The sequence below is a fragment of the Myotis myotis genome, unplaced genomic scaffold, assembly GCF_014108235.1.
Source record: "Myotis myotis isolate mMyoMyo1 unplaced genomic scaffold, mMyoMyo1.p scaffold_m19_p_2, whole genome shotgun sequence".
NCBI classification, from domain to species: Eukaryota; Metazoa; Chordata; class Mammalia; order Chiroptera; family Vespertilionidae; genus Myotis; species Myotis myotis.
In genome coordinates, this window is record NW_023416324.1 from 154830183 (window position 1) to 154902271 (window position 72089).

The window sequence follows — 72089 nt, forward strand, 5'->3', positions numbered from 1 at the left end:
ACAAATTCTAGGCGATGGAGATGCAGATATGAATAAGATGCAATTGCACTGCCAAAGGTATACACGAGATATGTTTACAAATAATGTGTCTGTGATAAATTAAGTTAGAATGACACAGTTTCAGTGTTATAAGGATTTAATGAAGGAGGCAAAATGTTGACAAAATATACTCTCATATACACACAAATACACACCCTGTGTCCATGCCATTTTCTGTTGTTGTAAGTATAATTTTGGCTTTAAATACTGAGAGCAAGAAGCCTATATTATTTTCAATACTACAATGGAAAAATAACCACCACTGAAAATGCAATTTCACTTTAGATCTGCATTTGATTTTTTTTTTTACTCTTTGATCTTTTTAAACTCTGAAATCCAACCATCTCCTATAAGAAGCACCTAAGCAACTTACCTCCTCCCTGTGTCCTGCAGTAGAGCTGTTGATGAATGGCCAATAAAGGGCAAGCAAGGGGAAACATTGCTACCAGGGAGAATCAGAAATTATGAGGCTAATTGGCTCCTGAAAATATGAAAGTTGATTGCATGTATAAATTACTAGTTAACGAAAACACATAGGTCTACAATAAAACTAAAACATTTAAAATAGGTAATTTGATAATATGGAAATATGCCCTAGAATGTCAAATGTTAAAAACAAAGGTTATCATTTATCCAATGTCAACTAAGTAATTATAACCTCGCTGTTAGCCTGGAATAGCTCACTAACAGGAAAGCAGTGGCTCTGTCAGCTTTCCTTCTCATTGTCAAAAAAATAACTAAATAACCGTAAGTGTGTGGAGCTTCCATGCAGCCTTCCTGGCCCATCATCAGGCTTCCCAACAAAATCTATCTCCTTGTCCTGCCACATATAACCTCAACCAATTCTTATTTATCATGGTCGGGAAGGGTAGAGATGGTATAAATAAATCTAAGAAAAAGCCCAAGCCTCACATTAGCTAATGGCTGTAACCTTCTTAGAGTTTCCACTTTGATCTTCTAAGATGTCAGTTTTCTATATATCAGAAAAAGTTAATCAAAGAAAAATAGACTGTTTCATTTCTCTCTTCTCTTTCATAAGTAGCCTTCAAAGGAAAAAAAAACACACGAATACTCATTGAAATTGACAAGAGACATAACAGGAAGGTAGAATATGGTTTAGAGAAATATGCTGGGTAAGTATATTTCAGACTATTAAATTAGAATTCTTTTTGGAGACATCTATCTGCTACTTTCTATGAATTAAAGATCGGGGCAGTTACCAGACCAAGAGATAAAAGATAATTAACATATGGTGTATTCAGCCCCTGTAATATGTGCCAGGAGCTGTGGGTAGCTTACCCACTGTTTACTTCCTGATATCTTCTTAAAAGGTAGGTATCATAATCTATTAAACAGACAAGGAATCCAAGACTTAGAAAGCTTTAAATAATTTAATCAAATCATTACAGGGAGCAAATGATGAGGCTGGAATGAAACCTCAGTCATACTGACTCCACTGTAGGAAGCTTCTTTTTAAACTGCTTTCCTCTATTGGAAGTGGAAGGAATAGTGAAAAGCCCTTTACAGCACTGAAGAAGAGTTTATACATTGGGAATTCTTAAGTGAGCAGGTTTGATATATACAATCTCTCAGGATACAAACTGCATATTCAAAAAACACAAAGAAGTGATTTATTATCAATGCAGATGTGTCAAACTTGCTTTAGAAAAATCCTTTCTAAGGGGAATTTTTCATTACATTTTGGACTGCTTTTATTTTGATTGGCAAGCTTATCTCAGCATTTTGGTGCTATTTCTCAATTTAAAACACTTCACATCACTCTGCAGCCACTAATGAAGACCCATCTTTTAAATGAGAGGCAGTATCTCATATTATCCTGAGTTCAGTTCTCAGCGCTATCACTTCCTGGCTCCATGACCTTGGACAAATTACTGAAACTATCTGTGTCTCAGTTTCGCCATCTATAAAATGAGAATATAATATAAGCATGCATACCTCAAATGATTTTGTTACAATATACGTAAACTTTATATGTAAAGTACCTGGTCCCCAGTCCATGCTGTATAGCATCTTGCTATTAGTACTGTAATAATATAAAGTATGTAGTCCAGGGCCTGGCACTCAGCAGGGGTTCAATAATTCCTAGGGTTTTTTTCCTTATATGAAAGCATATAGCTGCTATCCCTCAAAAAATGCAGCTGAATTAAACTCATTCAATATTCAATGTCCCTTTATTTCTCTTATTCCTATAATTTTCCTATATGCCTAATGTAGACTTTTACTACCTGTGGAAGGAATATATAAATTTCACGTATGCCCCTAGATATCCCAATATACTAATTACTAATATTCATAGGTTCCTCATGAAATTCTGAATTCATTTTGTCATGAAATTAAGAAAATATCTTCCCGAAACCGGTTTGGCTCAGTGGATAGAGCATCGGCCTGTGGACTGAAAGGTCTCAGGTTCGATTCCGGTCAAGGTCATGTGCCTGGGTTGTGGGTACATCCCCAGTAGGGGATGTGCAGGAGGCAGCTGATCAATGTTTCTCTCTCATCGATGTTTCTAACTCTCTATCTCCCTTCCTCTCAGTAAAAAATCAATAAAAAATATTTTTAAAAAATTAAAAAAAAAGAAAATATCTTAATATGAGCTCTTGTTTAAACTTCACTGAGTTTGAATTATAGTGAAATATATACATACTAGGAGCCCAGCACATGATTCAAGGTGCCGCCGACCCTCAAGTCACTGGTTCGGCCCTGCCTCACTCCCCGGGCCCCCCAGCAGCCACGGCTGCTGCTGGTCTGACCTTGTCTCCTTCTCTGGCCTTTTTAAAAAAATATATTTTATTTCTTTTTTACAGAGAAGAAGGGAGAGGGATAGAGATTTAGAAACATCAATGAGAAACATCGATCAGCTGCCTCTTGCACACCCCCTACTGGGGATGTGCCCACAACCAAGGTACATGCCCTTGACTGGAATCAAACCTGGGACCCTTTAGTCCACAGGCCGACGCTCTATCCACTGACCCAAACCGGTTAGGCCCGCTCTGGCCTTTGAAGCAGCGACAGCTGCAGCTGATCAGGCCCTCTCCCAGCACAGGCGCATGGAGGCCCCTGCCGCCCTGCCCCCGACACTGTGCACAACCTCCTCCTGTCTGGTTGACCTGTTATGGCATCTCGGTTAAGTAGCATACTTCTGTATTATATAGATGTAGATAGATAGATATAGATATAGATAAAGATATAGAGATAGAGATAGAGATAGAGATAGAGATAGAGATAGAGATAGATAGAGATAGAGATAGATAGATATAGATATAGATATAGATAGATAGATATAGATATAGATATAGATATAGATATAGATATAGATATAGATATAGATATAGATATAGATATAGATATAGATATAGATATAGATATAGATATAGATATAGATAGATATAGATATAGATATATAGATATAGATATATAGATATAGATATGAAAATATAAGTCAGATTCTCTGAGTTGAGAATTATCTTAAGTTCTGCTCATCCCTTTGCTATCTGATGTTTAATACTTATGTAATAGAAGAAAAAGTACTATTGGAGCTCTGTTAGGAAATTTCTATTCTTAGGATTTCTAAAATGATATTTTTTAAATATATTTCTTTATCTTGTGCTAAAATCTTTACCTCTTCCATTTATTTGTCCTAGATTTGCCTTCTACAAAAATGATAAACACCATTTGTTTATGTTTTTGTAGCGGATGCTTGACGTACTTCCAGATCCTCCATCAGTACCAAAACATCCATTCCCTTGTTACTGAGACATCAACTGAGTCTCTCTCCAAATGCATGGTCTTCTTTGGGGACAGTCTTTGTTCAATGACTTGTCTGTGCATGGGCATAAATTCATGTCTCCTGGTCATAAATTGAGTCAGCTGAGGCAAGTATTATGAATAACTTGGTGTTCCACTCCTCCCTCTGCCTGAGCATGCTTCCTTCACCCCCACAGGTGTCGATCTCAAAAGCACTTCTAATAAACTTTGATCTTTGCCTTAGAGACTGATTTCTAGGAAACCTGACCTGCAGGTTTCTTTTTTCCCCTTATTTTATTTTTTTACCATCAACATTTATGCCCCCATACCCTTTTTCTCCTTCACCTCCCCCCCACAATCACCACACTGTTTTCCATATCCACGAGTTCTTTCTCTTTTTTTCTTTTTTGTTCAAACCATCCACCTCACACAGTACCCCCTACACACACACACACACACACACACACACACACATTAGGGGCCTAGTGTACTAATTCATGCACCTTGAAAGAAACTGTGGGCCACAAGGCTGCTGTAGGCACAGAGGTGGGTCTCGGCCCATCCTCTCCACCACTGCCTGGCCCCTCCCGCCATGGCCCCAGGTCCTCTATCTGCGGGCAGTCCTGCTCCCGCCCCCACCGCTCCCACATGCTGCCAGCACCGGCCCCACTCACACCTACTGACAGCGCAGAGCAATTGGGTCCAGTGCCAGCAGCAGGTGCAAGTGGCAACTGCTCCCCCAATCACCCCTCAGGAGCAGGGGAAGGTGGAGAAGCCCTCGGGGAAGATCAGGGCCAGCAACTGCCGTTTGCCCCCGCTGATGGTGCCAAGTGATCGAGACTGGCGCCAGGCACTGGCAGCAAGTGTGAGCAGGACTGGCGCTATTAGTGGGTGCGAGCGACGGCTCTGGACTTGATCTGGTGCCCCTCCTTACCTGTTCCACCATCCCGCCGCAGCCAATGCCTGTCACGTTCTGCACACACCCCCTGTGTGCAGCACACATCATAGCAATCAGTTGTTTGGTTGTTCAGTTGTCCTGGTTGCTCTGCCATTTGGTCAATTTGCATATTAGCCTTTTATTATAAAAGGCTAATTTTGCAAATTGACCAAACAGCAGAACGATCGGTCGCTATGATGTGCTCTGATCATCAGAGGGCAGATGCTCAACACAGGAGCTGCCCCCTAGTGGTCATTGCGCTCCCACAGGGGGAGTGCTGCTTAGCCAGAAGCCAGGCTCATGGCTGGTGAGGGCAGTGATGGTGTCAGGAGCCTCTCCTGCCTCCATGGCAGTTGAACATCCCCCGAGGGCATCCTGGACTGTGAGAGGGCACTGGCCAGGCTGAGGGGGCCCTACCTCCCTCCCCAGTGCACAAAGTTTATGCACTGGGTCTCTAGCATATATATATATTCAATTTACCATTGAACACCCACCATTGTAGAGGTATGTGTGTATGACTGTGTGATAACTTCTTAAAGAGGCAATCCCCTATTACTTTTCTACTACATCATATTCTTTGGAGTAGTTTATTTTTCCTCCACCCTTGCCATTATATTTATAACTCCTTATGGATTATATCTTGAATGTATGCAACTTTGTAGACTTACCTAGCTTGGTGTCCTCTTAGATGTTTCAAGTGTTTCAAATCCAGTTTTATGCCTAAAGGATCATGACACCTTGATTTCTCTTAAGTTCCCTACTAATCCACTTTCTCCCTTTTTTTGTTTGTTTGTTTGTTTTCTCTATTGTGAAGTTAGAAGAAAAATAGCATATCTAATGAAAATGTCACAAGGGAGTGGATGGTGGAAAGTCAGGTCTTAAATTTCTGCTCAGTTCTCCTAGAAAATAGCAGTAAAATATTACAGTCTTTCATTGGGAAAAGAGTGTAAGATTAAGATCCAATATTCATTTAAATTTGCCAATTTTAGTAAAATAAACTAACATGGGAAACACATAAACTAAGTTATCTCTGTAGATAATGAAACTTTAATTAATGCAAGGTATTAGAAATATAAACTTAAAAATAAATGAATAAATGAATGAATAAAACAAAATAGCCCAAACCAAGCAGAATTTTAAAATTTAATTCATTTAAGCTTTAGAGATATAAAATATTAACTGTAAACCATAATTGTTAATCAGTCAGATATCATCTGTTTCTACCTAGTTCAAGATCTCAGATTTGCCCTCATTATGTCAAGAAAATCTACGACACAAAGGTATTGACAAGAATGTCTACTAACTATAATTTCCCAGGTCCAAAAGGATCTCATAACTGCTACTAAATTAGTCAACGATGAATAACAAGTGCCTAGAATGGTGCCAGGTACTATGTGGGCATTTAACAAATATTTGTGGAATTCCTCTTGACATTTACAGATATGTCACTTCAAATACACAACTCCAAAAACTCAAAGACCAAACCCATTAAACATGTCTTGCTGCTTCTACTTTTTTCTTTTCTTTTCTGTTTTTTTCCCATGGTGACACTTCAGTGGGCTATTCCCCATGTATTCCAATTAGATGTCCACTTGGGTGCCTGGAAACTATTTGGATTAGATGACATGATATTTAAATTACATTTATTTGAAATGAGACAATATTTTAACATTCCATTACTACATTATCATCTTGATTACTGAAGTGGCTACTGTGATAGAGTTGTTGCATACTGTATTTGAACAAATGAAAATTAAAGAATCATTAAGACATAACATAATGAGATATGCTTAAGGGCTAAAATAGAGGAGAATGGAAGAAGAGAAATAAATATAATAAAGAATATATTTTCAAACTACTTGAATAACTTGATACCTATGCTTTGGGTTGTCACATGAAATGATGGAATTAACAGGATAATTATAAAAATCCCATTGCAAAAAAAAAAAATCCTATTTCCATTTTTTGGCTTATAAAACTAGTGACAGTTTTTATTTTTCTGGTAATAATCTTTCTTCTAAAATATCACCAATATACAATTTGTAAACCACTATGAAAATTTTAATTTCATGAAAAGACTTTTTAAATCTGGCTCCTGATTTTATATCTACACTATCTACACTTTCTTGCTACTTCTCTATTTCAAATTGTGTTAAGAAATAAAAATTCTATTTAATTAGAAATAGTCCCCCTTGAGTGAAATCTGAATTTAACATCCAGGCATCATATTATATTAGGGTACACCTCAATAAATATCTCTGAAATGTTGAATAAATTACCAAGGATTATATACTTATAACATTAAGTATGGCTTGGTTACTATAAAGGAAAAAAAAACTTTTTGGTTAATACCATAACAATTATAGCATTCAAATAAAGACAACACATTAGGAAAAGTCTGTGTATCTCTCATAAACTCCAGCAGTGCTGAGCCACTTCCCACAAATATGCAAGCTCTTTTTCTACATATTTGCACATGCATTTTCCTCTGCATGGAATGTTTTTCCATCCCACCCCCCAGAATTTGGCTGTAATTCCTACTAGTTTTCAGACCTCAAGTTGGAAATCCCAGCTTGAAAAGCCATAGTAGATACTCCTACCCTTTTTGTAGGTCTTCTTATAGGTCCCATACCAAGTTATGCATATCCCTATAAGAAAACTTACTAGTAGATGACAAAATAAAAGAAACATTACTTTTTTCTCTCTCCTTTAAATTGAGCTCCTAGGAAGAAGGAACTGTGTCTCATTCACCACTGTTTTTCTTCCACATAACACAGCCTAGCATAGCATTGGGTGGGCAAGTCCTTGACAAATATTTCTTGACCAATTGCCTGACCACATTACAATATTCATGAAATGGATGCCAATTTCCTTTCATTTTGCTATAATCCCAGCATTGCAGTTTCCACTGTGAAGCTAACCTATGAAAGCAAAAAATTAACATTTTGTGGCCAATAATTTTTATCTTAATAGCTAGTGTTTAGGTGTGGAGTTCTTGTTAAAAGGTCACTGCCCAGTTCCTGTTAAGCTTACACTTGACATCATGGAAAATTTCTCCAAATAGTAAAGAGGCTCCACAAAGATATTCATCGTGGCATTATTTGTAATAGGAAATTGTTTGGATAGCCAAAAAATATATATCCTATCCAAATTAGGAGATACTTTGCAACAATTAGGAAGAACAAGGTAGGTCTAAGTCTAATAAAATAAATTGATATCCACTATTAAAGAGAAAAAGTAAGTATCAGAAAGATACCTTTAGTACAATACCTTCAGTACAATACTCTATATCTTAAGAAAATTATAAATTGGAAATAATGAATCACTAGCTTAAAAAATAAAACCCTCCTAATTATTTGTCAGGAAAAAATATATAATTCTGCAAACATTTCCACTTAGAGCTCACTTCAGGTTTCAGTTATTTTGAAGTGGGTGGGGTTTTCAGCATAATATTTGCAGAAATGTCAACCAATTTGTCTTCTTATCCAAGCAAAGCACCATAACAAAAGTAAGTTGATTTAGTAAATATCTCTTGAGTATTGCAATCTAATATAAAAACATCCTCTTAGTCCATGTCTTAGTCCACAGTATATTCATTATATGTACATAAATAATTTAAACCCTTTGTTAAATGATAGTATTCCTAGACCTTGTCCATAAGGCAACAATCAGTTTCACATAATTTTGGTATTATGTAGCTTGTGTTCATGTACATACCTATAAAATGCTAAGTACTTAATATACTGTTTGACAGATTTTTCATATTTGTAGGCTGTTAATAAGGCAAGTTATGTGTGTATGTGATTCCTGCCTTAGGGTACTGTATGTATGTTTGCTGAGATATAGCTAAACCTTGACAATAAATAGTGGTTCTCAACCTAGACTATATCTTAGAATCACTTGAGATATTGAAAATTCTGAAACCTGGATCTCATACATAGTGTTTCTAATTTAATTCTTTTTATTTATTTTATTATTATTATTATTATTATTATTATTATTTTATTGCTTAAAGTATTACAAAGGGTATTACATATGTGTCCTTTTTAATTCTTTTCAGAAGTGACTTGAAAATGGGAATCTTTGAAAGCTTCCCAAATGATCCTAGGGTGGGGAAGCACACATTGATGGTGCGGTTCCTGCCATACAGGAATTATCAGACATCTCATACCCAGGCAAATGTGAGAACTGGAACTGATGTAGAGAAGGGACAGTGAGCCTGCTGTGAAGGACTTCTTTCAGAGTTGAGAAGATGATACTCAGTCTTAAGAGAGAAATGTGAAATCTTTCCCATACTCCTCACTCTTTCCCTTCTGCACACTCTTAACAATCATTCTCTCTTCATTAGATCAAGGTTGTTTATAAACAATAAGCAAAAGTAACAGACAGAAAATAAGAGACCAGAGAGGAGAAGAGCAAGAGAGAATTTGTTCATTAAGCTACTAAAACAAAAACAAAAACAAAAAACACTACTTATTGCTCTTTTAGCCTTAAGCCCTAGTGGCTAACTTCTTGAAATATCAGAGTCCTCAGAGTATGGACTTCTTTTCTCAAGGGTCAGACCCTTTCACACCTAGAAACAGCAAGAAGTCCTGATGGGAGGGAGGGAGAGGAGTAGGGGAGAAGGATGGAAAATGCATTACTTTGGGACAAGAGGGGCTGTTGTCTCTCCTTTTGTCTTCCCCCCAGCCTGGAGGGCTCAAGGGAAGACTTTGCACCTAGCCAGTGACTTTCTCCTATACACCCACAGATCAAACTCTGCCATTTTTCTTTCTTGTGCACAGGTTCTGTGCTGTCATTTTATTAAAAAAAAAAATGGTTTCCAACTCAAGTCTTTGTTCCTGGTACCAGGGTTAGGTCTGAAATGTTTCACAGTCTTAAAAAACACACACAAACTTATGAAACCCAATTAATAGGTAGAAAAACATCTGTTTTGATTAAGAATATCTTATATCATAATCAAATACAGTTATAGCTGAAGGGCAATTTGTTCTCTGGGGGATTACTTCTTTGAGATCAAGGAAATACTTGTTTGTTCTAAACAACCTTCAAATCTACTTTGATTTGAAAATTCAGTGTACTTTGTGTAAGCAAACTGACAATGAGTAAATACCCTTTTCTCTCTGTGTTAATACCGATTTTCATGCTCTGAGCTTATGTGTCCCTTTCACACATTTTACTTCGGGTAGTAATGGGTAATTTTGAGCCTTACTGACTTTTACTTTATGTCAAACTTCTTTATTTTCCTTTGATATTTTCTTCAACTATATAGAATCTCCTTTTAAAATGAGAAAAATAGAGGGTGCCCAGTGTAGTAGTGTTCTGTCCAAATAGCGCCACATTTGCATCTTGTCCACTTTCTACGGGCAACAATTCCCTAGGAGACTACTAGGCTAAAAGTAAGGCATGATAATTGGCTGCCAGTATTACTCAACCTTGTCGTTTAGATAAATTATGTTACCTTTGGAACTTACTCTAAGGGATATTATTGTTCTATTTCAATCGACTTCCTCATTCCTCACTATTACCAAACAATATTCCTCATAAGCAGATTTTTATTTAGTATTCACTCAACATACCTTAAATGGGAACTACCACATGCCAAGCATCATCCTACATTCCAGGGAATTGTCTAAGGGCCTCAAACCTCAAAGAACTCAAAGCCCATTTGGAGGGAAGAAGTTAAACACACACACACACACACACACACACACACACACACACACACACACACACACAAACAATGATTACAAACAATGAGACAGACAGGCAAACATATTTGACCTACAGCCATAGGTTTTCCTGCATAAGACTATAGAGGCAGGCAAGGCAGCTAATACATTTTGGATGGTGGAAGAAGGTGAAGAAATAGTTTAGGAAGGCTTTCCAAAGAGAGTGACATTTGAATGAAAGTTATTTAGGCAGAGAAGTGAATGATCTATGAGTGGTATGAACTTCCCAGCAGAGGAAATACAATAGAGTCAAATCTTAAATTCTTTTATTGTCAAAGTCTAGCAGAAACATTTGCTGGCAGTAAAAATTATCCATGAAAATCACAGAATTTTCCTCTGAAATGTAGCATACATTTTATTTATTTACTAAGTGCCCAGTGCATGAATTCATGCACCTTGAAAGGCACTGTGGGCTGTGAGGCTGCGGTAGGTACAGGGGCCGATCTTGGCCCATTTTCTGTGCCCCGGTCCAGCCCTCCCTGCTGTGGCCCAGGTCCCCTGTCTGCTGGCAGCCCTATTCCTGCTGCCACCACTCTCATGCACTGACGGCACTGGCCCTGCTTGCACCCACTGAAAGTGCAGAGCAATTGGTGCTGGCGCCAGCAGTGGGTATGAGTCGGGCTGGTGCTGTCAGTGGGTGCAATTGGCAGCTGATGCCCCAATTGCCCCTCAGGAGCAGGAGGAGGTAGAGAAACCCTCAGGAGTAATCAGGGCCAGCAGCTGCCACTTGCACCCGCTGATGGTGCCTAGTGATCAGGGCGGGCACTGGGCACCGGCAGATAGTGTAAGTGGGGCTGGCACCAGCAGCAGGTGCAAGCACCAGGTGTGGTGCACGGGAGCAAAGAATTTTCAGTAACCACCAGAGGCTCACCCCAATGACAGCTACCGGCACCCTGCCTTGGTCTGGCATCCCGCTCACCTGCTCCACCATTCCATTGTGACCAACACCCGCCATGTTCCGCGCACGCCCCATGGTGGTTATCACACATCATAGTGACTGGTTTTCAGTAGTTTAGTTGCTCCACTGTTGAGTCTATTTGCATATTAGCCTCTTATTATATAGGATACCACCCTGCATAATAATTTTAACACATTTAAGTTTGAGAACCACTATATCAGAGTAAAGAAAGTAGCAATAGGGAAACCCAGAAGATACCTTGAGATTAAAACCACTCTGTGTTTTAAGTAACTATCTTGTCAAGCCCTAGTTATATATGGAAGACACAAGATCAAAATCTGAATTGTTTCTGGTTAACTGAAGGATTTTCCATTATATTTGATATCGATATTCTCTTACCTTGCTCCATGTTAAAATGTTTGTTTTTATGTGAACTACATATTACACATAAAATCACTTCGCACTGGTGTAGCTAATAGTAATAGTTTAATAAACTTTCCTATATTTGAATCTAAGATTTGATTGGCCAGACTCACACACTTAGCCACCAACTTCTTATTCTAAGTCGATATCTCTTAGAGTGTCCTCATTAAGTAGCTATTCCCATCATGATTGGGAGAACTGATTTCATAGTATGAGTAAAGTTCAAAAGGCAGTGTGTAAGAAAGTTGTTAGCACAATGCCCCTCTAATGGGGGACTTATAAAAGAACAGACACAGATATCATGTAGAGAAACTCAAGCATTCCTATGAAGATAGGTGCACAGTACATCTGGGGGGATGGCAGGAAGTAGAACAGTGGAGGAACTGTGGATCATATAAAGGAATGAGAACTTATCCTGAGCTTCTGAAGGCAAAGGAGTGACATGAACATATTTTGTTTAACAAGGTTACTTCAGAGGCAATGTGTAGGACAGACTCGGGGTGAACACTGCCCACACCAGGGAGAAAAGCAAGGGGGTGATTAGGATAATTCTAGTGAAAAATTATAAGGAAGTGAACCAAGTCAGATTCAGGTGGAATTGAGCAAGGAGATTGAAACAACAGATGTTTAGGAGACAGAGAGATGGAAGTATTGATCATTGACTGAAAGTGCAAGTTTTGGGTAGGAAGTGGGAATTCAGTTTTGGTCATTCTGAACTTGAGATTCTTGTGAGGTATTCACATGACATGTTCTGATGATAATTAGATATAAAGATCTAAAGTTTAGCAAAGATTTCCCATAAAATCTAAGGTGATTTTGAAATAATTCAGTAAAGATTAGCTATCTCATATATTTCCCCCTTCACTCATTTTTCATTCTGCCTCTCTGCCCCTGGCTGACAAAATGTGCATGTAACTTTCTATTCTCATTCTCAATTGCAATCTGAGACTGGAAGGCCTCTATACCCACATGCCTCTCATCAAAATCCTAACATTGATTTAAAATGCATGAGTCATTGTATTCAGACTTGGGTTCTTTCTGGGGAAATGCTGTTACTAGAAAACAGGAAAGTCTCCTTCCCGCCCTCTCCTTCATTTGGCGCAATCCCTCACAACCTATGCAGCAATTCAGGCCCACCCTTTACACAGCTGACAGCTCACAATGCTTCTCCGTCACAGAGGCCCAACACTTGGCAGGGGTTTGCGTGATTACCACTTGATCTGGTGTACATGGGCAATGACTCTTTTTCAAGTTCCTAAGGTCAGCCTCCTTTGTGAAGGAAAAAATTAATCCTTTGGTGTATGTTTGTGAACAGGAGTGGGAAGAGAAGAGGAATTAGGGTTGAATTGGGAGGAGGACTATGGCATGTCTCTGTGGGTATATAATGACCTACTGCCTCTCATGGATGACACAATCCAATTCATTTTGTCCTAGCTCCTGTAAAGCATTATGAACCACTCTAGACTATCCATTTTGCAATAAAGTGCTGTTAAATTTCAGTATCACTGTCTGTAGCTCAATTTAAACGCGACCCCACATCAAAAGAGCGAAGAAAGTCAGCTACTACATCCCAGTGGATGTTCTTACATTGTCTTCATGGCTTGAAAAATGTCTGTGGAAACCACATTTTAAAATAAATTGTATATATATCCGCAGACATGCTTCACTGGGTGGGGGTGTCACCCCAGGCCTCTTTAGGAGCTCTGTAGGTTGGTGCACAGAAGAATCTAGTCTACTAACTTCCTTAAAATAATGAATCATTACATTCATGTACACACAAAATATGGAGAGGTCAGAAGATGTTAGAAACAAGGATTCAGGATGATGTGCCTCCGTAGGCTTAAGGGCATAATCAGAAATCAGGAGTGTGAGTGGAGTTCCTCACCCTCTCAGACAGGCCACGATAGTGATGGTGATACAGGGGGATAAACTGCTATGGGGTACAATCCCCACTGTGTATCTCATTGTCTACTCAGCTTATAAGCCAAGTGAATTTCTTTTTTTAAAACATTTCTGAGTAATCCCATTAGTCCGTTTGTATGAGTGTGTTATAGACATAAACATGCACCTAGAGACACAGATGCCAAGGTGGATCTTCAGTGTCTTCTGTGTGTGCCCGTTTAGCTAAATCTCCCTGATGTGAATAATAAACTTCTTTGTATATTGGTCCTGCCTTTCACACAGAGATGCTAACTCCTCTAGGGCAAGGATCATGACTACACAATACATTGGTTCTAGATAACCATCTGAGAAAGGAAGATTATCCTCATGGACAAACAGTGAACCTTAGGGTCAGGAATTCTTGAATCTACTCTGACATGAAGCTTGCCACATAATCTCTATGAGCTTTAAATTCTCCTACTATGTCACAATCAGCAGCAATTTCTTTCAGGGGTGGACTAAGAAGTCTGATGGAGGGAGAAATTTGTAATGAAAGGTAGTGTGGAAATGAGCAATTATAATTTTGACCCCTTTCTTCTAGTTTGTGCAGAAATTCATTCCTAATCCATTGGGTATTGCACTGAAGGTATTTTATTTTCACCTTAGAATCTAACTCTGATCTTTGTGCTGGGTAAAATAATTATTTATTTCTGTTAAATATTTAAATTTTTATATATATTTGAAAAAAATCTTGCCCACCTATCCTTTTCAATATACATATATTTTATTTATAGGTTCTCTGGAGTCACTTTTTTTCATTTTTCCATGATTTTTTCTGATCAGTTCATTTGCAATATTTAATGTTTAGGATGTAATTCTTTACATGCCCCTATATGGATATTCATATGAAGCTTTCTGTATCAAGCACTGTTACAATTAGTGTTATTGGCCAATTTTTACTATTTTATAGGGAATAGCTAAGATTTAAAGGCCAAAGAGCAACATGTGGCAGCAAGATCTGAGGGCAGTTTTAAAACTTTGAAGAGAGTGACAAAGCACACTTAGGAAATTTACTTCCATTGCCTCCTGTTCCCTGATTGAAGATATATTGTCATTATTCTGATCAATAACTGATACAGGTGCTCTCTAACAATTGCAACATAACTGAACAAATTAAAAACATTATATTAGATACCATGGGAATTAACTGGACCTCCAGAATGAAAAGTATAACTGCATATATAAATAACAATAACAAATATATAGATAATCCAAGATGGCAGCAAAGTAGGTGGGAGCTACACTTACCTCCCAGGACCAAATTAGAATTACAACTAAATTATATAACAATCATCCTGAGTAACCAACTGAAGACTAGTCTAAGAGAAGTCTTATAACAAAGGATTTACAGAAGAAACCACATCACAATAAAATACTACTAAGCCATAAAAAACAAGGACATTTTACCCTTTGTAACAGCATGAATGGACCTAGAGAGCATTATGCTAAGTGAAATAAGCCAGTCAGAAAAAGGTAAATGCCATATGATTTCATTCTTATGTAGAATCTAATGAACAAAATGGATCCACAAGTGAAATAGAATCTGAATAACAGACAGAAAGAGAACAGACAGACAGGAGTGGGGGATGTGTGAAAAAGAGAAAGGGATTAAGAAAAAAAATAAAACAAAACGTAAGTATGGTGATTACCAGAGGGAAATGGAAAGGGAGGTGGTGAGGGGAAGTGGAAGAGGGTATAGGGGGAATAAATAGTGATGGAAGGAGATTTAACTTGGGTTGGTGAACACACAATACAATGAAGAGATAATGTATTATCTATAATAGTAAAATCATAATATGATAATTAGACCAGACAGCTGAATGACCTTCCAGATGTCCTTCCCGACGACCTTCCAGACAAAGCCAGGGCTGCGAGGGCCAAGCCAAGCCACTGCGGCTGTGAGGGCCTAGCCCTTGCATGAATTTCATGCATCGGGCCTCTAGTATAATTATAAACTTGAAACCTATATAATTTTATTAACCAATGTCACCTCAATAATTTCAGTTAAAAAACAGGATAAGCCCTAACTTGTTTGGCTCGGTGGATAGAGCGTCAGCCTGCAGACCGAAGGGTCCCAGGTTTGAATCTGGTCAAGGGCATCTACCTTGGTTGTGGGCACATCCCCAGTAGGGGGTGTGCAAAAGGCAGCTGATCGATGATTCTCTCTCATCCATGTTTCTAACTCTCTATCCCTCTCCTTTCCTCTCTGTGAAAAATCAATAAAATATATATTTTTTAAAATGCCATCAATTAAAAAAAAACAGGATAAAATTAAGTATTAGCATATGACTATCAAGAGAGAAAGAGAGATATTATACAAATTGTGAGTGTGTAAATGTTCAAGTGATCTAAAAAAAAATAGGTGATGAAACTTGAAGAAAATCATAAAGAACAAGATATGGTGTCAATTAAAAGTAAATGCAGTAGCTCACACATTGAATAATAGCACTGAAAAGCTAGGTTTGAAGTTGCCTGGAAAAAAATGACCCAAAATTGAATCTTGGATCTCATGTAGAAAGAAGCCTTACCTGAAGAGAAAGAGAACTTGAACCACTTGCTTCTCGGAATTGTCTGATCCAAAAGCACAGTCATTGACCACTGGACATTTGGTTGTCAAAATGCAATTCCTATGCGTATGCCCCAGTTATAGAAGGAAAGCCAGTTTACACTGTATTCCTCTCCAGTAGTGGGAGGAGCCTACTTGTTATTGAGACACAGAGGGAGAGGGAGAGGGAGAGGGGAGAGGGGAGAGGGGAGAGGGGAGAGGGGAGAGGGGAGAGGGGAGAGGGAAGAGGGGAGAGGGGAGAAGGGAGAGGGGAGAGGGAGGGGGAGGGGGAGGGGGAGGGGAGGGGGAGGGGAGGGGAGGGGGGAGGGGAGGGGAGAGGGGAGGGGAGAGGGGAGAGGGGAGAGGGGAGAGGGGAGAGGGGAGAGGGGAGAGGGGAGAGGGAGGAATACACATTTCTGTGCCCTACGCTGGATCTGCTGAACCAGCAACGCTGGAGGTGGGTGGAGCCAGGGAATCTATAGTTTAATTTAATAGGCAATTCAATTCATTAGGAAGGGGGTGGGAATCTGCATGCATGCACATGGGCAGATACTAGGCAGCCACAGAGAATGGCAAAACACTCACTATCATCATCTACTTTGCAGTCAGAAAAGACTTGAAAAATTTATCAAGGAGAATATGGGGTATCCCAAGAAATGTATACACATACTTTGAATAATTATAAAGGCATTTTTTCATTAAAATACATTCGTTTTCAAAATTGAGCTGTCAGTTGTTAAAGTGTGTATACATTTTGGGGGGATACACTATATATTCTTGCTCTTGAACTCTTCACATTTTAGAGCTCATAGGGACCATAAAACTCCTTCAGTCCAATCTCTTTGATGAAGAAACCAAGTCTCAAAGAGATGAAAAGATATGTCCCAGGTCACACAGCTTATGACTAAAACAGACAGGACTAATAACCTGGTCTTCGATTCCCTACCCAGGGTAACTTTTGTGCCCCTGTGCCACGGGCAATTATAAGAGAAATCCAAACTTTCTCAAAGAGTGAAAGCAGCATCACATCTTCTGTTGAGGGAGTTGTGACAGGACCCTTCTAAAGCCTTGTCACAAACCCTTCCATGATTATTCTCTTTAGCCAGCCCCAGGCTATGCTCCTACTGCCCTGTGGCTCCCTACTGGTTCATACTGTGTTTGACTACAACATAGTCTATTCTCTTTGAAAAAAATCTGACAACTCTATTGGAACATGACTCAGTGGAAAGGAGTTATGACAGAAAATCTCTGTCCTACACTGACATATGAAGTTGTGCCCTTCACTTCTTTCTGGGACTTACTCTCCTAATTTGCAATATCAGCATATATCTCTCAGGTTTTGTTTTGTTTTGCTTAATTTTGTTTGTTTCTTTCTTTTAGGATTAAATAAAAGAGCAATTTACAGACTAAGAACATAATAAATGCTCATTAAATAGATAAATAAACAGAATGTTTTCTTTTTTTTATGTATATGTAAGAAAATCAAGCTTCTCTCTCAGTAGCTCATCCTCAATCATATTTCTCTCTCCCTCCCTCTCTCTCTCTCTTTCACCCTCTCTCTTTCTCTCTAAAGCAACCATGTATAAAATACAGACACTACCATACAGATGTATTGTTTACAAGGTGTAGTAAAAGTAGGTTTAAGTTGTATGGGAAATAGAGTTTATTAATTATTGTATTATTTTCATACAAATAACTAATAAACTTACTTCTGCCCAACCCTGTATACAGAAGCAAGTACTACTTCTATACTTCTATCGATCAAGAGCATAAATCTTTCATTGGGAAAATGTGAAATTTGTGTCTTGACTACAAGACACAACTATTTGGCACCTAAACCTTCAGCCTCTGGCCCCAACTTTCAGTTTTGATGTCAGAATCTATTGATTCAAGCTTTTGTGTGTTTAAAACACCATCTGGCTCACTGTGCTCCAAATAAATGTGCCGTCAATATAGTTATTGTTTCTCCAGATTTCTAATAAAGATTTTAATTTTTCCCCATCACTTGTCACTGAACTTATTCTCTAAGTAAATATGTGGATGAACCAGTTCTTAATAGAGTAATTCCAGACTCCTGTTTAAGTCATCATATATTTTACTCTGCATTAAGTGTTTTGTTATTAGGTTGTAATTTCCAATGTTCTAAACTTTTTCATCTATGAAAATTATAGTTGTATATGGTTAAATCCAATAAATGTACTGAGGAACGGACACAAGGCTTGATGTTAGAAGCCAGTAGTTAATTTCTGTCACTGAGCAATTGTAGGCATTTTCTTTTCTTTACTTCTCTAGGCCTCAATTTCCACAAATTCAAAATAAAGTTTTTTTTAAAAAAAATATATATGTTTTTATTGACTCTTAGAGAGAGAGAGGAAGGAAGAGGGATAGAGAGGTAGAAACATTGATGAAAGAGAAATATTGATCAGATGCCTCCTATACACCACCTAGTAGGGATGGAGCCTGCAACCTACCCCGGCATGTGTCCTGACTGGGAATCAGTCCTGTGGCCCCTTGGTTCATGAGTCAATGCTCAACCACTGATCCACAATGGCTGGGCTCAAAATAAAGCTTTAAATTAGGTGATTTCTTACTTTTTCTCCAGACTTTTAAAATTTTATATTTAGCCCTTGCTGGGTAGTTCAGTTGATTAGAGTGTTGCCCCAGTACATCAAGACTGTGTATTCCACCCCCCACCAGGGCACAAATAAATGCAAGAATGGGTGGAGTAGCAAATTAATGTCTATCTCTCTCTTTCTCTCTCTCTCCTCTCTCTCTCTCTCTCTCTCTCTCTCTCTCTCTCTCTCTCTCTCTCTTTCTCTCTCTCTCTCAAACAACAACAAAAAGTCTCTACTTGTCGTGAAGCTTATTTAAACTTGAAAAATCTTTGAAAAAACTTGAAAATATTTTTTTTAAATTGTTCAAAAAGGAAACATATAAGAGACTTTGGAAAATGGTTCTAGAAAATGTTACATAAGAGTCTATTTGTGAAAGTGTGTTGATGGTCACTATCTGCATAGGTATTAGAAATGTTAAATAAAAGTGCCATAGCTGGTTTGGCTCAGTGGATAGAATGTAGGCCTGCGGACTGAAGGGTCCCAGTTTGATTCTGGTGAAGGGCACATAACCTCGGTTGCAGGCTCAATCCCCGGCCCCGGGTTGGGGCTCATGTGGGAGGCAACCAATTGATGTCTCGCTCTCACATTGATGTTTTTTTTCTCTTTGTCTCTCCCCATCCCTTCCACGCTCTCTAAAATTCAATGGAAAAATACCCTCAGGTGAGGATTAACAACAACAAAAAAGTGCTATGTGTTAACTTAAAGTAACAACTATCAACCAGCTTTCTGGGAATATTTGCATGTATATGATATGATGTCTACATGTGCAGTATAGGCCAAATGAATGAATCGCCTCTCATAGCTTTGCTCATATATTTGCTATGAGAAGTTTGCTACTACCAACCACCCACCCCACTCAAGATTGTGGCCACAGAGTCATCCTTGACTTCTTCTCTTTGCTCCCTCCATTTCATCAGTTTCAATGTTTCCATCGTCCTGAAGTCCCTCACTAATATAGCACTCTCAAGTCGATTACCAAGATTCATGAAATATCACCTAGGTTATTTTAATCATTCAATAACTATTCTCCCTGTTTTTTCATTAGACTTGTACAAAATTTTCAGATGCATTTCCTTAATTATATCTCTGATCATATAAGTCTCAAGCATATTGACTGGCATATATTTTATGTTTTTAAATTTAATTCTAGAGAGTGAAGAAGGGTGAGAGAAAAACATCAATGTGAGGGAAACATCCACCTATGGCCTCCTGTATGTGCCCTAACTTGGGATTGAAGCTGCAACCTAGGAATGTGACCTGACTAGTAATCAAACCTCTCACCTTTTGGTGCACAGGACGATGCTCCAACCAACTGGCTAGGGCTATCCATTGGCTTCTGAATGTCTATGAAAACAGTTTCTGTTAAAAGAGTATTTTGAGATCCAATTCTAGCCATTTCTCCTGATTATATTTCTATCTTACGGTTCAAATTATATTCTCCCAAGGCCTCGTTTGAAGTCAACATTTTCTTAAAAACCCCTTAGGTGTTAGAAGAATCTTCTGAACCTTCAAAGTGCTCCCTACTGCATTCAGGATTTTCTAGCATAAACTACCATTTCTTGTGTAGCCACTATACTATTTTTTTAATAGATGCACGGATTGTTTCTTCCTTTAACATTCTCACTTATAGAGTGATTATTATGTGACCTTAGAATGAATAGATGGTTTGCCCCTTCCTTAAAGTAAAGTAGAAATTTATTTCCTCTGAGGTAAAAATAATGATGGAATTATTTTTATTTATATCTAATTGGAAATAATTTAATTATCATTTATATTTAATTTATATTTTAATTAAGTTTTTAAAATTTATATTACATTTATCAATCTCTTTTAAAACTCCATCTAGCCCTAACCAGTTTGGCTCAGTGGATAGAGCATCGGCCTGTGGACTGGAGGGTCCCAGGTTCGATTCCAGTCAAGCGCATGTACCTTGGTTGCGGGCACATCCCCAGTGGGGGGTGTGCAGGAGGTGGCTGATCAGTGGTTCTCTCTAATCGATGTTTGTAACTCTCTATCCCTCTCCCTTCCTCTCTGTAAAAAATCAATAAAATATCTTTAAAAAAAACAAAACTCCATCTAAGTTATGTTTCATCAGCCATTTCTTTAGAGAGAAAAATGTTCTACTTATTTAATAAAGGCTTTTCATTTTCCGGAAACGTGTTTCCCTTATTTGTTTAGGTGTTTCAGTACTGACATGTGTTTCAGTATTTTGCTAAGTCATGGTAATGCACAAGTTCAATTTTAATCATAACTCATTGGCTTACCTATCAAGTTTACCTTTCCTTTTGAAGCATGTACAAGATAACACTCATCCTATCCATTCCAGAAAAAGTCACTGTATCTTTTTATTTTTCAAATAAATATACCTTCACTTTAATTCCATTAGTCATAAGAATAAACTCATCAATCAGCTTTTGAGCTCAACATTTGACAGGTGCCAATGAACTCTTTCCAATATCACCTATCAGAAATAAAGAGATCATAGATATTAACCAAGGTATAATCAAGGGGACCACCAAACTAACTGGGGCATAGACACCAAGTGATTCCACTCAGTGTTACAGGATGAAGTCAGAATCAGAATGCGCTTTGTGATACTGTGAGTTGACCAAAATAGGTAAAACTGGGAGTTGAAGATAAATATTGAACATTTGCACAAAATGTGATACTTAAAGATCATTCAAAAACATTAGAGCACAGGAAATTATATATACATAGCCCAGTGCACAGAATTCATGCATGGGGTGGGGGGTCCCTCATTCAGCCTGCACCCTCTCCAATTCTCCAGTCTGGAACTCCTCGGGGGATGTCCGACTGTCGGGCATTAACTGGCAGTCGGATATTCCTCTTGCAATCTGGGACCACTGGTTCCTAATTGCTCACCTGCCTGCCTGACTGATCATCCCTAACCACTCTGCCTGCCTGCCTGATTGGCCCTTACTGCCTCTGCCTGTGTGCCTGATCACCTCTAACCACTTCTGCCTGCTTGCCTGATCACCCCTAACCACCTCTGCCTGCCTGCCTGATGACCTAACTGCTCTCTACTGCTGGCCTGATCACCCCTAACCATTCTCCCCTGCTGGCCTGATTGCCTCTAACCACTCTGCCTTGGTCCCTGCCACCACGGCTTTGTCTGGAAGGATGACTGGAAAACGACTGGTCTATCCAGTCTAATTAGCATATTACCCTTTTATTAGTATAGACTGGAGGCCCAGTGCACAAAAATTTGTCCACTCGGGGGGTCCCTCAGCCCGGCCTGTGCCCTCTTGCAGTCTGGGATCACTTGGGGGATGTCCATCTGCTGGCTTAGGCCCACTCCCCTGGGGCCTAAGCTGGCAGTCAGACATCCCTCTGGCAGCCCGGGAGCCCTCGGGGGATGTCCACTTGCCAGAGGGGTGCAGGCCTAAGCTGCAGTCAGACATTCTTAGCACTGCTGAGGAGGTGGGAAAGGCTCCCACCTCTACCACTGTACAGGCAGCCGTCAGCCTGGCTTGTAGCTGAGCAGAGCTCCCCCTGTGGGAGCGCACGGACCACCAGGGGGCAGCTCCTGCATTGTATGTTTGCCCCCTGGTGGTCAGTGTGTGTCATAGTGACCAGTCATTTCCAGTCATTCTGCTATTAGGGTCAATTTGCATATTACCCTTTTATTAGATAGGATAGAGGCCTGGTGCATGGGTGGAGGCCAGCTGGTTTGCCCTAAAGGGTGTCCCGGATCAGGGTGGGGGTCCGCTGGGGTGCCTGGCCAGCCTGGGTGAGGGGCTGAGGGCTGTTTTCAGACTGGCCACACCCCCTTCAGGGTGGGGTTCCTGTTGGAGTGCCTGGCCAGCCTGGGTGAGGTGTTGAGGGCCATTTTCAGGATGGCCACACCCCCTCCAGGGAGGGTGGTACTGCTGGGGTACCTGGCCAGCCTGGGTGAGTGGCTGATGGCTGTTTGAAGGCTGGCCACAGCCCCTTCAGGGTGGGCATTCCCACTGGGGTGCCTGGCCAGCCTGGGTGAGGGGCTGATGGCTGTTTGAAGGCTGGCCAAGCCCCCCAGCAGGAACCCTCACCCATGAGGCTGTGGCCAGCCTGGGTGAGTGGCTGATGGCTGTTTGCAGGCTAGCCAAGCCCCCCAGTGGGGACCCTCACCCCATGAAGGTGTGGTCATCCTGGGTGAAGGGCTGATGACTGTTTGCAGGCTGGCCACAGTCCCCAGCCACCCAAGCTCCCAGTGGAGGCTGGCTGGAAGCAGGTATCTGGGATTTATTTATCTTTTATAATTGAAACTTTGTTGCCTTGAGGGGAGGCCACAGCCGGCCAGGGCAGGCAGGAAGCTTGGCTTCTTCCATTGCTGGGACAAAGAGCCTCCTGCTTGCTCCAGCTCCGTGGCTGCCAGCCGCCATCTTGGTTAGATTGATTTGCATATAGTTGCTCTGATTGGCTGGTGGGCGTGGTTTGGGGGCATAGCGGAGGTGCTGTCAATTTGCATGTTTCTCTTTTATTAGATTAGATACTAGAGGCTTGATGCATGAAAATTCATGCAAGAATAGGCCTTCCTTCTCCCAGCCACTGGCATCAGCTTCTGGCTGGCACCCGGGACCCAGGATTCCCTTCTCCAGCCACCAGCAGGCACCTGGGGCCCAGGCTGGCTTCCCTAGGGCCGCCTGCAGGCACATGGGACCTGGGCTGGCTTCCCTCCAGCCCTGGATTCATCTGGAAGGATATCCGGAAGATGTCTGGTCTAATTAGCATATTACCCTTTTATTGTTATAGATATATATATTTACTATTACTATTAATTGAGTCAAGATCTCTCTTGCTTTTTTAAGAGAGAACTAAAACATAGCAGCATAATGTTGGGCCACATACTTTTTTTTTGGGGGGGAGGGGGGCATATTTGAGGAGTTTTTAAAGTCTCCTTCCTAGAAACACTCACTTTTTGAAACAATATGAATTTTAGTTGACTGTCCCCTGAAAACATCCCTTTCCATACAACCCATAGTCTAGTGAACAAAAGGAAATAGGACATTTCATTTGCTCTATTTGAATTCATACATTTACTGATCACATGGAAAAAATGAGCTATAATATCTCTGACAAACCAGATGTCTCTTCCTCTGTCCTTTGCCTCAGGAAGACCTCACTATTCACTGCTCTTGCCAACAAACTTAATTCATTTGACTATGAGAGGTGCCATGCAGGAAGCAATGACAGGAGTTTGTGTTTCCTTCTGCTGTTTGACGATAGTCTACATCCTGGCACCTGGATGGCAAATGCTTACAAAGAAACTGCTTTGAACAAATGGAAAAACCATTAAAATTCTCACCCAAGGAAGTGTTTCAAAAAAACTTCAATGGTGAAAATATTATAGTTTCTTTTCATTCCTTATGGTTATTATCTCCTTGAGGATATATCTGTCCCCATTAGACAGACTAAGTAGAGTTAGCACTCAACTCATTCATAAGTATAGAAACAACATACAATGGATTCCATATTTATTTCTCACAGGCTCTTCTTGCCTTCCATGGACAAAGGCTCACCCTCAACACTAATAATAATAAATTACATTGCCTAATAATAAAGAAGTTATCTCCCCACCAGGATCCTCTCCCCAGTCTGCAACCCTAAAGGCCTTGTAACTTTTTCAAGTGGGAATCTTATTTTCTACCTCAAGGGAGCATTCCACTTGCCAGACTTTCAGACTTGGGTGCTAAATTCAGGTAACTGAGCACTTACAGTGCTGCTGTATTACTTTTAGAGGGCTGGTCCATATTCCCAATAAGCAATGCATTGCTGTCTGCCTAAGAGAGATAGAGTATAGGGAATAAAGAGCAAGTGAATGAACTTGGCAGCCACAAACAAATTACCAGAGACATGTACCTTCCTGAGAGGCTGAGAATTATTGAGGCAATATTGCATGATGGTATATGTAAGTACAGCCTCAGAGGTTCATGTGTGGATGAAAACCAATTAAGTAAAGCACTTAGGAAAATTGCTTTCTTTTGTCTGGATGTGAATTTATCATGAGACATGGTTTTTAAGTGAAAAACCTTACATGCATACCTGGCCTAAGTGTTTCCTCCAAGGTGACACAACAAGGGAAGCAATAGAGGTAAAAATGGCCTGCTTAAAACCAGCCTCCTGATCTGATCACCAGACATTTTGCAAGTTTATCTGAAGAGGTCCTAATGCAAAGTAGAACCTTAAGAGTGAGAGGTCAGCCTAGCCTAAGAATTGCAGCAGCGAACTGGGCAGCAAGAGAAATGGAATTGATTGCTTCCCTGAGGAGTGATAAAATGTTATCAATAATGACACAGCAAAAGAAAAAAAAATCACATGAAGGAAAAAGCCTTCTCTCTGCTGGACTGCCTTGTGCTGATCATTGTTAGTCACTAAAGGTCCCATGACACTGACCCTCTTTAATCCTGGCATTCTGACTTAAGTATAAGCAGACAATTTCATTATGTCGTTGTCTCTTTTTAAAAATCCATTTTGGTACAATTTCGTTCACTCATTCAAGGTTTTACAGAGCATCTGCAATGTATCAAGTGCTGTGAAGGGGGCATAAAAATGGAATAGGCTTATTTCTACCTCTCAAGATGTTCAAGTTCTGCTGCTCATGGATGTCTAAATAATCTTTCTGGATACAGGTGGTAAACTTACCACAAGAATAGAATACTATAAGAACACAGTAGGGGGAGGGAGAGTGAGAAGAGAAACCACTGGAAGAGCTGGTAACTGCAAGTGGGTACAGAAGAATGACATGAGAGAGAAGAGAATTCTAGGAAAAAGGGATAACTTGATCAAAAGCTCTTCTGCTTCAATTACTTTCATTTCATTGTCAGACTTTTACTTCCTTTTTCAGACATTTATTTTTCACATCAATCCGGGCTTTATTCATCATCAGCTATTTACAAGTTCTTAATCTTGAATATGCTCAGTTCCCTGCATGATGATGATACTAAGTATCTTCCTAATACAGTTTTTGTGAGGATTAAATGAGAAATTCCATGTAGGGGCTTCACTGAAACTTAAAAAACTGCAAGGTCTGCATTTAATTACAATATTTACTCAACAGAAACAGAGTCTGAGCCCTCCTTTTCTTCATACTGGATATGGATTAGATGAGGCCATCAACAGTTGTACTCATGGAGAACCCAAAGTCATGCCTGATCAACAGTATTATCCACAGTGGTCTCCCATGTATTTCCATAAACATTAGGTGGATTAGGTCACTGTTCTCTGAGAAGGAAGCATGTAATTAGCCAGCCATTTCAAAAGGAGTTGTTAGTAAGTCAGATTCAATTATCAAGAGCTGCAGACTGTAAGACCCTGAGGAGATAGGAAGCAAAAAGGTATATTTTGATATGGAGAAAAATCTAAAGTGTGAATAGTTTAGGCAATAGGACATATGAGGAGCATTATGTTCAGAACACATTTTGCCTACATCTTGCCTGATGCCATTCCCCTGTGAGGAGATATATGTATATATATAAAAGCCTAAGTGACCGGATGACCAGACAACTGAATGACTGGTCGACTGGTCGCTATGATGTGCACTGATCACCAGGGCCACCCCGCTCAATGAAGGAGCTGCACTCTGGTGGTCAGTGCACTCCCACAGTCAACTTCCCAGCCCGCCAACCCTGATCGGCCCTGATTGCCAGCCAGGCCGAGGGACCCCACCCGTGCATGAATTCATGCACTGGGCCTCTAGTTAAGAAATAATCTATTAGATTACAAAAATGCTTCTGAAGTCCATCCTATCAATAATATGGACAGAAGAGTGGGGGCTCCAGGTGGGTGAACTGGATTGTGGTTAAACTTGCACCACTTGTTCATATTTCTCTCCAGCTACCCAAAGATATTAAAAACATTTTATAAATAAAATGGTTGTGGGGGGTGCAAACAAAAAACAACTACACACTTGGGTAGGATAAAATGTGTTTCACTAAAACAACAACAAAAAAGGATTTTACTGCATTGATGTGAGTGGGTATTTTTCTCTTAAGAGAGGGTGTGTGTGTGTGTGTGTGTGTGTGTGTGTGTGTGTTGGAAGGGAGTGTCACAGAATGTATATTAAAGTAGATAAATATAACCTGAATTTGTCATTTGAGGATCCATGACATAGAGTTAATAATTAAGTAACTAGCCCAATGAAAAATTACACAGATGTCATGCTCTCTTGGGCAGAAGAAGAAGTGAAAAAAAAATGATTTTCTATTGCCTCACTGCTTTATAAAGAGGAACCTAAAATATGGGAAATTTTCCCCCAAAACCTAACCTTTTTGTTTATTTTATCCAAGTAATAGATATTAATTTTAAACACAGAGATGATGCTATTTCTGGATGGTTTATTATATATAAATTATCTGGAAGTTTCAGAGGTCTGTGGGTACAGGGGAGTTTTGTATTTTGCTGTGGTCAGTAGGATGAAATAAGATTTCACATCTTTCACAAAGTGACATTGATCAAATACATATATGCTTTTCCTTTTTTTTTTTTAACACAAACACATACATACACACAAAACTACTATGCAAGATTGAATATATTCTATTTGTTCTAGGTTCAAACCTAGGTATACAAAACAAATACAAATAGGCAAAATCCCCTGTCACCTTTGACCTTATAATCTACTGGGTGGAAACAGACAGTAACTTAAATAAATTTAGAGTACTTTAGAAAGCACTTTACATGAAGAAGAAAGGAAAATTGTGAATGTGTTTCTCCTCAGAGAGATGGTTTGTGACTTAAATAGGCATGATTGGAAGAGGACTTTCTGAGGAATGGTCTGAAGGAGGCAAGAAGCAAATCAAGTAGGTACCTGGGAGCAGAGTGCTCCAAGCAGAGCAAACAAACAAACAAGCAAACAAACAAAAACAGCACAGAGTCTAAGACAGAAGCATGGCCAATGAGTTTAAGGGCAGGACAGCAGTCTGACTGGAGCACAGTCAGGAAAGAAAAGTAGTAGATGAGGTTGGTCAGTAACAGGGACAGATCAGAGAGGGTCTTATAGACTATACGTGGTCTTTTTTAAATGGGACAGGAAGCCATGGGGTGCTTTGAGTAGAGGTATTACATTCTGCAAGATTACTCTGGCCTGCTGCCTGTTTTCTGTGTGACCCAAAATCTAAAGATCTTTTCTACATTCAGAAGTGGTTGACAAAAAAAAGCAAATGAGCCGAAACCGGTTTGGCTCAGTGGATAGAGCGTCTGCCTGTGGACTCAAGGGTCCCAGGTTCGATTCCGGTCAAGGGCATGTACCTGGGTTGCAGGCACATCCCCAGTGGGGGATGTGCAGGAGGCAGCTGATCGATGTTTCTCTCTCATCGATGTTTCTAGCTCTCTATCTCTCTCCCTTCCTCTCTATAAAAAAATCAATAAAATATATTTTAAAAAAAGCAAATGAAGAATAACATTCCATGACATGTGAAAATTATATAAAATTCAAATTTCAGGATCTCAATTTTTTTTTTAGAAAACAGCCATGCTCATTTTTTTTGCCTATTATCTATCTGCTGCTTTCATACTGTAGTAATAGAATGAAGTCATTGTTGCAAAGACCACTTGGCTCCCTAAGCCCTCCACAGACAAGTTTGCCAACCCCTGGACTAGACTATATGCAGAACATTTGAAAGCAAAGATCAATGAGGGGATAATGGTGCAATCAAATCAATAGATGATGGTGGCTTAGACCAGGTGGTCAGTGGCAAAGGTAGTGAGAAATAGGCAGATCCAGAATATATTTGGAAGGTAAATCCAAGTCCCTTTGCTAATTAAGTTTGCTAGCAGGGCAGAGGAGGTATATGGGGGTCAGAATGACTCTGAGTTTTAGTTCTCCACTTCTCATACCAGCTATTCAAAACTCTGAAGCACCTTCACAGGTGCTCCATGGTTGTTTTATGCTCTAAAATCTGCTTTCAAATTGGTCATTGTCCCTGAGTTACTTTTGAGAACTATCTTCCACCTTACTCTCCTCGAGAAGCTGCTCTTACACTTGCTGGCCACTCTTCCTCCCAGATCAAGTTTATATCTTTATATGTTCATTTTTTCTGCATTAGAAAGTGGGGAGAAGAAAGATTAAAGCCAGATAGAAGATATTTAAAGGGAGTTGTCAAATTGCACTTTTTCTTCCTAAACAAAACGTTTATTTTGCTTCTGTAAGAGATCCCAGAAACAGATGTCTAAAATGATAAGACACTCCAGAACAAAACATCTCAAATATTTATAAACAGGTGACAGTGTTTTTAAACAACAGGCTTATTATAATACTAAAAATTGATTTCTCATCTATTTTTGTCAAAGTGCTATTCACATGAAATTTTAGTGAAATTGCTATGAAAATTTACTGCTAAATTTATATGACTTCATTTATAATAATTCACTTGTGAATAAAATAGCAGAAATATATATGCTTATTATTAAGGTTCTATTTTTTTTCTTTTTCTTGTCATCAGTTTTGCCAGGCATTAATTTCTTCATAAAAATGACATACATTGCTCTAACCGGTTTGGCTCAGTGTATAGAGCGTCAGACTGCGGACTGAAAGGTCCCTGGTTCAATTCCGGTCAATGGCATGTACCTTGGTTGTGGGCACATCCCAAGTAGGGGGTATGCAGGAGGCAGCTGATCGATGTTTCTCTCTCATTGATGTTTCTAACTCTCTATCCCTCTCCCTTCCTCTCTGTAAAAAAAAAAAAAAAAAAAAAAAAAAAAAAAAAAAAAATATATATATATATATATATATATATATATATATATATATATATTTTTTATTTTTTTAAATGACATAGATGGATTAAACTCCCTAAGGTCCTTTTTATTTTTAGCATCTTGTGTGTGTGAATATCTTTGGGGTTCTGCTAATATACAAGAAGTTTAAGGAAGAGGATTTGCCTTGCAACACTAAATCCTTTGAGGCAAAATTCAATCCCTTGCATTTTAGTCTCTGTATATTTCTTCAAACCATGTCCCCTGTCTTTGTCCCTACAACATACACTTTTGCATAGAACCTGTCTCTTTGCCAGGTCTTTTGTTCTTTTCTGGAATCAGAGGTCAGGCTCATCAGCTTATAAACTCCCTGCTCTCCCAACTGGCTAAAGGCTGTAGTGAATGCCAATTACTACACCTGCAGTTAGAAGCCAATTATTTTTTCCTTAAAATAATGTGTATGCTACAGTCAAAATGAAAGTGCGACTGAGTAATGGGAGTCAGTTGAAGACTGAGCAGGAGTGAAAGACAAGGGCAGTGAGGTGAGAGGAAGGTCAAGATAAAGTATTCACTGAGAGGAATGGCCATAGAAGTACAGAATGTTAGAGCTAAACAAGATCTTAGAAATCATGGTGTCAGAAATAATATATACTTGGCCTAGTTCCAGGCTTTGGAAACAGGGTGAACACCCGAAATGATAACTCAGAAGTTCAGATATTTAAAATAATATTATCTCAGTTTAACATAAATTCTTCAAAAAAAGGGCATGTAATGAAAAATATAATAATAAAGCACAGGGAAGCACATTTCTAGAGCTAAGCACATTCAGAGCTAAGCACATTTCTTAGCTCTGAATCCTATGGTAATTTAACCAGTTTCTCAGGATCCCAAATTTGCCTTAAAAATTGGGGATGACCATGCCTACCTGGAGGGAATTGTGAGGTTTACTGATGATGTAACTAAGTCATCTGGTGCTGAGTAGTGATTTAACAAAAAATAGGGCTCTTTACCTTGGAATGTGTGTAGTTATGTGTAAGGCGCTCCTCCACTTTCCTGGCTTCTAACATTTTCTACAGCTCCATTCTCCAACCACCTCCATCTTCCTTGAATGATTAATGTATAATCCTCAACCTGAGATCATACTCCCCACCAAATTTTTGGATATCATTTGTTCTCCAATAGGTCAGACTAGGAATTTAAAAGTTCTCAGGCACCTGTTCACCACTGCCACCACTGCTGTCTGTTACCATCCCTTGGAACATATTTGATGTGTTATGGACTCTATCCTGGAAGGTGGAGCTTATACGCCATTACAGAGTGAGGTAACATTTTCAGGATTGTGGCTGCTGTGTTCAAGTACATGCATGCACCCTGCACATACAACGCATGCTGATGTATCTGACGGGACAGGAACACTTGAGCTGGAATCCCAGGTGCCCTGGGGAGGATTTCTAACAGAGCTAAGTACTTATGCAGTGGGGTAGAACGTGTTAAGAATCCATACCTCAAACCTCAGTAGAAAGAAGCTGGGCATTTTGCTCTTAGTTATATGTGGAATTAATGAATTTTTCTCCTAATTCCTTTTTTCTATTTGGGTAAGTAAGGGTGAGGATAGACTATGAACAAGAGAACACCTGGTTAAGTCTGACTTCACTTTCCTCAGCACAAGCACTCAGATTCCTAGGATATGAATTTTCTGGGAGAACACCCAAGGTTGGGAATTCTATAAATAAATCTGTGTCCTAGAAGCACCTACTGGCGTGGAAGACAAGCCTCTCTGACACCGCAAGATCAACTTAAGATCCCCCCAAAAAGCCTGAGAGGTGGAGTCCACTGTCCTCAGATTCTGCCTTTACAAAGCAGTGATTAATCTAAGCGGAAAGGTCATATTCTATTTTTTCCTGCATCTACGCAAATACATTGAAAATCCATGTGTCATATTTGCATTTGACATAGGCCCTGGCATTAATAGCATAGTTTAAAGTCATGATGTCACCACCATCAGGCCTGTGGTGCCAGGCTTCAATGTCACCTATTAATCACCAGTATCTGCGGACACTTGTATCTGGAAAGGCGAAGTTTACATCCATAAAACATGATTTACTTTTTTAAAGTAGCATGACTGAAAATGTATTGCCATCTTGGTCTGCTTTGAAAGCTCTCACAATTGTGTCCTTAGGAAAGATCTGGCATTTCCAAGACAATATTTAAACAGCCATTCTGAAAATGAGTGCAGTTTTACTGATCCTATAAAAGCCATGGATAAATATAATGCTTCTACTTTAAAATCATTTAACTTGGATGTGCAGGGAGCTCAGTCTTATTCTTTCTTAGCCACACTTTAGGAAAAGAGGACATTTCAGGGGAGGTGAAGAAGCCAGGCTAGCAGAGGATAGCAATCTGGAAGAAGGACACTGGATCAAGCACCAACAGATTTCTTTCAATTGGGTCCTGCTTTTTGTATAATTTCTAAAAAAAGGAGTTTCTGGGAATTTACTTACTGGTGGATTTGTGCTGCAATCCCAGCACTTAGCCACATTACAGAAGAATCACAGAGGAGTCTTAGTTCAGTGGATGAGAAAGGGAAACAAATGTAATCAAATGGAAGGGTCATGGTAGAGAAATGTAAAGAAGCAGAGGACCAAAATTGAGGTGGTGGAGAGAAACACTCCTATACAATAAAAGGCTAATATGTAAATCGACTGAACAGTGGAATGACAGGTGGCTATGACACGCACTAACCACCAGGGGACAGATACTCAATGCAGGAACTACCCCATGGTGGTCAGTGAGCTCCAACAGGGGGAGTGCTGCTCAGCCAGAAGCTGGGCTCACGGTTGGTGAGCGCAGCGGCGGTGGTGGAAGCCTCTCCTACATCTGCAGCAGCACTAAGGACCCCTTGGGGGATGTCCTCCTGGGGAGTGGGCCTAAGCTGGCAGGTGGACATCCCCCATGGGGTCCTGGACTGCAAGAGGGCACAGGCCAGGCTGAGGGACCCCTTCCCACCCCCCAGTGCACGAATGTCATGCACCGGGTCTCTAGTGAAAAAAAAATAATTGCAAAACTGATAGAATGCTGTCGACTGCAGAAAGGAAAAGAAATAGTGGTAGAGGAGGCACTAGGGGAATGTCTGAATGAAAACTAGACAGACCCATGGGAAGCATAGGCAGCAACTGTCCTATGAAGCATGGAGTACTCTGCTTGCTTCTTCTCCTAGGAGCCCTTATCTTAGATTGATGGAATCTGTTCAGATTTCGCCTGCATTTCACACTGGATTGTATCCTTTGTTCAGACTTCTCTATATGTTAGCATAAATAAATAATATCACTTTCTATTTAATCAGCCTCCTTAGACTGGAAATGTGCCATGTGGATTATTTCTGTGATGCATTTTCTCCATTAATTCTACATGATTAGAAAGGCCTCAGCATTTTAATTACACCTGTCATGCATATAACATTTTGTAGAGAAATGGAAAACTTACTCCCACAACAATCCTCTAGCTTTCAAGCTTGGGATTATAACCCTTGAAAGAGTCATGAAGGCTCAACAGGGATTTGAGCTTTATGCTTAAATCAAAGGAAGTAAATAAAGTTGTCATCTAAATCAATGACAGACATTATGTAAGACACATTTATCATCTTAAGATAACATCATCTCTTCTCACTACATGCTCTCTCCCTAAACACTGATACATGTTCTTCCACATATACGCACACCCATTTTTCATACATCCCAGGAATGCCATGCATGGTTTTTCAATGGATTACTAAATTAGAAGCCACTAGAACTAGAAGATCAGAGTGGTGTTTCCCATTGTATATAGAATTCCTTCAAATTTAATAGAAGGGTACATGAGAAGGCATTGCTTCTTTTATTTAAATGAAGCGAAACTAAAGGGGAGTTTGGGGGGAAGGGAAAATTCTGCATAGGGGACTTGTATTTGACACTACAATTCTAGAGAGAAAAAATTAAGAGGCTTTTGTTTTACATACGGTAATAGAAAATGCTATTAAAAGCACAAATGTCTTTCAGAAATAGTCTGCCTTGAATGAAAATAGATAATTATCAGACACTTTGTACTTGAAATTTTAGCCAATATCAGAGAGCTAGATATTAAAAAGCAAATAGCACAACTCATATTTTTCACTAGATTTTAAAAGTCTAGGATAAATTCTATGGGCAAATATTAGAGTCTACTTTAGAAACATATTGAATGAAAGTGAGAAGAAGGTAAGTTTGTGACACTTTCTGCTAACCTAGCAGTGAAGCACACCCATAATCTAAATAAATGGAAGCACAAATTACACCATGTTAGAATTTTTTCCTTCTAATTAAAAATTATAATTACTTTGATTTCCTAAAAAAACAAAGTTTTGTGCACCTCTACTAATGTGAATGGCTCTAAGCACATGTAGTTTTTTAGACTCTACATTGTTTGCACGTATAGAAATTTAGGTCACCCGTTAATTATAATTAAAGTAGAAAATAGCATGAATAGGCAGTTTCCTTCCACTTTTCTCTCACATTGTCATAGAATTCTGTAAAAGAGGGTTGTGTTTTTCTATACTAAAAGAATATCTTGAGATTCAAACTCAACCTTTCTGTTTCACCATCCCAGTGGGTAGTGGAATAGACACAGAAAAGGGAGAGCTAATGATAAGAACAATAAAATCTCTGTGGACAACAACAAATTAGACACAATTTTTACCATGATCTCCTCTGCACATACATAGAACCCCCTAAAACAAACAAACACACAACCCTTTTAATGAGATTGTGACTTAGTGGAATGAATATTCTACAGGAGAGGTGATCCCACTCTGTAGGCCAGTCCATTTTACCTCCAGACACCTCAAAAGGCTCCTTTAACAACACCCTCCTTGAGCCAGTTGCTTCTTTGCCTTATTTGATCTTTTCCGTTTTGTGAGGATGTACTTTGTTGTTGCTCACTGGCTTAGTCATTTCAGACTATCACAACAAATACCATAGAATGGATGACTTAACCAGCATTTACTCCTCACAGTTATGGAAGCCGGGAAGTGCAGGATCAAGGAGCTAGTAGACAAGGTGGGAGCCCACTTCCTAGTGTTCAGATGCCCATATTCTTGCTGTTTCCTCACATGACCAAGAGAGAGATACTCTGTATCATGTTTTTTCTTATAAGGGTACTGATCCTATTATTGAGGGTTCCACCCTCTTGACTTCATTACCTCCCAAAGTTCTCATCTCAAGTTCTATCACATTGGAGATCAGGGTTTCAACATGTGGATTTTGTGGGAACTCTAACACTTAGTATATAACACTTATTTTCCCACAGGGATCCAATACTCCAAGAGGACAAAAGTCAGAGGGAAGAGGAGCAGAAACAGGTTCATTTTCTCCATGAATTAGAAGAAAAGCCAGCCTTTAAAATGGCATTAGCACATTTGCATTTGTCAAAATCACCTCCTATCCTTGAATTGGTACTTTTCTTCTTAATCTGTTTCTTTTATAAGAAGACAATCAATGTAACAAGTATATACAGTATATATTTATGCAGCTATGAAAATTATGTATGTATGTAAGTAATATACATGTAAATAGTTATGAAATTTACACAAAAGTTACAATAAATAAAATTAAATAATTTAAATTAATTAATAGATATTTGATAAAATAAAAAAAAGACAATCAATGTAGAAACATGCCGTGCTTTCTTTTTGTAGCCTTGTCCAGTTATCCAGACAGTTTGCATGTATAGAAATTTAGGTCACCTGTTAATTATAATTAAAATAGCATGAATAGGCAGTTTCCTTCCACTTTTCTCTCACATTGTCATAGAATTCTGTAAAAGAGGGTGTGTGTTTTTCTATACTAAAAGAATATTTTGAGATTCCTTACTCCAAGAGAAACCAACACTTTTGTTATTGTGCTCATTCCACAAGACCAGAAACTATTAACACAGAGGGATTGATTAACTTATAATACTAAATGGATAAATAAAAACCTAAAATAATTTTATATAGAACCTGGAGAAAACCCTATCAACTCAGTAGTTTTAATGATGGAAGGAGACTTGACTTGGAGTGGTGAACACAGAATACAATTTATAGATGATGCATTATAAAATTGTAGACCTGAAAACTATATAATTTTATTAATTAATGTCACCCCAATAAATTCAATAAGGAAAATATTTTCATTAGATTCACACAAAGTCATTAACTGATTTAAAATTACCAAAGCACTAATAAAATAAGTCAGACGCGAATTATTTCATGGGAAATTACAAACCAAAGAAACAGGAGAAGCTATTTCCAGTGCCTTTCATAACAACACACAAGATCACATTATATCTGTAGAATTAGGTGCTATAACCAGGCCTCAAAGAGAAGGCAACAGCATTAAACCTTTATGACTGACCAGAAAAGCATTCTATCACCTCCTTTAAAAGAGAAAAAAAAGACAGTATTAGGAAGTGAAGAGATGAAACAGTTTTATAATAGCATCTGGGAATGACTTTAGGAACAGTTCAATGCTGTATTTCAGCTATGGATAGAGATGGGGTAAAACTAAAATAAAATGAACCTTCCATTTATGACTGCTGACAGAGAATTAGACCAGGGGCATAAAAGAAAAGAAAAAAGCAACTAATAAATGGTGAAATTGGAAAGGTCTTAGTGAGCAGCCAATCCCAAATTATTAGAAAAAAGATATCAGATATAAACACACTATCTCTTTGTGTTCCATTCCAAGTAATTCAAGAAAGCTTCAGCCTCCAGGGTTGGTTATGAAAATAGAGCCATAACTCTGACCAGACAAAAAACAATTCCATTTCATAATGCAGTTTAAAGGTGTGTATAAAGCAAACATTTTAACATTAATTCCACTTCCTCATTGATTTCTATTAAAATGAAGTATATGAATAATCTCATAAAAATAGTTGAGGGTCATCTTAAGAGAAAAAATAACTTTACCAATTATAATAGTTACTTCAAAATTCAACCATTGTTATACATCTATCTATCCAGCCCTGAGCTTTTCCGAGTGTCCTCTGCAGAAGTTAAACCTCCAACTAATCTACATCATTGGATTGAGACTTCTGCTTCCAGCTATGATAAAATAGCTCATAACAGACTAACTCTCCCATTGTGAACAACTATAAAGGCCGGATAAGATACAAAAAGTGTATGAATGAATCAGAGAGCAACCAAGGCAGCCATAATTTAATAATCCAAGAATTTGAGAGAGAGAAATAAAAACTTTCTCCACTGCTTTCCCCTCAAGACTTTGCCAATTTGTAAGCTGTGCAGGATGAAGAGTGAAAACATTAAAGTAGGAGATCAGAACTTTTGACAGACTAGTGAGATGAGGGAGATGGAATATGAAGTTCAGGATTAGCAAGGTAGTCAGGACATTAGGGGGATGAGAATGAAGAAAAAGAAAAACTGCAGAGAAGTGAAGACTTCTTTATATGCCATTTCTTTTCTTGAGATGTTTGAAGATTCCTAAATTATACTAAGTAACCGACATAGGGAAGAAGAAAAGAAGAGGAAGTGGCAACTAATAGAAGAGGAGGCTACAAAGCTAAACAGAACTTTCAATAGTTTCAAAATAACATAAAGACAAAAAATGGAGTTCAGAGCCAGCCAAAGGCTTTTTGTAGGAAAATCTGGAAATGTACAACTTAGGAATGAAAGCAAACATCCCCAACGATAGGCTCTCACAGACTGAAAATTAGCCTCAAATTATCTGAATGCCTTATTGGATCCAGAAGATCACTCCCTAATCGATGCATTCTCACAAAGGGTCCTTGGGTAGGAAAACATATTAGATGTTAGTTCTTTTTCCTCTAAAACTCATCCCTACTCAACAAAATATTGTGCCTTAATATTTATTTTAAGAGGTGGTTTACATGTTCTAAAACATGAGTATCCTATAGAGGTTGTTTATGTTTTATCCTCAGTGCTGTTTAAAATTATATTCTTATTGATTTCAGAGAGGAAGGGAGAGGGAGAGAGAGATAGAAACATCAATGATGAGAGAATTATTGATTGGCTGCTCCTGCATGCCCCCTACTGGGGATCGAGCCAGCAACCCAGGACATGTGCCCTGACTAGGAATTGAACCATGACTTTCTGGTTCACAGGTCACTGCTCAACCACTGCACCACACCAGCTGGGCTATCCTCAGTGCTTCTGAATGTTACATGAGCTTTGAAACTTAAATAAAATTGTTTATATGTTATTATTTCATTCTACAAAAGTGATTTAAACATAATTAATAATGTGAAGGGCTTAAAAGAACAAATATCAAAACTATCTGAATGGATACCTGGCAGACAGTTATTTTCTCATATTGTGCAAAAATTTAAATTAAACTTATTAAAAATCTTTAAAAAATGAATTTAATGTTTTCAATATTAATGCAGTAATATTAATCTCAAATAATTTTTAAATTTAATTATTATATATTTATATAAACTGTTATTAATAGTATATATTTACATAAACTGCTAATTTGCATTTATAATTTAATACATTAAATGTACAAATGCAGTATAAAGTTAAATGCTAATAGCTTTTTAAATTTTCACTCTTAACTTAAAATTTTATCTAGTCATTCTTAATCCTGTATTGCATTTTTTTAAAAAGTAAAATTTTGCTTACTCATTTTGTATAAAAGCAGATATATAGACATTCAAAACTAATATATAGTATATCTGTCTTATTGCAATTTCATGGCTGGGTGATTAAGAAAAAATTTCTCACCAATAAGGAAATAATTTTCAAAGGTTACTCACTGAAGAAAAATATTGGTTTTCTTATACCATCCAGAGCCTCCAAAATTGGCCATTCACAATGTCTGGCACTCAATAAAAAATTACCAGTTTTCTCAAAAAATGGAAAGAAAAGATTAAGACCGAGAAAGGAAAAAAAAAAGACAATGAAGAGAGACCCACAGAGGAAAAACAAATATTGGAACATGAATTTTAAATAAATATGACTAACATTTTCAGAAAATAGATGACAAAATGGGGAATTAAACCTAGGACTAATTTTTTAAAGAAACAATGAAATATAAATTCTAAACTAAAAATTACAATAATGGAAATTATGAACTTGGTATATGGTTTAATAACCAATAAACTAGAACTCTAATATACGCATAATCTAGAGGTAGTGGAAACAAAAGTAATATCTGAAGAGACACTGGCAAATAATATTTCAAATCAGATCAAAGACATCACACCACTGATTCAAGAAGCTTATACAAACTCCAAGTAAGATAAATCAGAAAAACAAACAAACAAACAAACAAAACTGGGTAGAATATAGTAAACCTACTAAAAACAAAAGACAAAGATCAAACATTAAAGAAATCAGTAGGGGAAAAGACACTTTGGATTCAAATGAACAGCTGTGTGAATGACAGCTGGGGGTTAAGCAAAAATGATGAAAGACAGCATATGAATGACATCTTTAAGTACTAAGAAAGAGTAAACTTATTTCCTTCTAGTATTCTATATATCTAAGTTAAAAGTGTTAATCAAATTAGAATGGGTGTAAACTGATACCATTGAAATATTAGAGGTTTTTGTGTAGCAGCTCTTATATAGAAGGTAATTGTCAAGTGAAGCTTTCTATGGGTGCAGTTCCTGAAAAGGGAAAAAACAACAACTCTACTCCATTCTCATCCACTGCCCTGCACATAGATCCAATCCCACCTGTCTCAGTTCAGGCTATAACTAATTATTGGCCTGATTCTCATCTCTATCTCAATGGGTAATTGCTAAATACCGTAGTTATTTTAAGAACCCAGTATGTACCTGTCACTCAACTTACCAAATATATTTTCAACACTATTTTTTTTTTATCTTTTGTAATACACCTCATAAGTAGCAATAGCAGAACAATTGCATTATTAGTGGCACAAATCCTTCTCCTTCCTCACCTTTAAAAAACCTCTACTTCAGGTCCTTATAGCTCAGACCAAGATTACTGCATTAAACTACTGTTCTATATCCTCTTGTTTTCTTAAAATATCGACCCTTCAGAGTCTCCTGAATGAAGATTTGACATAACATCCTTTATGCATAAATCACTGTCTCCGGATAAATTCTAAGTTCATTAATATAGCATAAAAGACCTTTTGTAATCAAAGCCTTGATTAACTCACTATTTCCTTTCATATGGTCTTTGGAGAAGCTTCTAATTACTCTGAGCCCCACAGCCACACACACACATTCACCTCCTAGCCTGTCTTGTAATGTTCTCGGCCTGGGATAACTTCCCCTTCTTCCTCACAAGGCAAAGGCACACTCATCCTTAAAAGATCAGTCTGTGCTGAAGCAGCCTGTTCTGGAGCTTTAAATTGGGTTTTAGTACTTTTCCTCCATGTTCTCGTTATATGCGTTATTGAACGTCTGATTACATATCTGATGTCATTCTACTAGAACATAATCTTTAATTCATATATACTGGAGCAAGCCAGTAGCTATCTCAGTGCTCAGTGGGTAGTAGACCCTCAATAAATGTTAAAAGGAGAGTAACATAGCTCTGCAAGAAGATATAAAATCTGAAATACATGCTCATTGACCATTATACATTTAAAATAGTCAGTGATATTTTGAAATTGCCAGAATCTGTGCTGGACCTAAACATCAAATGATTTGTTATTTCAGGTATATTCTTCTCTGGATGGATTCTACAAGACAAAAGATGGCAAGTTCCAGGGAATGACAAGCATCCTCTTTTGCCAAACATCACCTGACTCACTCATAACTTCGGACTTCAGCCTACAGAGGAAGGAAGGCAGGTTAAAGGCTCTCATTCATTTGATGACAAGATCTGTGTAGCTTTCACAAAAACAACAACAAAAGTGACCTGCTTACCTGTCCCTGATCCTTACCTGATAATCATATCCCGACAGGGGTATTTGCATGGAATTATGATTTTCTGCTGATTCTCTGGATTTGATTTTAGCCTTTTTATTTTTTAAAACCTGGATTGCCACATGACTTACAATCTGTCACTCATAGTCCTGTCTTGTGCTGGAAACAACTGTCTTGCGCTCACGGGGAACACATGTTTTGATTTGCCCTTTGGCACAACAGTATCCAATTTCATTTCCTAAGCATCAGTACTGGATCCTGACTTGAAATTCAATGGAAAGTCTATGAAAAATAGGAAATGGGTCTAATAACTGACTAACTGTATGTTTTCTTGATGAAAACAAATCTGCTCAGGAATATTCAGAGACATTGCATTAAAGGAGAAAAATTATAAAAATAGTTTCTTGATAGTAAAATCTAGTTTCTTCAGACTCAATGGAGGAAGAAAGAAGAGAAAGGTAAGGAACCAGAAGTGGAAATCTGAAGCAGTTTCTGATAAACACTGGGGTGTCCTTAATCCCCCCAAAAGAACTATGTCTCTGGTTTCCTTTCCAGGACTCACCTCCCAATGCTGGATACCCACTGTCAATGCACTACTGTCCAATCAATAAATACTGAATAGCCTCTGACTGTTTGGCACTGAAGTTAGCATAGAGTTAGAAAATAAATTAACCTAGTGAAGATGAGAGAATACAGATTGAAGTAACTTCATGGGCAGGTTCAAGATTAGTTCTTACAAATACTGATTTTCCAAATTTGAAAAGGTGGCATTTATTCATTCAATAAATATTTTTGAAGCGTGTATTTGAGACAGGAACTGTGCTAGCTACTATGGATATAAAAATGAACAAGGTTGCCTTGGCTGGGTGACTCAGTTGGTTAGGCATTGTCCTGTACACCAAAAGGTTGCAGGTTTGATTCCCGGTCAGGGTCAGGGCACATACCTAGGTTGCATTTTAATCCCTTGTCAGGACCAGTGTGGTGGGAGGCAGCCAATTGATATTTCTCTTTCACATCGATTCTCTCTCTCTCTCTCTCTCTCTCTCTCTCTCTCTCTCTCTCTCTCTCTCTCTCTTTCCCTCTCTCTCTTTATCTCTCTCTCTTTCTCTCCCTTCTGTTCTCTCAAATCAATATCCTCAGATGAGGATTATATAAAATGAACAAAGTATTTGCCCCTTTCCTCCCAAACAGACACAGATATCTAACAAAAATTATTACTGATAAGACCTGGGGAAAAATAGTGTTCTGGATGCAAAGGGGCATAACCATGGAAGTCTTTTCTGATAAAGTACTAAAGGATAAGAAAAAGAAAGTCAGTCTAATAAAAGGGATAAGGAGAAACCATCAAAATTATATATAAAATGATAGGTTAAATGGTGTGATCAAGAAAAGACAGTGATACTAATTAACTTACAGAAAAGTTCTGAAAGGGAAATTTCTATGGCAGGTATTGGATTAGGAAATCACTTCTCATCTATGTTCCAAAATAGCTTGGGTTTTTGCCCCAAGAGGAAGAGCTGAGTTCTCACAATATGAAAATTATAATTCTGAGCTTTGCTGAAGATAGGAGATTATGTGAGGGGAAATTCCATTATCTTAGCTAACACAAATGTGCAAGAATTCTAGCTATAAAAGAACGCTAATCATTCTAATTATCCAGATGTTGTTACTTTGGATTTGAAAAAAAGAACAATAAGAAGGAGGTTGGGGTGGCTAAGAGATCTAATATCACTGACAGCACAATCGCTATAATGGGAAATAACTAGTCTAGGGAAGAATGAAATGGACTGTCTCACTGCCTAAAGTTTGTCCAAGGAATGAAATGTTAGCTAATAGAAGTGTCTGTCATCTGCTGTACATGGTGGAGAGGGAGGGGAAGAAGGCATATTTCAGAGTACTTGTGAAATACCATTAAGATATGTCTATCCCGATTCCCAGCCCTCTTTGAGCCTAGAATGGAAGTTGATGTGTATACATCATCCCTCATGGGTAGGATTGTCCACACTTTGTGGTGCTATTTTCCTGACAAGAGATTCCACACCCTGTCTGATGAGAAAAACAAAATCAGAATCCTCTGCTTCCTCAACTTGACTCCCTGTCTCCTGATCCGTGTTGCTTCCTCTGTCCCCATTCTCAACCGGAGGCCCAATTAAGACCAAATCTACCTTTTCAGTGTAAAAGAGACGATGAAAGAAAAAAAAAAAAAAGTTCATGAATTCCTTTCTTGATTACCCAGGGATTTGTCTAACTGAGGCTTGATAAAGGATGGCCTGTAACAGTAGTTTAAATTTTTAAAAGCCATATGACACTTCCTTCACACAAAAGCTTAACAGGAAATTCATATGTAAAATAGATGAAGTGAAGCTACATCAGCTCAGCCCTTTCCCTTCTTGAAGGACTCTAAGGCCTAACAAATTCCATGATAATTAAGCCTCTGAGAGCCACAGTCCTGTGAAGAGTACTCATCTCAGACCTATCCAGACAGCCCACCCCTGACCCTTGCCCTTGCTTGCCTCAGGCCTCACCAGTAACTAAATCTCTCTGGCCAATGGTTTCAACCTAGACTCATCTCCATATTTTGCGGCTCATCTACTCAGACCAGTTCTCCACCCTATCACTTCCCCCAGCTTCTGCCCACTGTTAATTTCTCAGAACATCCCCTTTACTTCCCTATCTTAACTGAAACCTAATTCTCCTTTGAGAATAACATTTCTTCTATAACCTTTGCTGACAGTGATAGTGTTCCATCTTCCATACACTATTACCTCAGACCCATAGACTGGTTAGTGCCCCCCTTGCTTCCCCTGTGGCTTCCAGACTATGGTCACCCTTCTCCTTGCAAAAACCACTACACCTTTAAAATGTACACCATCTTAATAAATCTTATTATCATACTTCTTGCAGTTACCTCCTTTTCTCCTTATCTCTGAATTTCACAAAAAAATTATTTACCACTTAGCTCTGCTCACCACAAAGATTGCCATTTTCACAATGAATTCAATGTTCATATGAATGAATCATTCAGTTTTCTTCTCCTTTCCTCCACTACCTTCATTTTCCTCACCAATTTCTCCTCAATTCAGGTGTATGGTCAAGGGCGCACTGAGGACCTTGTGGCCACTGGAAACTCAATTTTAAAAATTCTGATATTTGACTAGTATTTTAACACCCCACCCCCAATTTTCTTTGGTACCTCCTGCTGCCAAAATTCTTTGATTTCCCAAATATGCCATTTAGCCTCCTTTGTCTCCACTTTCTTGCTTTTCTGTTATTATTAACATTTTCCTGCAAATGCTCTTGGCTTCCTCTGCTACCACCACCTGGCAAAACTCCAACTCTGAAAGAATTGCATCAGTAACCTTTGCTGTACTTGCATCTAAACAGCTAAATATGTATGCAATAACCACACCACCAAGCAAACTGGTTTCATTTTAATTGCATGAATATGAACTTCAAATTGCAACTCAATCCCACCATAGTGTATTAGACAATTCATTATTTTATTCACCAAGACAATGTTCACACATTCTCTTATTTTCTCAAGACCCCTATATCCCTGCCTTCCTTTTCAATGAATGGGAGACTTTCCCTTGAACTTCAATAGAAAAGACAAGGACAGATAACCTAAACTGATTTTTTTCATCTTTTTGTCACTTCACCTTTTTTTAAAACACCTGCATTTATACCATCTTTTTTTCCTCCTTCTTCTGTTACAACACAGGAGATGGCCTTCATTCCATTAAAGCCCAGTTCCATAGTTTCTGTGGATCCTGCTCATTGTCACCATCTCAAAAACACAAATTCGTCAGTTGTTCCTTCTCCCTCCAACCTGGTTCCCAGCTTCAGTCATAGATAAACTTCTTAAAAGATATGTATACACATTTCCTCCAATTGCTTTTTTTTAATTTCTCAATATATTCCAGACAAAGCAGGTTATAAATCAAACTGCATATTTTGACACTTTGTTTTTTTAAAATATCTATACTCCTGTATACATAGATTAGAAAACTAGACAACAGAAGAATGGTAGTTCTCTTCAAGAGATGGAATCAGACCTATTTATTTTCTCCTTTATGCTTAGAGACATTTCCTAGCTTTGTACATACACACTCATGCATACAAATTTGTAATAATAAAAATATTGTTTTAATTGGAATTCTTATTTGTAAAACTACTTCCTGCACATTTTGTGAATTATGGTGTACCACTGAAACCATAGTTTCTATTTTTGCCTTACTGGGTTAAGTGACCTTCGGGCAGAGGCAATCACCCAAAGATTCAGGACTGCCCACTCCCACAATTCTAGCAGAACTCATTGCTAACACTGTATTAGCAATAACTGGTTATTCCACATTGTATTTTAGTCTTCAGGAATTCCATATGCTTGCAGCTGTTATGCCATACTTCTTGGCAGTAATCTCTTAGAAAGCCCCTGCCCTCAGGCTAGATTTGTCAAGCCCAGACAGGCAGCTTTAAAGAGTGCCTAGATGAATAATACTCTGAAAGCCGTTCATAAATAGCCCAGGAGAAGAAACCCAAGTACACCATTAAAATATTAAGAAAGTAGCGTTTTGATTATAAGAATAAAATACAAGTACAGAAAAGAGAAAAGATCCCAAGGAGGAAGTACATGAGCAAAATAAATATTCAGGTTTTCTTTCAATTTCATCGGTCATTGATGGAAGAAGAGTGGAGACATATTCTTGCACTAAATTTATGGCTGAAGCTTTTTGCAGCTCATAGATGATGACTCTTTCAAATGTTTCTTTGGCTATTTCTCACCCTATCATACTTTTCTTTTTCCACCCAGGAATGGCCAGCTGCTGTCATTCTTTAATTCCGGTATTTCTCTGGAATGCCTGGGCTTTCTTCCCCACTCTGATTTTAATGCTCCCATGATTGGCCATTTCAGGCAAACAGCATGTTGTGAGATTTTCCACATCATAGCTCTATTAAACCAATCCTATTTGAACTCTTCCTCTCACCAGTTCACTGAAAATAACCTTCTGAGGATTGGAGAGTTTGAAAAGGGCAAAAGCTTTAGTTATTGCTTCGAGGAAAACTTTGTGTACAAAGAAAATATCAGACAAAACTACATCCATTCACATAGCATGTTTACATATCCACTTAGGATGGCTTTCAGAAGTCCTGTGGCATAATGACTGAACAGGGAACTGACTATAATAGAGATTAAATAGATACTTTTTAAAGAACAGAAGCAGGAGCTAAAACAAATGGTTAATGATAAAAGCAGTAAAATACAAAAAAAAAAAATATGGTATGTGAAAACCAAACAAATGTTGGGATTTAAAAAGGCAAATATAAATGTCTTCTAAATGTTTATCATAGCATATTTACTCTCCAAATAAAGGAATTATTTCTTCCTGTTTTCTCTATTCCTTACCCTAATCTTACATATAAAAACAAAGGAATTTTGGTTGGGTAGCTCATTTGGTTAGAGCATCTCCTGATATCAAGGTTCCTCTCTCTCTCCCTCCTTTTCCCTCTCTCTCCAAAATCAATAAATAAAAAAGGACTTTTAAGAAACAACAAGATATTGAAAAGACTGAAAAGTACCTTCCAGGAATCACCTCCCATAGGCAGCCCCTCCATTTCAATCTACACGACCTTCCTTTTCCAATAAATGCAAACTCTGAGGAAGGGAGAAAGAGATATCATGTGAAAGAGAACCACCTGTGAGAGAGAAACATTGATCAGTTGTCTCCCATACATTCCCCAACGGAGGCTAGAACCTGTAACCTAAGCATGTGCCCTGACTGGGAATCAAACCCATGACCCTCTGATGCAGTGCTCCAACCAACTGAGCCACACTAGCCAGGGCTTCTCCCTTTGCTTTCAATACCCTTTTAGAATAGAGTCCCTAAACCAACTATTTGGTTTCACAGTTAATTAATTAATTTTTAATTGATGAGAGAGAGACAGAGAGAGATGAGAAATATCAATTGGTTGCCTCTTATCATATACCCTGAGCAGCTATCAAATCCACAAACTGAGTATGTGCCCTGACCAGGAATGGAACCCACCACTTTTTGGTGTATGGGAGGATACTTCAACCAACTGAGCAACACCTGCCAGGGCACAGGAAACTTATTTTACAATGTACATGAATATACCATCCCCTATTATCCTCACAGCTCCATGAGGTCGTGCGGGAACGATACTAGTTTTCCACACTAGGAATACATAAGGCTAGAGAGGAGGATAGCCGAAGGATGTCGGTAGGATGTGTTACTCACCAGCATTTGGAACTATCACAAGTACCTCTGGCTGTGTGTGCTTGTCCTGACTGAGTCAGCAGGACCACATGCACACCACCCCCCTCTAGTTACTGTGCCCACTGTGGTAAGATCTCTGAGCATGGACCAACGATCTAGTCATTAGAACAGACAGGACCTCTAATGTAATCTAGGATATGTAACGTGCAAAAGAAAAGAACATTTAAAGAGGGGAAATCTGTAGCTCTGATGTTTATGAGCATGAACACTGAAAAACAAACTTAGATATTAAATATATAGTACTTTAAAAGTATGCCAATGTGAACTGAGGCACACTTTTATTTTTTCTTCAAATTGCACCTTAGATGTTGCTATTAGATTTGAATCTATAAATTAAAATAACTAGTTTTTAATTTTGAAAGTTGGAGTATTATATTAAATGATAAGTTTAATTTTAAAAACCTGGAACATACATATTGATCTCTTAGTCCAGAACACATGCATATATGACTAAGAGTTTAGGTTTCCTCTTAGAAGCTTTACATGGGGGCTGAATAAATACCACTGAACACAGCTACAGCAATTGGAAGAACTACTTGTGCCAAAGGTTCCTGTCTTACAAACACACCCTGTCACTGCAGCAAACATTCTGGGTAAAGTAGGAGGGTGAGTGAGCAGAGAACTCACTGGGAATTCAGCAGCTGTCCACAGCTGTACTGGGATCTGAGCAGTCACCCACCAATTTCTCATTTTCACCAGAAATGGCCTTCAAATTTTGATCAGATTCTTTTGGAAGTTAGGAGATCATAAAGCATAAAATTCTGGGTATTTTCAGGTCATTTGTTGTGGAAAAGTATGATTTAGCAGAAAAAAAATCAGATTTGATGTCAGAAGACGCTTTGAGCTAGTCCTGGCTCTGACTCTAAACTACTCCTCATCTGTGAAAGGAGATCACTAAGTCCTTCAGAGCTCTGGTAGTTTTTGTGATGCAAGTGATATACTTGTCGGCTCTCTGTTAAGGTCTCCTCTACAGCCAGTAAAAGCTGGGGCAGGCATGGAGGAAATGTGGGAGAAACCCATGGAAAGGCATGAACTAATTAAAAAATCAAATAGAGTAAAAAGCAAAACAAAATTGAACCACTTTCAAATAGCAAGTACAAGAGGTTTTCTACTCTCAAGTGTTGTTTATTGCTTATAATTTTCAGCTCCACAAATGGTCCAGTAGAGACTAATAGAGGAAAATCTTTCTGGTTTTATTGAGTTATTTTTCACTATGGTAACTGCCTAAACCAGTAATTCTTTAAAATATAGACTACAGTTAGTGTAACATTAAAAAAAAAAAAAAAAAATGAAATGTTATAGCATTTATCAAATGAAATATTTTAAATCAATATCATTATAATTAATTTATTAATTTACACTAGTACCTAACAATGTTCCCTTTTTAATTATTTAAAATAGATCCATGAGACAAGTAAAGCAAAGCAAGGATAAAAATATTGTTCTTGGACATAGAACTATCAGGAGATATGAGAAATGGGACTAGAATGTCTTTGCCAAAGCTCTGGAAACTCAACTGCTTCTTTTTTTCTGATAAAAAATATATATTCTTTATTTAAATATATAATTACTTTTAACATATGTGTATGGAGAAAGGTATTTCCTTCTAATCTAGTCAACAGGGCAATATTAATTCAGGGACTACTGAGCTAAACTACAATATACAGATGATGTATTATAGAACTGTACAACCAAAACTATATAATTTTATTAACCAGTGTCATCCAATAAATTCTATAAAAATACATAAATTCTATAAATATTTTATTACATTTATTGGGGTGACATTGGTCAATATGAACGTATAGGTTTCAGGTGTAAGTTTCTATGTTAAAAGATCTGTATATTGAAACTGCGTCCACCACCAAAAGTCAAATCTCTCTTGTCCCCAATATATTAAGGCCCTCCTTGACAGCATCTATTTTCCAAACTGTAAATAACCTCAAATGACAACCGCCAAGAACAACTTCTTGTAATATTCAATTATTTTTCTTTTGCATGAGGTAGAGTGAGTGAAGGCAGTATTTAATGCTTATTTTTAAGTTCTAGCTACAAACATGGTTGTTTTCATTAAAGAAGGCAAATACATTAACCATCTATGAAAATGGAGGTGTGGAAATAGTTCTTCCCAAGATTATGCCAAGTTGGGTGAATATTTTGGTCCATAACTTATAGGAAATCAAATTCTTTCCTAGGTCTATTAGGCTGGGTCATTTAGAAGCCAGACTGTAAGGCAGCACTATCCAAAAGTAATATAATGTGATTCGTGTATGTAATCTTCAATTTTCTAGCCCTATTTTTAACATAACATATCCAAAATAGTACCATTTCAACATGTAACAATATAAAACTCATTAAAATATTTTGCATTTTTTCATAATAAGTCTTTGAAATGTGGAATATATTTTATACTTAGAGAATATATCAAGTTGGATACTAAGTTTTTTTCAAAGTATTTTATGTGTATTTATATTTCATAAAATTTAGAGTTGAAAAAGTAAATTCTCATGCTTAAATTGTGCCAAATATACTTAAAAGTTTTTTCTAATAAAGCATACTTAAAAGTTTTCCAGTAACTGAATCTACAAGTTTTAAAAATGTAAGTTAATTAAAATGGAAGAAAATTAAAAATTCAATTCCTCAGTTCCAGTAGCTGCATTTCAATTATTCAGTAGCCACATGTGGCCGGTGGCTACAGCATTGAACAGTGCAGCTGCTGGAGAAGGAGAAGGGTGATCATGCCCACGAGTGGTGCTGATGACAATGCTAAAGAATTTTGATAATATAATAAGTCTATAGGGCATAATATTTCTGAAATATGATATCCTGTGTTTGTTTTTCCCCACCTGCATATTAGTTTCCTGAGACTACTGTAAGAACTACCACAGACTTGGTGGCTTCAAACAACAGAAATTTATTCTCTCACGGTTTGGGAGGCTAGAAATTCAAAGCCAGCAGTGCCACCCTCTCCAGGGACTCTAGGAAAGAAATCCATCCTTGTCCCTTCCAGCTTCTAGTGGCTGCCCTAGTGTTCCTGGGCCTGTTCCAGAATCATTGTAATCTCTGCCAATCTTCACATCACCATCTCCCCTTATGTCTGCTACAGCTCTGTTTTTCTCTCTTATAACACTTGTAAATAGCTACTGGGATTTGTAACAGCATTTAGGGTCCACAGGAATAGTTCACAGTAATCCCCTCATTTTGAGATGCTTACCTGAATTACATCTGCAAAGACCCCCTTTTCCAAATAAAATAAGATATACAAATTCTGGGGATTAGACTTGATATCTTTGTTATGGTCAGTGTCCAACCTACTAAAATTTGCAAAACCATATTTTTTCTGTAACATGGAGGTTGACGCTTTGGCAGAGGGGTCTCCTACCTGAATGACAAATGCATGCAAATGCAAAGAAATCCAGGCCCACCAGCATCGCTGCTCCTACTCTGAAGGGCAGTGCCCTGGAAACCAGAGGGATCCTGAGCCAGCAAAGACTAATAAGCTGCCAAAGACCAAACAGGAACAATTAGAGACATAAGGGTCAGGGAGGTACAAGTGGGCTGTGGAGAGCTACAGGAGAGGACAGGGCAACAAGCTGGCGGGGGTGGGGGGGAGGGCAGGGGGAGCTACAGGAGGGCGGCAGCGACCTACTGGCGCACAGATTCGTGCTCAGGGCTACTAGTAATTAATAAATAAGAATGCAATAATAAACTTTTTGTTTAGCTTACTCTCAACTGTAAACCTACTTTGGCCTTACCCTGTATACATTGATATCCTGATTAACATGTGAACACCTCCACTAACACAGGCACTCTCTCTCTCTCTCACACACACACATAGACAAACACACATCTACTAGTACACTTTCATTCCAAGATACTTGTTGTCAGAACCAAAGATTCTTCCAATATAATCCATCTGAGTAGATGCAGCTGCCATTGCCCAGTGTAGAATGGTCTAGGGTACAGAATGCTCCAAAATGAAAATTATAAACTGCAGAAATGAGCAGTCATGGAGAAACACAGATGCTCTTAAAAGGCAAAGATGAGAAAATGGTTTGTGCACATAATTGCACAATTTCCAGGGCTCCAGAAATATATCTATGATTGTCTGCCTATATGTTAATACTGTAATCTAAAATATACTAACTATAAGAGAAAATTGAGGAAAAAATAAAAAAGGTAAAGTTTAAATGTAAACAAACAGGTGTGGCAGAAGAAAAAAATGGAAATACCCTCTCATGTGGCTCCTTTAGAAATTAATGGGTAGGGATAAGGATTCAGAAGAATTCTCAGTGAAGTTGAGTACTCATCTCCTTGTCCATGAAGGACAGCTCTTGATTAATTATCAGACAGCTAGAGGTAAGAAGATCAGAGACTCCAAATAACAGCATATTAATAGCTCTACTTAAGAAAGGAAGAAAAGTAGAAGCTTTACTTACTACTTTATTATGGAAATTAAGCATTTAGTAGATTTCTATATAATCCTATTTATGAATTGACAAGGGAAAATGTGCTCAAAGGGAAAATAAATTTTGGTTTTGTCTTCTTTCCCTGAAGGAAGGAAATTTTAACAATAGTCTGTAACAGTTTGGCAAGGGCTGCCTCGCTTTCCAGTTTATTCTGAATTGGGTTATCATTCCTCTAAATGTGAAGCAAGAGAACCCTATTCAAAGAATTAAAGTAGGTGACAAATAAGCACATTCATTTTCAGGTTTTCTTTAAAGTTTCCTAGAAAGCTTGGTATTAACTAACTCAGGAAACAACAACAAAAAAATGTCAGATCTTAAAAATAATTTTAAAAAACACCAACTTTTCCTCAAGTCAATGTAACAAGCATATAATGAGCACAGGCTCGGTGGTGGATTTCATAGCCTATGAAAAACCCATTTCCCAAAATGGTAAAGGTCAATAAAACACATCAGAGCCTCAGTCACCTGATTGGTTAGCAGTGGTTCTCAACCTTCTGGCCCTTTAAATACAGTTCCTCATGTTGTGACCCAACCATAAAATTATTTTCGTTGCTACTTCATAACTGTAATGTTGCTACTGTTACGAATCATAATGTAAATATCTGATATGCAGGATGGTCTTAGGTGACCCCTGTAAAAGGGTCGTTCGACCTCCAAAGGGGTCGCGACCCACAGGTTGAGAACTGCTGGGTTAGAGTCTTGAGTAATTGGTGAAAACAATTTCTTTCTCAGAATAGTTTCTTTCTCTCCCCTTCCCCCTCCTGGTCTCCCTACTACCTCCAGCCCTACTGTAGCATATCCTTTCCTGATTTTAGAGAAAGTTCACAAAAAGACAGCAAACAAGTGTTGGTAATTGGACTATTACAAGCTTCCTTGGATAATCTGGGTAATTCTCAGCATTGTCACCAAATGTCTCTGCACTCTGTAAGGAAGCTGAAAGTAAGGCAACCTCTTAGAAGGATTTTGGGATGGTTTCTATTTTAAAAGGCAGCCAACCACCACCACAATTGGCCCTAATTGCTTCTCTTGCTGGCAGTCTCAGGAGAGAGAACAAGGGCTGAATGAGTCAGGGAGACTTAAAATCCTTCTCATTAATAGCTCTAGCCTCTATGGGCCAGAACTGAAGCACCCAGGGGAATGGTTCCTGTGGCGGGGACCCTTACAGCACTATCTGTCTTATGGGTAAATCAGATGCCAGCCTAGCACTTTCGATTTTGCATCCTTACTGGAATAATGTGAATTGATTAAATGAGAAAAAATAACAAAGAGGACAGAATGAGAGGCAGTGGGAATGAGGGGACGTTATCTTTGGTTAGGAGAGCTCAGAGAATATAGTTGCTTACTGTAACTCAGGAGATCTGAGTCTTCATCTAACTTGAAATGTGAACCTGAGGTCTCATCACCTCTGAGTTGTTCTGGGGTCACCTTGAATATTTTCTTCCTTTTCTTCTTTCTTTTTTTCAACTGTAAGGAGGAGATGTTTAATTCCATTGGTTTTCAGAAGGATGTGCCCAGGCCAGTCTCATGTATACTTTTCAGGTTGTACCCATCTTTTGCATATTGATTCTGATAGTAGTGTCCAACTTCACAAACTTCACAAAAATGTGGGTTTTTTTCTTTATTTGATGAAATGAAACAAAGTAAAAGGGAATCCACATAAACATTTTTGGGTCATTTAGAAGACCTCTCTAAACCTCAACTTTGCTAACTGAATTTCATGCCCATATTTTTATCTTTAATAAGTCACAGAGGTCAAATGGCATTATAGGGCATTGCTGAAAACAGAGACTCCCCAATAGTACAGATGGAAATAGAACTTCTTTTTGGAATATCCCAAAGTTGTATTCTTAGGGGCATGTGAAAATATTTTCCTTGGTTTATTTTTTTTCCATATAAAAGGGCTTTGTAAATGCACATGTGAACAACTCTGTGATAGAGTATGGGCACTTACCTGACAGCCTCCAATGGGAAGAAATCCCTTACTTGTTGGGAGGCTGAAACCAGAGATACAAGTCACAGCTCGTCCTAGCTGGTTTCTCTCCCAAATTAGACTCATACATGTTTATATCCTTTATGTACCTAAAATAGTTACCTAGAATTTTTCCTGGTTAAGATATGCAACCCTTGAGATTAGAGAGCTTCCAAAAGCAAATGTCCCTGCCAACTTCCTTCTCTGTCTCTGCATGTGTGTGTGTGTGTGTGTGTATGTGTGTGTGTGTGTGAAAGTTTTCATATTTGCACCCGAAGTTATATCTGAGATGTAGACTTTAGGAAATAAATAACCAAGCTTATTACACAGATTCTTTGTGGAAATGCTACTATGTGCTTGAACATATACTAAATGATTTCCATACATTAGTGCATTTCATCTCAGTGATATTGTTGTAAGGTCTGTATTTTTATAATATTTTGCAGATAAAGAAATGGACTTCGGAAGAAATTACATGACTTGCCAAACAACACACAAAATTACTGTGGAGTGGAGTTCACATCTCATTCTTTCAGATACCATCATCTTGTGTCTTTCTTCATCTTGCTTAATACAGTGTCAAAAATTTCCTTTGGTAAATTTAACAAAAAGAACGTTCCATAGTATTATGCCTCATGTAAGACCGTGACTCTCCATCTTTTTCCTGATTCAAAACCTTCACAGGTAAAGGGCAGAATTCTCTCATCCCACAAATACTTAAAAAGCAACTATGTATAAAAAGGGAGCTCTTAATAAATTAATTGATATCTTCCTGCTGTAGAATAACTTAAAAAATAATGAAAAGGAGTGTTTTCCTTTTTTCAATCTGTCCCTTATTCCTGACTCCTTTGTCTTAGGTGTTGGCAGATTTTGTGATGTCAAGGTGCAAACCTTGGCTTTGGAAAGTTAGACTCTGAAGGGCATAACCAAGGTGTCCTCCGACTGCAGGAGGGACTGAGGAGGCTGCTGGGATTGGAAAGGGCTATGTCATAACAGTGGAGGTGACATGACTCAAACCCAAAGGAGCCACTAAGTGGGGAGTAACAAAATAGATGAGCATCCCAGTAATGTCAGACACTTCAGAGCAGAGAGTGGGGAGTCATCACTCTATGCCAGCAGCACTAAAGACGTCTCTGAGGGGTATCCAGGCCCCCACTACTCAACAAATAGAAAGAGACAGGATTTGTAAAACAAAGCAATACAGAAAGGGCTGCAATAATTAATGGGAATGATGCATAAATATAAGTCTGTTGCAAGTTCTCTAGGACCCCTGAAGAATCAGGAGTTTTATAAAATTGAGTGAACAGGAAACTCCTTCTTCATCGAAATAATGAACAAAACAAAACAAATCTTGACATTACAATGTGCCTTGACTCAACCAGTCTGCCTGCTCTTGAGGCTTGACCCTTGACCTTCATGTACTTCAGAGTGTGTTGTTGTTTGCTTGTTGTTGTTGTAGTTGTAGTTGTTCTTGTTAATCCACACCCAAGGATATTTTTTCCATTGATTTTTAGAAAGATTGAAAGAGAGGAGTAGAGAAAGAGAGAAACATCAATGTGAAAGCGACACATGGATTGGTTGCCTCTCACGTGCTCCTGCAACTCAGGTATGTGCCCTTGATAGGAATCAAATCCAAGACCCTTCAGTCTGAGGGCTGATGCTCTAACCACTGAACAAAATCAGCAAGGGCTGCACACCAGAGTTTTAACTCTTGCAGACTTGATACCTGCTCAGTCCTGGTTCTGTGGACCTGTATTCATTTCCACCTCAAACTGCAAAGCTTCTCACTTGCAATTTCATCAAACTCAGGCTAAAGGCTCTTCCTCAGTCTGCTGAGACTTTCAGCTTTGGGCAAATCCAGTGTCTGATACTTTGGAAATAAAATAGAACCCAACAATGACAAATATTTCTTGCTGACAATTGTTCCACTTTATCAATTCAAGTGAAATCTCCATTTTCCTGGGCCAAGATCATTCTCTGGCCCCTGCATGTTGCCCTTTCCTGGAAATTCTTCCATTGTCTCATTCTGATATTTCTTAGAAGAGAGAGCACAGACATTTGGCAGAAATGGATTATAGAAAACAAACATTTATAAGCCAAAGCAGCCAAGGTTTTTTGGATATTAAGGGAAAAGGCCAGGATGCTGAAGTTAACCTTCACAGCCTCCATCATTTTGCCTAGGTTTAGCCCTGCCTGCCGGGAACTCTACTAAATCCAAGAAAAGCTGCACACGGGTAAATTTTTTATAAACGCCTGACAAAAGGGCTTTTCTACCCTGTGTAGTTTATAGAGATGTTTGAAAGCTTTTACAATGTCTGTTTTACCAGTTTCAACATTCAAATCATCACCATTGTGAAGTTGAAAACCTTTAAGAAAATAATTTCCTTCCATAAAGCTCAGAGAAGACTAACATTGTCCGAAGAAAGAAAATTTCATGAACAATTTTTAATATTAAAATCTTCTCTGCAAACTGATATAGGACCTTAGTGAAGTCTGAATGCTTTTCTATGACCAGTGGGGCAAGAAGTCCTATTGGGCAAAAATATATAAAAAACAAACAAACAAAAAAAAAAAAACTTAAACCTGTGACCTCCCTCTTTGTGGCGGTGATGTGGTTCTTTTAATTTTTTTTTTTTTTTTTTTTTTCTGGAGTGCGATAGCATCTCTTCAGATGGGAGATATGATGAAATCACAAGAGAGGCTGTTCCTTGTGACTTCAAGGTTAATAAGAGGGAAACTTGGCAATGACAGAGCCAGCAGGCAGGGAGAAAAACCTCCTTTAAAGCTACAGATCGAAGGGCTGGAGTGATATCTATGTGACATTTCACCACTGATGTTCCTGATTAATTATCAACAATTCAAAAAAAATATCAGTGTTAACAATGGGGACTCTTGACAGTTAAAAGGGACATAACCTCATTAAATCTTTGGGATATAGCTTCTCTCAAGTCATTTCAGAGGTAGGAAAAATGTTCTTAAGTGTGTAAGTCAGAAAGAAGCTACATTAAATTCTCAGCATCAATATGATTTCAAAAGCATTTATTACAATAGTAGCAGTTTCCATATGAGTTGTAATACATGCTATGAAAACACGTGTTATAAATTGATCAAATATTTATTGCAGCACTGTTTATAATAATGCAAAATTAGAAAACAGCCAATATGTCATTCAGTAGTAGAATTGATAAATAAAATATGGTATATTCATATGTTAGACTTCACTGTAGTAAAAACGAATGCAATCAATTTGTAACACTTCAAAATATGTCAGGCACTGTTCTAAGTGTTTTACATATATTAATTTAATTATCGCAATAAATCTGTGAATTGGATCTGATTATATCCTAATTTTACTGAGGAAGAACTGCAAAACAGAAATATTAAAAAAAAATTGTTCAAGGTCACACATTCAGGATGTCTGTCTCTACAATCTAGGCTTTTAACAAAATGCTTTTACTTTCTATGTTCTAATTCAAACTGCCTAGGTTATTTTAAAAAAAAACACAAATTGTTTTCTATAGAAGAGATAAATTGAGTATTTTTAAAAAGCCACATTAAAAATATCACATCACAACATCATTCTATAACATATTCTGTCATGGATATTTACTGGAAATTATATATATATTTGATATTTATTTTATATATTTAAATGCCATTTAACAAAGAAAAATCAACCAAAAAATGAGTTCACGTGTCACCTCTGACATGCATGTCATAGGTTCGCCATCACTGGTGTAGGGTATGGTAAAGGGAGATTATTTTTGTCTTTAACTTCTAAATTAAGAATACATCTATGTAGCTCTTGTATAATTAAGAAAAAAATTAAATAAAACAGGTCTAATAAAATCCTTTTCTAAAACAGAGAATAGATGACAAATTAACAACTTCTCTTCCAAATGATGTATAAATTACTTAAGAGCCATGACCCTTCCACTTAGACCTTATCTCTTACTCCTGCAACTCCTATAGGAGGGAAACTGTTTTCAAACATATGCTGCATTTTGTCCATTGTTTTATTTTGTCCATTAGATTCCACATGAATGAATTCATATGGTACTTGTATTTTTCCTGACTCAAATAGAACAGACTGACAGCTGTCATGGGGGGGGGGGGGGTGGTTGTGAGGTTGGGTGTAAAAGATGAGGAGATTAAGCAGAAAATAACAACAACAACAAAAACCCAACAACAACAACAACACAACTCATAGATGCAGACAACAGAATGGTGATTACCAGATGGCAGTAGAAGAGAGTAAAGAGGGGATAAATGATGACAAAAGGAGACTTGACTTTGTGTGGTGAACACACAATACAATATACAGATGATGTATTATAGAATTGTGTACCTGAAATATATACAATTTTATTGACCAATGTCACCCCAATAAATTCAATAAAAAAAGAAGAAAACACACCATATGCTACATTTCCTCCCTCTAGGCCTCCACCTAGGCTCTCAGGGCGCCTCTCCTCAGGTAGCTAGTATCTAGTCACACCAGCTGGGGGCCTCAGACTCTGGAGTATGGATACTGAGTACCTTTTGACCTGTGCTTTGGGTGCCAATCCCAATTCAAGTATAACAGTACAATTCTTGTTGTCCATCCTGTTAGGCATAAATCTTCAATAACCAGCTATAGGCCTGGCACAGAAACAGGCTCACCATAGAGATTGCTGAACAAAATCCCTGAGAAGCTCCAAAAGAGATTATGAGAGGAGAGGATTGGGGACACAGGCTCACCATCATTGGAATCACACTGGGGAAGACTCAGTACTGGGGGTTCACTCCCTCCCCATTCCTTCCTGCTCACCCCTCAGGCAGATTTATCCTGCAAGTCTGTGTTTCCATTCAAGGAAATGGCATTTGAAAACACCCATGAGACCCTCAGATCCAGTAGTGACCGGTGACCAGCTGGCACTAGAGTCGAACTGCATCTCAGATTATAGCACTTCTTTCCAGCCAGCTCAGGAGAAGACTAGCATTCTCCTTTCCTTTTCTTTCTTCTGAATACCTTCATGTGCCTTACTTGCACCTGTCTCTTAAAGGGATTCTTGTCTTCCTTGTTCCTTCCCATTCCTTTGTTTTCTTCTTTCTGCTCATTTCCCTGGATCTTTACTGCATCTTGGTGGGGAATCTGGGGTTTCCTCACCAGCTGCTTCATCACATCAACCCAATAGGTGTTCACTCATATTGTGGGATCCCCACTGATTTGTTTTCCCCTTTAGTTTCAACTCCACAGTTGCATCGATAAACTAACCTTAAAAGGCACAGACCTCAGCAGAAACCAAAAACCCAAAATATTGACAAATGGTCTGAAAACACCATGAAGCCAGAAAGGGGAACCTGATAGCTTTGTAACATCTGCTTCTTCCTTCATTATCCTACCGGTAACTAACTGGAAATACAGAAGAGCTAGGCCAGAGAGCAAAAGATGGCATGTCTACATCCACATCTTTCTATAAAATTGTTGTTGTTCCCTCTCAGAGACAAACCCTTGGATGTATAAAAACTATGATGTGCTTAGCACACAACACCACCAGCCTGGGATTCTGTGTTAGACAATCCACAGGAGCTGGTGGAGGTTGGGAGGGGATGCATAGGTTAACACAATACCAATATGCATCATATTCTCTACATATTATCCTATGAGATTTGGTCTCAGAGAGGGTCTGAAACTTATCCAAGTCACACCCTGAAAAGCAGCAGTCAGAATTTAAATCCAGGTCTGCCCAATCCCATAGTGCACCTATTTCCCTGTCATAGTGTTGCTTTCCAGTGCAGCAGGGTCAGCCCCTGGACCAGGAATCATAAACCTGTGAATATATCAGTCAGTTGGAGAATATTTTCAAAATATAAATTTGGTGGTTTTATTTTCAGCAGTTTTTATTTTTGATGTCTCAAGTGGGGCTATGAAATGCATATATGGTCTACAAGTACCCCAGGTGAGTCTGATGATGAATTGGGTTTGAAGACCACTATTTTAAGGTATCTACAGCCAAAATTAAAGAAGCACTCATAAATATATAGCTTGTTTTGATAACTCATTATGGATTTTTTAACTACAACCTTATAAAAATTTACATTTGCTTAGTTTATAAAATACTTAAGGGTGGGGAGTTGCATTAATGTCTCCCTGCTATGCACAGAATTTCTAACTTTACTTGCCTGTTTGCTATCCCCTAGCTCCCTTGCTTTCCCATAGTTGTAGTGCTGTAGGATCTGACCATCTTGTCTGGGTTTACCTTATCTGTACCCGTCATACTTGCATAGAGGTCAGCATTAAAGAAAGTAATCTTCTTTAACGTGCTCTCATACGACACCCATTTATCCTACTGATCACCTGCCCTTTTCTAGGCCTTTTCTAACTTCATTCCTCTCTTTTAAGGTTTATCAATCAGAATCTCATGCAGTCCGGCTGAACAAGGTTTTGTAATAAGGGCATTACTCTGGGTGTTCTTGGGGGAAACAATGTACTCATCCTAAAAAGGCAAATCCCAGTCTACAACTTAATATAGCAAGGAAAACACAAAGGTAGAGGAAACAGGCACATGAATAAAAACTCTTCCTCTTTTCAGTCTTAGTCTATTCTTTTGCCTCTTTACATCTTAACATCTTAAAAGAGAGTTGGATTTGATAAGGGACATTAGAGGAGCTGCAGTGACTGTGGAAGCAGAGATGTTCATGAATTCCAGCTGGTCCATATAGAGATGGAAAAGTTCTAGGCAAAATTGTCTTTGTTACTGTCCTTCTAAATCCGTTATTTCTGGGTTTCTATCCTTCCCTTTGCCTTCCTCTCTATTTCTTTAAAGATACTGCCCAAAGCATACCCCAAGTTGTCATCTTCTCCCAAACACTCATTCTCCCTACACTCCTCCCACCCTCAAAAGAAATGTGCAAATTTGCAGAAATTTTGCTGAGCAGGCAGCCAGCCCTAAGGAGCTGGTGATCTGATTATGTAATTAAAGCAATTTACTCTGAGTGTGAAAGAATCTTAACCCTTCCAGGGAGCATATGAGTTTTGCAAGGCACTTGTCAACCTAAATACTCTATGATTGATCACATTTTTGAAGCATCAGAATATGCATAGGTATAGGTATAGGGGTGGGGGGCTTTGGCTTTTGAAGAGATACCTGTTTCTCTTTTTATGCATGCTGCTAGGCCAGGGTGGGATATAAGTGTGAGTGTGTGTGTGTGTGTGTGTGTGTGTGTGTGTGTGTGTGTGTGTGTGTGTGTGTTATAAGGAGAGAAAAGCAGATCCTGGATTGCAACTGCATGCTTGATTCGGTAAAGGCTCTGGAGAGAGATACCTGTTAACTGATAGGATCTCAATTTTTCAAGATTCAAATCTCAAAATTGTGGAGGGGTTTCTATGTTTTAAACTATTCCCTCTTTAATATCTTTCCCTACCCACAGCATTAGTGTCTCATATTCTTTTGTAGACTGGTAATCTCTTCCTGGAATTCATCAGAATTTCCTTATGTATTCCCTTTTATTTTTCTCTCCCTAAAAATCTATCTTAGTGCCTACTATAAATTGAATTGCAGTCTCATAGAATTTCGGCACTGGAAAGAACCTAAGAAATCCTCCAGTGATATTTGTCATCCAAGTTTGAACAAGTCCCTGTCATTATTGCAGTCTGTTGCCTATTCATCCTTTTTCCTGATAAATGATTAGCATGAATTACCTTTCAGAAACTACTCCTCCATTACCTTAGCCCAGGTGGTTTGTCTGAGTTGGAGTCCATCCTTTATGAGGGATGGTGGGCCCTGATTGTCTTATGTAAGGAAGCAACTATTCTATACACCACCCCCCCCCTCTGGCCACAGTAATTAGTTCAGGAGTGGAAACAGGTCAGTTATGGCTAAGGGGAATCAGGTCTGGACTTTCAATTAAACCATTGATGATAGAGCTCTTCCTGTGAATGTACAACAGAGGATAGAAGGTCTAAAGTGCTGTGGTCATCCTGTCACATGAAACTGAGATCCTTTCAGAATGAAACCATGAGACAGGAGGGGAAGTGGGTCCTGTGGGCATCCTCAGCACCATGCTTTTAGCCTCTGTGTGACTAAGCCCGCCACTTCTCTGCCAATAAATTTCCCTTTTGATTAACATCATTTTGAGCAGAGATTTCAATAATTTGCATCATAGAGAATACAAAATCATAGGTCCATGATGGAAATGCATTTATTTCTACTATAGCCTATGACACTTTTCTAAATACTAGAAAATCCTTCCAACTATCTTCTTCTTTGAGTCATCTGTCCTTTTGTTCATGTCTTTTATTTAAAGCATTACAGAGATAATAATTTTTTTCACTGTTATCATTCTAATATGTAAGCACAGTGAGCCTGGCATGTCCTCCTCCGGGTCCCCAAGTTTACAATTGTGTGGGTTAAATAATGAGTTACAAAAGTTTTCTTTGCATGACAGGTTCACACCCATTGAATTATACACATTGTTATAGTTCTTATTTAAATGTGGTTCCTGTAATGGAATACCACAGGACCATGTAGGTTTATAACCCTGATATTCCTCTCCCACCAACCCCATTAAAACTTTATTGTTATTTATGCAACCTAATAATACTATTTTTTATTAGCTGCTGTATCACACTGGTGGTAACTCTGTCCTCCAAATAACCAAGGAAAATTTTCACATAAAATGGCAGTCACCTCTACCTTACATTTTTAGGATAACGTTTTTATTACATAATCAATACCTATATGTGATGAAAAATTAGAAGACATAGATAAGCATAAAGAAGAAAATCTTATTCCTAAAATTATCAACTACATAAACTGCTGACTATGTCCTGAATATCTCTCTACATATTCTGGTTTTCATGTATTTGCATATATATATATATATATATATATATATATATATATATATATATCCATAAACTTCTTTTTATAAAAAATAAAAAAATAAAAGTGGCTAAGAGGAATCAGGTCTGGAATTTTTTATAAAAAAGTCCTTTTTATGTTATAAAAAATAAAAAGTATAACATTCTTCTGTAGTCTTTTTTATCTCCTTTACATTAGCATATTTGCATGTTAAGGAATAAATGCTTACTGCATAATTTTTAATGACTGCTTGGTATTCCATCAGATAGTGCTATGATTTGCTTGACCAATTGACTATTCACCATCTTTTAGTTGTTTTTCCTTGTCTGCCACTAAACATTTTCCTGATTATTTCCTTAGACTAAGTCTCTCAGGTTGAACACCCAGCTTAAAGGGTGCTCAATATTTTAAATATTTTAGAGCTGCAGTTGTATATTTTCACATTTCCTTCAGAGGGATCAAACTAATAAATAATTCCATCAGCAACATCCCAAACATCACTAGCTATTATGTATTTAAAAGAAAAAACAAACACAATACTATATTCAGGACATCATACATTGCTTTTGGCCCAGAAATTTGGCCTCTCCGTATTGTTTTAAATCTTAATTCTTTCATCAATGCATTATTTACCTTCACTTCCTGTCACATTCACACCTACAACTGATGAGTCACTTCTATGATATAATAACATTGATAAAAAAACTTGACTAGGGCCACGTTAAGACTAGACCTCTGAGAGGTCTTTCCAGGTTGATGGTAATGTATAACTTAATGCTCTGGGTTCAACACGCAAACTTTGTGCCTTCCTTACTATCACCCAACCCATTCCTTCATCTTGTCCACCAAGATGGTGTATTGACAAAAACATTAAGCTATACTTCTCTATGGATTTCCCTACCACATCTCCAGTAGCTCTCCCTTGAGATTAGAATTAAGTCCAAAGTAGCAATTCCCCACTGTAACATATTATACCTTCAGAAAGATGAAACTGTCAGCAGAGCAAGTCAGGTCAATAATTTATCAGAGTCTGCTTTTAGTAGATATTTCAGAGTGAATACCCCCATCTAGACCATTTATAAAAGTGTCAAAACTGGCCCCAGGAGTAATTCCTATGAGTCCTAATTATTAGCCTTTCACTACATAAAGAAATGTATATTTATCTTATTTCTTCTGGTTTCTTTTCTTCTTTCTTTCCCATCCTATCTCCTACATTATTTCTTCTAACTCTATAGTGATTCATTTTAATAGCTTTTGTTTGGTAAAGATATGAATGACTTCTTATGTTCTAAAAATCCTCTTAAATTCTCAAGACCACTAGTACACATGTTAGAGATAGGAACAGTTCAGGTAATATTCAAATTGGAATGGGAAAGAGACAGAGCTTAAGCAAGTTATTTAAGTGAAGTGCAACAGTCTTAGTTTGTTCCTTTAACTATAACATAGATTAATACCTACCATGCACATCTCACAGTGGTCCCAAGAATAGCAAATGGAAGAGTGTGTCTGTGTGCATTATCATAAAGCACCAAAGAATAGAATATGATCATTAATATATTTAATAAAGTAATGTATATGTATTATTTCATTGAATCCTCAGAGAATTTAGGGTTATATCAATTTTAGTAAATGAAACAAGGAGGCTCCAAGAGTTTGCTAGTACATAGGGTAAGGGCCAGAGTTGAATCACCAGTCCCAGCACATAAGATTCCAAACAAATGGCAATTTGACTTTCCAAGTTCTGAAGTATGTGGTTGCAAATAATTCACTACTTGTCATAGAATATCAAAGTCTGTGAATTTAACATATTATAATGAATACAATTTAAAATGGTTCAAAATCATATCTTTGGTTATGCCATTCTGAAGCATTGGAATTGCATACTCTTCCCCAAGTGATATAAAAAGAGGGTGGAGGCATGGTACAGCTAGTATGAAATTAATTATTTACCCTTAACATCCAGACTTTCTGAAGGGCCCACAGGGAGCAGCAGATACTGACACCACTTTAATAAGCGTGTTGCCTATAAATTATTGCTGTGCCTGACTTCAGTATAAATGTTGTGGTGTTTTATCGAAATCTGGGTAAGCCCATGGGAGTGTGTTGAGCATATGAATGTCATCTGTTATCTGTGTCACAGCAGAGACAGTGGCCGAAAATGCTGGACAACACGAAGCTACAGCTCTGAATGCGATATATAGTCATTGATATGCTTCTCCTGAAAGGATCTCTTCATGGAATATCTGATGTATGGTTTAGCCCAGCGGTTTTCAACCTGTGGGTCTCGACCCCTTTGGGGATCGAACGACCCTTTCACAGGGGTCGCCTAAATACATCCTGCATATCAGATATTTACATTATGATTCATAACAGTAGCAAAATTACAGTTATGAAGTGGCAACGAAAATAATTTTATCGTTGGGGGTCACCACAACATGAGGAACTGTATTAAAGGGTCACGGCATTAGGAAGGTTGAGACCACTTGCTTAGCCTATTCCCCCAAGGACAGAAAATACCATTATTTTAAGATTTGAGCCCATGTGACTAAATTTAGCTTACTTAAAGTAGATCCAATTATAATCCCTCAGCTACCTAGATCCCATTTATTTATTTATTTATTTATTTATTTATTTATTTATTTATTTATTTATTTATTTTTACCTAGATCCCATTTAATTAAGTTCCTTAAAACAAAGAAATGGATGCTTGATAGTAGAACAAGTACAGAGGCTTGGAATGGCGGAGACTTCACATTATATAAACCATTTGAAAAGACACCAGGTAAGTAAGATACATGGAGAGCAGAACATAGAGAAACTAATGTCCATCTCAGCTCTGTGTGACCTGCTGAATTAATCTACACTAATAAAAGAGAAACATGGTAATTAGTGTCACTCTGCTACCCTTCCCATTGGCTAATCCCCCTGTCATTCACAGAGTAGGGCTGAGATATGCAAATTAACTGGCAGCCAAGATGGCAGCCAGCAGCCAGGCAGCTGATGCGAAAAGGGAGGCTTGCTTGCTTCAGTGATGGAGAACTCCAACGTTCCCCGCCTGACTTGCCGGCCTCTCAGCTGCAACTCTAAGCAACTATGTTGTGAATAAAGAAGCTTAAAAAACCCCAGAAACCTGCTTTACTCAGCAGAACTTCAGCCAGCCGGACCACAACAATGTATCAAATACAGACGGTAAACAAAGGCCAGAAACCTGTTTTCAGCAGCCAAGGCCTCAGAGCTAAAGCTGGCCCAGAATAAAAAAAAAGAAAAAGAAAAAAAGGAGAGGTTGGGAGCTTCAGTCCCAGCCTTAAAACAGCAATCAGCCCCTCAGCCAGACTGGCCAGGCACCCCAGTGGGGACCCCCATGCTGATCCAGGACACCCTTCAGGGCAAACCAGCCACCCCACCCATGCACCAGGCATCTGCCCTATATAGTAAAAGGGTAATATGCCTCCCAGGACCGGGATCAGGGGAGCCGTGAGGCCTCCCGGCACTGGGATCAGCGTGACAGGGGTCAGCGCCCAAACACCCTGATCGCCCTGCAGCTCTGTGTGTGACAGGGTGCGGCGCCCCAACCCCCCCACCCCCCACGGTCCCTGCTCTGTGTGTGACGGGGTAGAGCCATAACCTCCCCATTGGCCCTGCCCTGAGTATGAGAGTGGCGGTGCCCCAACCACCTGATCGGCCCTGCTCTGTGGGTGATAGAGGGCGGTGCCCCAATCCCCGATCCACCCTGCCCTGAGTGTGACAGGGGGCAGTGCCCCAACTCCCCTATCGGCCCTACTCTGTGAGTGACAGGGGGGAGCTCCTCAACCCCCTGATCGAACCTGCTCTGTGTGTGACAGGGTACAGATCCCCAACCCCCTGATTGACCCTGCTCTGTGCATGACCGGGTATGGAGCCCCAACCCCCCTGATGGGCCCTGCTCTGTGCGTGATAGTGGGTGGTGCTGCAACCTCCCCATCGACACTGCCTTGAGTGTGACAGGGGGCGGTGCCCCAACCCCCCAATCGGCCCTACCCTGAGCGTGACTGGGGGTGGCATCGCAACCTCCCAATCTGCCCTGCTCTGTGTATGACAGGGGAAGGCGCCCTAACTCCCCAATCAGCCGTGCTCTGAGCCTGACCAGGGGCCGCACCTAGGGATTGGGCCTGCCCTCTGCCACCCGGCAGCAGGCCTAAGCCAGCAGGTCGTTATCTCCCGAGGGGTCCCAGACTGCAAGAGGGCACAGGCCGGTCTCAGGGACCCCCCCTTCCCCCGAGTGCACAAATTTTTGTGCACTGGGCCTCTAGTGTATATATATATATATATATATATATATATATATATATATATATATATATATATATATATATGCTTAAGCGACCTTTAAGGTGGAATGGCACAATGACCAGAATGACAGGTCACTATGAGGTGCACTGACCACCTGGGTCACCTGATCAGGGCCTGCTGGCCAACCTCCTGGTTCCTCCCGCCCCCCACCCCCGCTAGCAGATTGGACAGGGAATTGGGAGTGGGTAGCGGCAGAAGTGGGTGGCACTAGGCCAAGGCGGCTGCCAGCAGCAGGGGAAGGAAGGCCCTGGCCGGCCAACCTCCTGGTCGGTCCCTGAAGGCTTTTGAAAAACCTTTCAAGGCAGGGGAGGTTGGGGGTAGGGGGAAAGAGCCCCCTTGGGGGGATAAGGACACATTTGTAATATCTTATTCAATAAAGGGAAAAAATGTAAAAAAAAAAAAAAATTTCAGTGGCAAAACCAAAGTCGGTAAATGAGTAAAATATTTTCATCACTGAACAAGGAAATGAGCTTTTATGAAGCAGCATATACCCTAACATTCAACTTGAAGATTTTACTCTACCAATAACTGCCACAAAATACAAGGAATAAAAAATAAAAACTATTGGATGGAGAAAAAAAAAAACCTTTCTGGGGCCGAAACTGGTTTAGCTCAGTGGATAGAGCGTCAGCCTGTGGACTGAAAGGTCCCAGGTTCGGTTCCGGTCAGGGGCATGTACCTTGGCTGTGGGCACCTCCCCAGTAGGAGGTGTGCAGGAGGCAGCTGATCAATGTTTCTCTCTCATTGATGTTTCTAACTCTCTATCTCTCTCCCTTCCTCTCTGTAAAAAATCAATAAAATATATTAAATAAAAAAAAAACTTTTCTGGGGAGGCTTTTCTTTTCCCCCAGTGGTGCACAATTCAAAGGTGTTAGCTGCAGAGCTGCCTGCCATGGAGCTGCCCAATCTCTCCCTACACCCAGTGGGACTGAGTCTGCTGTGGTGGGGGCGGAACACCTGGAGCCTCTGCCCATAGGCAGGAGCCTGGCAGTGGTGCGGCATGGACTCAGTGGAGGCGCCTGGCTGTAGACCTCCGACCCCATTAACTGGATTAGTGGCAAGGTGGAAAGCGACCCAGGAGGGGTGAGGAAATGAAACTTGGGGCAAGTACCACAGTTGCAGTCCCCATGACCTTCCCCTCCAGGATAATGCTGAGCTCCCTAACCTCCCATGCACCATGCACTGAGAGATAATGTGGATTCCCAAAGAGGCAGGCCCCCCGAGGAGCTTCAGCTGAGGGGACAAGCGGAGTTATTCACTTCTGACACCCCCACCTTTTGCTTTAAGGCTGCATTCTCCTTCCCTAATACATGTTGCTTGAAGTACATGATGGTTTGTGTTTAGACATGAGATAAACTTGGGGAAAGCAAAGTTTTGTGCTTTAGAACAAAAAAGTCTGGAGTCTTTGGGGTGTGTGTGTGTCTCTCTCTCTCATTCTCATACACACACACACACTCACTCCTTCCTCCCCTCTTCCCTGGCCTGGAGAATCTTTACCCACAAAGTTAACCCTAGCTCCTCAGAACTCACCCTCACTGGTGTGGCCTCTGTTTTTTCATTTTTTGTTTTTTGTTTTTTCTAACCTCTAAACACTCAGACATCCCCTGAGGGGTCCCAGATTGGGAGAGGGCACAGGCTGGGCTGAGGGACCCCCAACCCCATGCACAAATTTCATGTACCAGGCCTCTAGTATTTAAATAATTGAAATTCCAAGTCCAGTCTTGTGAATTCCCCTTAAACAATGATTATTAAACCAGCCATGGGGTTTCTTGGGTGTATTTCTGGGTGGGTAATTCTGGATTGTAAGGTACATTTTTAACAACAGGCAAAGTTTAATTTATTAATGGTTACTCTTGCCAGATTTCTACATAATTTAAAAGATATTATTTGCCCCCTCTCTCTTTCTCTCTCTCTCTCTTCTCCCTCTCTCTCTCTCTCTCTCTCTCTCTCTCTCTCTCTCTCTCTCCCTCTCTCTCTCCCTCTCTCCCTCTCTCCCTCTCTCCCTCTCCCTCTCTCTTCCCAGACATGGGGGAGAAAGTCACAGGCAGATTAAAAATAAGCAACAACTCTGGTCAGCAGCTGCATACACACAACATCAGAGGATGTTCTAAAACAGTCAGGGAATATCTGCTCCACAAAAAATAGAGAGAAATTATCCCTGACCTCTAAGCAGCAGAAGGAACAATCTAACAGTTCTTCATCCATAGCTGGCAGGGACTCTGTTTAAAATGATCTGAACACTGAGTAATCACGGAAGCCAAGGCTTGAGTTTGTCTGCAATTAATTACAAGGATCCTGACTGAGCCAGCAGTCATCGTGGGCACATTCTGGGAGACAGGGAAAGAATGAAAGGAACCAACATGATGAAAAGACAAGGGGAACCAGTGTATATTGCACTGCAGGTACGTCAGACTGAGGGAAAAGAAAGTAGAATATCAGAAATCCATTTCGTGTTACTGTATATATTGCCATTGCCTTCCATTATGCTTAAGTTAACGGTAACAAGCTATATTGAAACTTCAATCCATAGGTTTTAAGTCCTTCAACTAAAGATTCCCACCAAGTATCATTATAATATTATTATCAATGACTGTACCAGGGGGGCCTTAGATGACAAATGCAGTTAACATTCTAGCATACAAAGAGGACAGGAGTGTGATCACCGATTAGGGTATACACCAGCTAACATAGCACATTCATATCAAGCCACTAAATAGTGAAATTAATTGTTTTTCTTAGAGAGATTTTATTTTTGCTTACTTAAGGGAAAAGAGATGTTAGTAGATAAGAGGAATATTGTTCTACATTTAAAACATTAAAAAAAAAAACCTTCTGCTTTGAGTACAAGCACTTCAGTTTTGAAATTTAATGTGTAATCCAGAGTGAGCCAAACTGATACACAGTAACAATAAATGGCATAATATAAGGATGAAAAGTATTAGACCTTACTGTTTTCCCAATGACATTGTTTCATTTGTTTCTTGTTTCTTTCCTTATTTACATGTGTCAATGATTGAGCTGGCTCATACTTTTAGAATGCCAAGCAAATTTAGGAGGAAATATGACTGGTGTATATTGATTTAATTTTTAAAGTTTAAATAATCATCTTATCATTTAAAAAATCATGTCACCAACTCGGAATAAAGATTGTGGCTTCCAAGAGTACTACAAAGAATTTAACACTTGTCAAGGCTCTGCATATATTGAAACATTCAGGGAGATGAATTCCAAATTGTTGCCCTCTTCACTATCTTTCTTTACATTCCTACTAGAGGCCCGGTGCACAAAAAATTTGTGCACTCGGGGGGGAAGGGGGGGTCCCTCAGCCGGGCCTGTGCCCTCTCGCAGTCTGGGACACCTCGGGAGATAACGACCTGCTGGCTTAGGCCTGCTCCCGGGTGGCAGAGGGCAGGCCCAATCCCTAGGTGCAGCCCCAGGTTGGGCTCAGAGCAGGGCCAATTGGGGAGTTGGGGCACCACCCCCTGTCAAGCACAGAGCAGGGCGGATTGGGAGGTTGCGATGCGACCCTCAGTCATGCTCAGGGTAGGGCCTATTTGGGGGTTGGGTCACCACCCCCTGTCACACTCAAGGCAGGGTCCATAGGGAGGTTGTGGCGCCACCCCCTGTCACGCACAGAGCAGGGCCGATAGGGGGTTGGGGCACTGCCCCCTGTCACGCACAGAGCAGGGCCCATCAGGGGGTTGGGGAGCTCCCCCGTCACACACAGAGCAGGGCCCATCAGGGGGGTTGGGGCTCTGTACCCTGTCACGCACAGAGCAGGGGTGATAGGGGAGTTGGGGCACCGTCCCCTGTCACCCAGAGAGCAGGGCCGATCAGGGGGTTGGGGCACCACCACTGTCACACTCAAGGCAGGGCTGATGGGGAGGTTATGGCTCTACCCCGTCACACACAGAGCAGGGCCTGTGGGGGGCGGGGGGGGGGTTGGGGCGCTGCACCCTGTCACACACAGAGCTGCAGGGCGATCAGGGGGTTGGGGAGCTCCCCCATATCAGGCACAGAGCAGGGCTGATCTGGAGGTTGGGGTGCCTTCCCCTGTCAGGAACAGAGCAGGGCCTATAGGGAGGTTGTGGCCCCACCCCCTGTCACACACAGAGCCGCAGGGCGATCAGGGGGTTTGGGCGCTGCCCCCTGTCACGCTGATCCTGGTGCTGGGAGGCCTCGCGGCTCTGCTGATCCTGGTGCTGGGAGGCATATTACCCTTTTACTATATAGGATAGAGGCCTGGTGCACGTGTGGGGGCCGGCTGGTTTGCCCTGAATAGTGTCCTGGATCAGGGTGGGGGTCCCCACTGGGATGCCTGGCCAGCCTGGGTGAGGGGATGATGGCTGTTTGCAGCTGGTCACACACCCTTCAGGGTGGGGGTCCCTACTGGGGTGCCTGGCCAGTCTGGGTGAAGGGCTGAGGGCTGTTTTCAGGCTGGCGGGTGACAGAAGCTCCCAACCGCTCCTTTTTTTCTTTTTTTTTTTTTTATTCTGGGCCAGCTTTAGCTCTGAGGCTCCAGCTCTTAGGCCTCTGCTCCTGAAAGCAGGTATCTGGTTTGTTTCGGTTCTGTATTCGAAACTCTGTATCAACTCCAGCTCTGAGATCCCGGCTCGCTGAAAGCAGGTTTCTGGGGTTTTGTTTAGCTTCTATATTTGTTACAATGTTTTTTAAACTGCAGGCTCAGAGTCCGGCAAGGCAGGCGGGGAACGTTGGAGTCCTCGTCACTGAAGCAAGCAAGCCTCATGTTAGTTTCCAGCTGCCTGGCTGCCGGCCGCCATCTTGGCTGGCAGTTAATTTGCATATCTCGCTGATTAGCCAATGGGAAGGGTAGCGGTCGTACGCCAATTACCATGTTTCTCTTTTATTAGATAGGATACCACTTCATATCTCTCTTTTTCATAGCATACCACACTTATTTGCCAGTACCTTATCCATAAAAAATTATCTCCAACCTTATCTTTCCTAGGCCACTATACATCCTCAGCACTGCTGCCCTAGGGAATACTCAGAACAATACATGTCAAATTAAACCTTTTCTTTAAAGGTCACTGGTGGTGGGGGGTTGGGGGGGGCGGGAGGGGAAGACCAGTTATGACAAGGTATGGGTGAAGAGTTCTATGATATCAACATATTGACAAAAGGAGCAATAAAAAGTGACATTTCGATGAAATCAAAGCATCACATAAAATAATGTACACCAGCATGCTTTACTCATAACTTACAGCACATGCTTCCTGGGAGCAAGTGCTCCGTACATGCTCAAGTAATCTCTTTAACTCCTCCTCCTTCCCCCTCCTCCTTTCCCCTCTCTTCCTTCTCTCCCATATTCCTTGGACTCCTTTTCCCACTCTTCCTCCTCTTCCCCTCTCCCACACTCTCCTGGGATTGCTGGCTTACTAGCTCACCCCCTTCCTGTCCCTCTTTTCCTTTCCTTCATTTTCTTCTATTATTTCTCTCCCTTTCTTCCTCTCTCCCTCTCCCTCTTTCCCTGCTTAGTTGACAATAAGGTCATATAGTCTTTTGCCCCACTTTATACTCTTTTGACAGTGACATTGGAAACCTTCAGTACAACCTAAAATAATTTCAGAATAGTGTAAATGCAAAAACACATACACATATACTGAAAACACATATACCAAATTGTTGTTGTTGTTGTTGTTATTATTATTATTATTGTTATATTTATAGTTAGTTATATATTATTGGAGCATTATA